At 36.4% G+C, this 72,089-nt stretch overlaps 2 pseudogenes; one reads left to right on the plus strand and one right to left on the minus strand.

Moving 5' to 3' along the window:
• Nucleotides 1–3,552: 3,552 nt before the first annotated feature.
• LOC149182911 (ABC transporter G family member 29-like) lies at nucleotides 3,553–34,161 on the minus strand (annotated as a pseudogene).
• A 12,742-nt stretch (nucleotides 34,162–46,903) lies between these two features.
• On the plus strand, nucleotides 46,904–48,675 carry LOC149182912 (uncharacterized; annotated as a pseudogene).
• The last annotated feature ends 23,414 nt before the right edge of the window (nucleotides 48,676–72,089 follow it).

Raw genomic sequence — 72,089 nt, forward strand, 5'->3', positions numbered from 1 at the left:
AGAGCTAAAGAGGGAACTTGAAGAACTCAAGAGCCAATGCGGAAGTACGACAGATGTTGAACTCAATGAACTTGATGAGGAGATCCAACGAAGTGGTCTTGGTCTTCAAGAGCTCTTTGATGAAAGAGCCCGGTTGAGGAAGGAAAGTGCCAAGGTGGAAGCCGAAATCAAGCAAATTGAGGAAGAGATAAGGAAGAAGCTTCTTGGTAAGAAGGTTGTTGTGATTGAGCAAGAAGAGCTTGACTACATTGACAGGTTGGGAACTCACTACCGAGAGCATCCAGAGGACATTCAGAAGTTTAGTTCTATGAACTTGGTCAATGGACACTTGGTTGGTGCACTTGAGCAAGATGTGATGAAGGACAAGCTTGAAGGGAGTCAAGCTGGACCAGGATCGAGTTGCTTAGAGGAGCCAAGCAAGGAGGTGAAGTACCTTAAGAGGAATGTCAAGAAGGAGCATGAGCCTGTTGACACTTCTGAGGCTGAATTCTTGAAGAAGGTTGCTGAGGTGAGACACAAGACAAAGCCAACAAAGGAAGATGATTCCTTGAAGCTAAGTTTTGTGCAGGTGACCATGAAGGGCAAGAGATTTGCAGCTTTGGTGGATACGGGGGCTACTCATAGCTTCGTGAGCAGAAAGGCAGCAAAGTCTTTTGGGAAGAAAGCAAAGATGGAGAGGGAATGGAGTGCTTTCAAAGCAGTCAACTCTACGATTAGAGCTGTTGATGGTGTGTTGAAGGACACTCAGGTAAAAGTAGGATCGTGGTTTGGAAAGTTGGACTTGAGAGTTGTGGACATGGATGATCATTCTATGGTATTGGGGCTGGACTTTATGGAGCTTGCACAAGCCATACCAATGGTGGGCCGAGACATTCTCTTGATCACAGCCGGAGGAAAGACCATGATGGTACCGATGAATAGAAGGAGTTGCTTGGGTTATAGACCAAGGATGAATTCTATGATTTTGTATCCCAAAGATCCGAATGTGAAGCATGAGGATGTGGAGCAAAGAGGACTTGGGAGTGTGACTCAAACAACGAAGGAAAGGAAGCTTGTTGACTTCGTTGCAAAAGCTGGAAAGAAGAATGAAGGAAGTGAGAAGAAGACCTCATGAACATGGAGACACTTGTTGGGAGCATCTTCTACTGATGATCTTCACAATGGAGCTGCAAGCGAAGGAAGCCCGAGTGCTACTTTAGAGGTAGTGGTTGATGAGGATTATGGAGGTAGAGATCCTGCTGGGATAGTGGACTTTTGTAGATATGCTATGGGCATATATGACTTTCAGTTGACAAAGAACAAGCTAGGTGATCTTGGATGTACACGTGAGGAGATTGAAGCTGTGCATAGATACTTGAGGACACAACATCAATCTGACACATGGGTGGATGAGAGTCAGGGAGGAAACTTCCTGAATTTCCTTTCTCTATAGATAACCTTGGAGGAAGGTTGGTGTGGGGGCCTTGGTAGGGAGGAACCACATCAACTTTACAAGGGGCCTTGGAGGAGGCTTCTTTATGACAAGTGCAGACTTGGATGTATGACCAAAGGTTGAGGTGGAGCCTACATGGATTGAGCTTCATGGGCAACTAGAGTCATGGACATCAGATAGACTACATGGAGCATGTTGCAGATAAGATGAGGACTACTTCATGGAACTGAACATGGTTTACCTATATGGATGGATTCTTGATCGAGTTCAAGATGTGGCAGGATGTTTTGAGAACCGACTGATCGTGACATGAGGATGTGCATTCTCATGGTTTGAGCGTGACAGTTGGACTAATCACCCGACTAGTTCAAACATGGGGACTAGTAGTGTACAGAGATATGTTGGCATTTTGTTGGAGTATCATGGCAGCAGTTCACATAGGGACGACACATGATGAGGTCGACACGAGATGTTGCAGAAATCACATAGCTTGAGATGGAGGGACCAGCCTTCCACGATGGAGCAGCATGTGGAGATAGTGACATGGTGGTTGATTAACATGGATCGAGATGATATCTGATGGAGAACATACCGCAGAGGTACATACCTTGGTATGGATATCTTGGTGGCAGTTAGTCACTAAGGTGAGACATGATGGAGATGGAGTTCTATATATGTTGCAGGGATGTTTGCCTTATATAGAGGAGTCGATATCATGGATGATGATGATCTTGGTGGATGGCTACCGAGATGGCATGTTGTCGAGGACGACAACGATTTCAGGTGGAGGAGGATGTAAGGCCTTCGCAAACTTGGGCGGTTGGGTGTCGGGTGCGACGGGCGCGCGGACACGGCGGGCACGCATTGGTGCGACAGGCGTGCGGAAATGCGACGAGCGGGCGCCTTACTTGCGACACTATGCGACGAAAATGCGACGAAGGATAAAACATGCGACAACACTTGGAACGATGAAACAAGTTTATATGCGATGAAACATGGACTTGCAAGCCGACTTGCAAGGGGTGTCTTGAAGGGCGTATACCATGAGTTTGGGGGTCGGCCTTAAGGCGTACACACCCCATACGTTAATGCTACCTTGTGTATATATTGGAGGACGCAAGGATCATTTGGAGCAAGCAATCGATCAAGCAACTTCGCATCTCTACTACGAAAAGGGCAAGGGGTAAAGTAGTGCGCAGAAAAGAGGAGTGCGCATATATCATGCGCTCCACTTGTGAAGGGTGCGCCAGTTTACCGGAGGTTAGTCGTAGGTCATTCAAGGTGCGGTATAAGTGCAGAATCGTGCAGACTTAAGGGGGAGTTCTAGGTGTCTCGGGTGAGCACCCTCCTATCGTGTAAGGTTGGCATTGATGTTGTAAAGGCAATTCAAGCCTGTGTTGTAATTATTCTAAGTATAGACTTGGAGTTTTGCCAAGTATACTTGATGATGTATTATTGAAGAAACTATTATAATATATTGATTGGGCAGACTGTTCGGGAGTTGCCCCTCCCTTTGTACTTGTTTGCAATTGTTGTTCTCGGTTAATTGCATATGGATAATGAATGAGTATGGGCTTCATTAAGTATAAAGGATAATGCTTTTACTTGGTTGTGAAACACAAACTAAGTATGTTAATGTGAAAGTAGGCGTAGTCCACGAATGTTAGTATTGGTGAAAAGAAAGCGTTCGGTGGTGCCGCACCTCGCTATAAGCGGTTGGAAGACTACCGCAGGTGTAGGGGCATGACACTAATCCTTCAAAACATAATACAAGCCACAATTGATGATATTTGACATGTGCCTTCCTCTACAAATTATTCAGACTCTTTCACATTCATGAAATGAAAATCGATCTTGAAGAGTCTAATTCTACACTATGTACCATAATGAATGGCATTATTACACATTGTATGATATCATAAAAGCGACGCAGTAAATGAAGACGCTTCAACTTTCCACAGCCAAGCCACTACTGCTTCACAATGTCGATAGGAGATACCATAGGGAGCTTGCCCTCAAGATAGTTAGGTTTCTCATGAATCCAATGAGAGGCAAACAACTCAAAACTCAAATGGCCCAATCCCAGGGTTCTGGATTTTGTAATGCCTCTGCCTTGCCTTTCACCTTCGTTGGAAGTTTAATACCTTGATGCCCAACACAAATATAAATGCAAAGAAAACTGAGAATCTGACCAGGGCTCCAGCTGCTGCACCCAAGAAATCATGCCTGTATCCAAAGTAATCCTCCACGAACTTATTCAGTGGTTTCGTTCCCTCACCCAATACTTCCAAAGGGTCTGTAACGTCTCCATACTGCGATACAATGAGACCATAGATGCTCCAGGCAAACGGGCATATCCAGTAGTACTAGATCCACCATTTTGGGATTCTCTGCATACATCCAGAAACCCATCATGACAAGATGATTACTAAGATGAACCAGTGATAGTAAGTTGTTCTATTAGCTTCACTTGCTCAAAATGAAAATAGATATATGTGATGTTATTTCCTAGTTATATGGGATAATAAGGTTTAGTTGAAAGAAACAGGTTGCATACTGGTTTAGGAATGACGAATCCTGAAAACAGATTGAAAACAGAGTAGAAAGCTGCAGCTACTATTGAAGCCACTTGTTGGTTTGGAGTTATGGATACTGTCATCATCCCATAATAGGTGAAATAGAGAAATGTGAAGTAGTTCAGGAAGAACAACCAAACAAACTTCTTAGTTGTCCAATCGAAATGGACCATACTGTAGACAATAAGAGTGTACATAATTGTCTGGCCAAGTATGTATGGAAGCTAGATCACCACATGTTAAAGTTTGTCAATCTGATCTAACTATGTGACTAAAAAAATGTGACAAATTCATAGGAATAGGAGAATTGAATAGTTTCTAGAATGCAGCTTGAAGGTGTTAACACAGTGGACAACTCCAAACTTGGAATTGGGTCATACCCAAATCCAAATGGTACCCTATAATTTAGAAGCACCATTCCTTCCTAATACGAGCTAGTGGAAAGATGCTGGCACATTGATCCCAAATCTTTCTCCTGAATTGGAAATTCCAGTGGCCCATATTGTGCTTTATGGGCAATCTTCAGATAATAAAGAGTTTGAATGTGGACAGTATGATAGAGAATAAATTGAAACAATGAAATATGACTAACCTGAGCCAGAGCATAAGGCAATACAGAGTACATTCTTGCAGCCTTTTCTCTGTAGAACACAGTTCTCTCTACTGCAATGACAGGTTGCACATTTGAACAGTTGTTAACTCCCCATACAAGGTCCCCGCCACAATAAAAAGATCATTGTTGTTGTCCCTGATATGCAGTCAAAGCTAGTTATTAGTTTTGAAGAAGAGCAAGAGTATAACATACAAAATAAGAGCAGTAACCATTTTTGTGCTTTTTCAATCCAAATAACTTGATACTTTGGCCATTAATCTATCTTGCGGAGTTAAATCTCAGGTACATACTATTTTGTGCCGACCTTCCAAAAGATTGTTCCAAGGAGCAGAGCACAAACAAGTGTAAAGGATTATCTAACATCATTATAGTTAGGGCTCGCCAATAAGTCCACCATTTCTTCCACAAACAACAATTGAACTGTCCAAAGAATTCTTGTGAATACTGGGTTGCAAAGTAAAGATCTGTTGCTTCTGGGGGCGGAGACTTCAGCTTTGTTACCAATGCTTTGTTCTGCCTTTATTTCCAAAAAGAGGAGAAAATGTTAGAACGTGATTAAGAAGTTGATAACCTTGTGTCCTGTAGGCTTCTTGTAATGCAGGGTATCATATGCATAGAGAATCTGGGGGGTATACTAATAACTATAATGCTTACTTATAGAGGGAAGATTTCTTGTAATTCTATGAAAAGTCTATCCCCATGTTCGGTAGCGACAGAGCTAATTTCCAACATCCATGTGGCTGGGTTGTATTTATCTTTTATATTTGGTATGCCTGGATTAGCCTGTAGTTTTTTGGGATGAAAATAAGAATATCAACTCACATTTGAGCTGTATAGAAGTAGTGCTCTATTCAAAAGTATTTCTTTATTCAGGACTACAACAATCTCCCAAGTTGTTACCTCAAATTATTCAACAACCTTGTGAGAATTCCGGCCTAGTGGCCGAAAGAAAATGACTTTCCCTCCTATTTTCATCAACAACATCGAAACCCATCATTGTAAGTCAGAAATCAATACTAAAATTTTAAACAAACGTTATAAGTTATTTAAGCACATAAACCTTGGTTTACCTCATCAAAAGTTTCAAAGATGTCAATGTTAGGCTGATGAATGGTACACACAACAATCCTTCCAGTGTCTACTATATTAAGCACAGTTCGCATCACAATTGCAGCTACTCTAGCATCTAAACCAGAGGTGGGCTCATCCATGAAAATTATAGAAGGATTTGCAACAAGCTCCACAACTATTGTTAACCTTTTCCTTTGTTCAGTTGACAATCCAGATATACCTAGAAAGCCTACCAGTGCATCCCTTAAATTTTCTAATTCCACAAGTTCGGTGACCTCATCAACAAAGGCCTACAAATAGGAATTTATTGCAAATCAGTAACATGACAATTTTTCATAATGGCAAAACAAAACACTATTAGACAAGAGAAAATCATAGTTGTAGACTTACAATTCTGGTTTCTTTGTCAACATCCTTTGGAAGATGGAGAAATGTTGAATATAACAAGGATTCTCTAACAGTAATCTATGGAGAATGTATATCATTCTGTTGAAAATAACTAGAAATCTGAGCAAATGTTTCATGCTTATTGGGAAATCCAGAGATTCAGATATCACCCTCAATGTATCCTCCAGTCTTTCTTCCAGCTAAGACATCCATGAGAGTTGTCTTCCTAGCACCACTAACACCCATAAAAGCTATAAGAACACCAAGTCTGAATGCCCCTATAACATCCCGGAGCAATTGAAGCCAATCCCCAATCACTCCTTGATCTTTCATTTCCTGCAGAGAAAATTGGAATTTTTCAGCCAAACTTTTCAGGTAAGAGAAGCCACAAAAATTGGTAATAGCTGAATCACATAATAGAACAGTCTTAGGGCTAAAATTCATATAGGGGAATATCAACAAAGTAATTGACATCTTCAAAAGACATGGCTAGTGTTTTGAATGGAAGAATCATTCCTCGCTTCGGAAGAACTCCTGTTGCAACCTCCAAACCCAACTGATCATTGCCTTCTAGATTAGTTGATTGGTTGCTCATTCCTTTGATCTGAATATCATCTGCATAACGAAGAAATGGAGACTTTGTTATATAACTCAAAATCATGGAGTTCAAGCTCCATCTATTACCCTTAATCTGGTCATGAAAATCTAAACCGGACTAGGTTAAAAGTTGTCTTACAGGCATTATTGTTGTCTACAGAAGATCCTCTCCTTGATCTTGATGACTTTCTATTATGTCCTTGCTTGTTACCATTCTCTTGGGATTGTACTTTTCCAAGTTCTTCTTTGGATATGACAGCTTGAGGTTTCCCAAGAGCTATGCACAAACAAATTCCAGGTCATTTCATATATGAAAGAATTTGGTTAAAAAAGGATGAACACAGAGAGAACAACATATATTGTTCTAGAGAAGCAACTCACATTTTTCTAAAGTAAAAAGCACATTGAAGAGGAATGAAAATCCTAATAGAGCAGCAACTCCTAGCCAGTACCAATATGCTTGTGGAAAGATGTTACAACTCTTCATGGCAGAAACACCCAAATTTGTGGTATTCTCTACACTCTGAGAGGCCAACATGGTTCCTTGACACTAGTTACTTTCATGAAAGGATTTGAAATTCTCTTCATAGTTAAAAATATTCTTCAAGGAAACTCAAGCTAGATTATTTCCATCTTTTCCACAATCTTTCATGGAATTCTTAAAGCATTAAAAGGTTAAAGCCTTACTATCATCCATCTAGGAGAAAGCATCTCATTCACTGAAATTACATTTTCTGAATACATCAAAGGGGAACACCAGTAGCCCCATATCCACCATTTCGGGATGTTCTCTGGCACAAAAATCAATTGTCAATCTTACTGTAAACTTATACTTTATTGTTTCAAACTAGAAGCCTAGCATATGGTTCTAGTGACAAGTAAAGCCTGTCTTGTTTAACAAGATTTTCTAGATTTCAGTCTTAAATATTTCTTGGAGAGATTAAATGCCCATGAATTTGAAATAAATAAAAATTCTAACCTCTAGGGAGAATAAATCCTCCAAGCATGAATAAAAGTAGAAGAGCTATAAAGCCTCTAGTATTAGCTAAGATCATTGTCCTGAAAATTATTGCCATAAGACGGAATAAGGACGATGCCTTCTGATGAACTAGGAAGATAACAAGAAATTGTCGAAAGAACCTACTAGGGTAGAAATATGGATGTCTTTTAAAAGGAGAAAATGTAATGAAAATATTAAGCTTCCATAACTAAAGGAGATAGTTTTGATAAATGATTGATTTGCAGATACTACCTGCTAGCTTCAGGGGAAAACCCAATGGTATAGTAAGTTATCAGCACCCAAACTCCAGCCTCCACCACTGACATTGGAATTCTGAGTAAAAAGGTAGGAATAGTGAAGGCCCATGCAGGATAGAACAGTAAATCCCGTTGCTTGAAGAACACAGGAAGCCTGACAATTGTCATGGCCAATTCTGCAAATCCATTGAACATGTTGGCAAGGAGGCTGAAAATAAGTGCTCCAAGGTATATATTTGCATCGTTTCGAGACTTATAATGCATTTTAGTCTTCAAGAATACAGTTGATGTAATAAAGGCTCCAACTATAATCTGCAAAGTGAAATAATTCTAGACAACAATTTTTCTTGTCTACTCTTATTGTGTAATGGGGTTTATGTTGCCAATTTCAGTCTCCCTTCCCTACAACAGTGGTATGAGAACTCAACTTTGCTCAATTATGGTGAAGTTTTAGTGTGATAGCATCTAAGATTTTTTTTGAGGTTGGTTCTCTCTTTAACTGATTTTTTGATTTTGTGTGTTGTTGTTGGCATTACAGATGTGCCTAATACTGCACTGATATTGAGAAAGCACACCCTTCCAACAAAGCTATTTTCTTTCCTATTATTAAATGAATTAGAAATCTTCAATCCTCGGGATCAATTTCCATTTGCATATGTAAGAGACATGATGACACCCAAATTGAGGATTGACATGTTCGAATCAACTATTTTTAAGACAATAACAAATGAATATCGACACACTTACAAAGTCAATCAAAGCATTCTCAAAGAGCCTCCTTTGGACCTGCAAATTTCTTTGGGTTATGAATCCAGAGCCTACAAATCATATTTGGATAGAATGTAAGCTACATATTCTGTTTGATTGTATTAATTCATTTCAAATTTGATTGGCTGCTAAGATTACAGCTTGTAGAAGCTATCAATTTTTTAAACTGTGAAGTGTCATGAAATAGCATAATATGGGAGGATCCATACCTACAAATTTAACCAATCCATGATGTTGATGGATGCCATGGGTGTTAATTTTGTGCTAGATTGGATTAGATGAGTGATTTACTTCTCAATAATTGAAATCATTTTTACTGCCTCTGCCAACATGAGATGATAGAGACTGTGCACCTATATCGAATATGTGTATTGCATTTAATGGAGTTGATAGAGACTGAATTCCTTTTCCATGTGAATTCCAGTGGTGATTCTGGTTATACTGGAAATGAAGGAAAATACAATGGAATTTGCTATTCTGAACAACTAGTATCCAAATTGGGTGTACGCCATGAAAACATTTTTAACTCAAACAAAAACAAAGAATTTTTCCAGGTGGCTCTTAGTTGTCAACGCAATCCTGAACTGAAATTTTGTACAAGTTGTATAGGCTTGCATGTGCACCATCATGATAGAGCTTTTATTAAAGGAGGTGAGACGTGGGACATATGTTGATTGTTACATTTCTCCATCTTATTTAGATTTGCCTAGTTCTATGTTGCCATTGCTCTTCAATTTATGCCTTATGACGTTTCCTTTGCAACATTTGATGCAAATGCTAGTAAATCTACATTTATATATTTATATATTGTTTGGAAGGCTTCTGACAATGTTCACTTCTTTCCATTAGATCCCCTCCAGGCCTTTGGGATACCTACTACTTTCTTATATTATATAGTTGGGTCTTGCTACTTGTTGTTGTGTTGGGGTAAACAATCTTGATGTGTTTTTTTTTATCTCACAATTGGAGTCTATGGAATAAGAAAGAAATTTGATTTTCATTTTCTCATCCTAATAGGTAAATGTTTGTAGATGAAGATTCCATCTTAGCAACTCTATCACAAGGAAATTATGTATATTTTGTTGTTGCTCAGTACAAAATCAAGATTTTTTATTTTTTTTTAACTGAACATTGGATGCATTTAGGAGAAAAGAGTTGTCTCCATGTCTTCTGCACGCAATAAAGTTGTATGGTGCAACGATCCTGCCATATGACTATTGACAGCTAGCTTGCGGTACAAGGCTATCTTTGATGATGAAGCAGTAGTAGTAGCTTTCTGGTGGGGAAGATTTGGAAAGTTGAATCTTCAATGAAATCCATGATTTTTATGTGGTTAGCCCTAACAAATAATGTTTTGACGTGAGAGGTTCTATAAAATAGGGCAAGGTAGGGTCCTAGAATTTGTACTCTATGCAAATGTGAAGGGGAAACAATAGACCACATGCTGGTATTCATTTGTATTTTTGATCAGGAGGTATGGGGTGTTATTCTTCCCTTATTTGAGGATAGGGTACTTGGCAAGAGGCTTCCTTGTTGGACTATTTGATGATAGAGAACTCAAATAACAGAGATAATTGTCCGTGATTTCCTCTAGAATCATTTGGATAGGAAAGAAGGAATAGAAATTTTGTAGACAAGGAGATCCCTCCTTTTCAAGTACATCATCAAATAAAATACCTATATGAAGGCATAAAAATGACTCCAAAGGTTAAAGTTCCAAGGTGGGTTGCAATCTGGAGATTGATAAAACTTATCCATGGCCTTTCTTTGTTGGTGCTTGCCAAGGTGATATTCTTGCTATATATATTATCTGAGAATATGTGTGATATTATTGTTCTATATATCATTTGTGATTCAAACCCAAGTCAGTTGATCCTGCATGTGTGATATTATTGTTATGTATTTTAGCTGTGATTCAAACCCAAGTCAGCAACGTGCAGGAGGCAAATTCGAACTGGTGCTGCTTTTGGTGTCTTTCATTTCTACCTTTTCCAGAGAATTATCCATAATACATCAAGTTCTGGATTCACATGCATCCAGCTATTTGATTATTTTTCACATTTTGAAGTGTGCACAGAGGATAGCTCTTGTTTAAGGTGAAAACATATTCATTGCAAGTCATAATGCGCAGTGGAGCAGTATGGATGGGCTTGTATTTGAACCCAATTGCAAATTTGATGCCCAAAACTACACAACTAGTTTTGGGGGTTCCCTAGCAACAAAAAAGCAGAAAATTGGGGCTTTGAAACTTTAAGGTCATGCCCATCATATAAAAATTTTTGTATCACAACAAGCTTGACAATGAGAAATCCTTTGGCGTTCATGATGGTGCAACCCTACAACTTCCCAGGTGTGCATGTTGTTCACAATTCACGCTATGATTTATTTATTTATGTATTTGTTTTTTGTTGAAGTTGCTACATGTATAGATAGCCTGTGTGACATCCTTAATAATCTTTCCATTTGAACACCAAGTGAAGAAAGCAGAGATCATCGTTGAATATAGTTTAACTTGGAGGTGTTCAGAAGATTCATTTGTGAATTGAGTTGCTACAAATAAGCTTCTTATCTTCATTTAATGAACTATGAAAATACCTTGGTTTTATTTATAGTTTTGTTGAGTTAATGGTTAGTGAATGGCTTGATAAAGACTTTGTTCTTGATCTGAATTCCCCTCAGATGCTAGCAAATAGAAATTGTAGACCTCAATAATAAAATTAGAGTTGCAGTGAGAAAATATGGAACTCACCAGCATCAATACATTATTGGCTAAATACCTCATGCAAGGAAGAATAAGAAAGAGATTATTATAGTGTTAATTGAACAAAAGGAGTAAATATTTGATTGGTGTAAGGAGATACTTGAAATTGGCCATGACCTAGAGTTGATACAACTTAAGGCTAATGTTGCTCCACTTTGATTCCATTCAAAGATGGATTCTGGGGAAATCAGGGTGTGCAGGAGTTAAGAAAATATATCAGGAGCTAGCATTATGAACAATTGAAATCCTAAATAGAGACAAAGCTATGGATTTACACCCTACAATTCCGACCAAGTTCTATTACACTCTATCCAAGGCATAGAAAGATCATTCATACAGTTTACAAAATATATATGCAATTGTGGCGAGTTTCCTTTCTAAGTTGGAAGGAATTGTGGCGTGTGGATAAATGCCAAGAGAATGAGTGAAAATGTGCCAAAGTGATTCCTAGCAATAGCGTGGATAGTTATATTTTGTTGTGTAATTACAATTGGTTTATCAATGTCTCGGCTATATTTGTTTTAGGGAAATAAAAATATGAAGAACCATGTCAAGAATTGTGAGCAAGGAATATTTGTGGTTGCACATCCTAATGCATGGATGACTAAATAATTGTTTATGATTTGGCTATACCATTTTATCACTCTTTACCTAGAGGCGTCTATCTTACAAACATATACTTGTTAATTTTTTATGGCCATCACAACAACATAGTTTTACAAACCATAGAGGCAAACACAATAGCCATACAGAGTGTTGGCACTGCTTAGACATTACTCATAAGTTGCAACCCCTAGAAGTGTCTTTGGGCATTTTAATAATTATTTAAGGTTTGAGAGAATAAATTGGATGGAAAATAACCCGTGGAGAGAGGTAAAAAGGTTTGAAACATTTGAAATTGCTAGCATATCTATTGAAAGGACCTTGACACCCTCTAATATTAATGTGGAATGTAGGTGCAATGGAATTTGGCTAGTCAATTATGATGCTCTTACCAATGATGAGGCCTGTAGCCAAGTTTTTGAAATACCCAGTGATAAAGATGAAAATGTTGCTATAAACATGTTGAGTCTACCTCAAGGATGTTATCATCTATTAGGTGATGATGATGAACTTGGAAATGCTACTTAAGAATATGATGGATAAATTCAAGAAAAAATAGTAGTTGTTGATGACAAAAACCACATACATATTTTACAAATGCTAATCAAAATGAATTTGTTGAAATGAATATGATTGAAGGTGGTCAAGTGATGGGAAGCATTAATGATAAATTTTCATTGCCAAGACAAGTGACCCTACATGAGTGGTTAGTGGAAGCCATGATGAATATGAATTGAAATGATCTTTACAAAGACTAATGAATAAATCCTTAACATGCCTTCATTCGTGCTGGGCCATAAGGTGTTCAGGTGGTGGGGACCAGAGTTACATAAATCTTTCATTGTTGGTCTATTAAACTCCATCATTCAAGATAGGAACCATTTGTTGGTTGGTTAAGATACAACTATTCAGGTAAGAGAAAGGAAGGTCAGTAAGTAAGGGGGCCCTGTTTCATTTTCCTACTTGCATAAAGCCTGCTTGAATGGGCGTGACTTTAACACAATGAATCAAAACAAAAGATTGCATCATAAGACCACAGGTAAGGTTCATGGGTATGGGATTCCAACGATTCAACACTTCATGACATGGTAGAATGACTTTCATAACTTATATATTTCATGAAGAAAAGAGTGTAATGACCAAATATCATATGGAAGGATGAACTACCTAAAGGTCGATGGCTTAAAAACTACTTGGAGAGCGAATGAAAGTGTTTATAAATTTCCCCTGCAAATATAACAACTTCTCCTTACAATGAGGCTGCAAATTTGTAGAAGCAAGAAATTCCTTTGTCACAATTAGGCTGGCATTTGAGAAATTGGTTTGATATGGAATCAATAAGGTAGTGATGGAAACACTCAAGGAAACAAAAATTGGGAGAAAAGTAAAACAAAATTTGTACAAACATTAATCTCTCATAGCTTGACAAAAGTGGTAGATAAAAGATTAATCTCTCCTACCTTCACAAAACTGGTGGTCAAGATCAACACATACAAGAACTTTGTTGTGGAATATTACCAAAACTAATAGAAGGATATGAAAGAGTGTAAAGTAAGAACCTTGACAAACACGACCACTGAAACTTGCAACATTGTTTGTAGGAAGAGAAAATTATGTTTCTTTTTTCCAAACATGTATGTTAGTATATTATAGTTTAATGAATATGTTTTCCTATTATCATACATGGTTTCATACTTTAACAAAACATTCACTAAGACTTCACAATGTTTTAATATTCAGTGAAAGATTTGCCAAGATCTTACAAGATTTTATAATTCAGTGAAATATTTGCCATGAATTTACAAGATAATATGATCTGGTGAGAGATTCACCAAGAAATATATATATATACATATTATATTATTGATGAAATCGCCTCCCATTTTTCCTATGTATCATGGGGATTCACCCATTTATTATACATATAAATTTAGGGTGGTTCTTAAAATTTTCCCTGATTATATCATATGAGAATATAAATATATTACAATCACAACTTCAATCCTTGAAACTAAACCTCCATTGCAATATTGATTTTTTTCTCTCTAACTTTCTCTGACCAACACTTAGCCAAAATAAGCATCAACCTTCCTCCTATTTCCTTGTGAAATCCTTGAGGAAATTAGCTCCTAAAAGATAGGAGAATTTCTTATTTCCTTGTGCAAATCCTGAAGGAATTGGTCACCTACTCCAATGCAAAACCTGTACACTCAACTAGTATACAATTGACAATTACAATGTCTCTTTTCCTTCACTTCAACTAGGTAATTTAAATTACAAACATGACTAGGGATATTTTTTGTAAATTGATTAGTTAATTGAGAGATTATTGAGTTAACAACAATTACTATTAGTCAAATTAACTCCACTCACTCTATTCATGACTAGAGCTCAAATAACTAAGTTTAACTGACAATAACTCCACTAGATTTCTAGATCTTATCAATCAACTCTACTTCTAGCCCACAAACTCGAATTCATTGATTTAACTAAGTGACTTGGCCATGTCACTCCTGCTAACTGCAACTCAATTCATCTTGGTGATGTGGAAATTCGAATTTCTCCATTTGACTAAGGCATAGGTGTTGAGGGACAAAGTCCCCTAGGGTTTTGGGTCAACACCCTAGCAGAGCGGGGGTTATCTACAGTAAAAAAACAAGCATTCCACACAACCATGATACTTAAACAAGCAAACTAAGTGAAGAGAGGTGCACTTGGGGGTCGTTTTTTTGGGTAGATCCATCCAGGGTCCAAACCCTCTTGGAGTTCCTCTTGATCCTTGAACCTGCAAAACAACCAATTCAAAGAAGCATAGCCATATATAGACAAAGTATCATATAGAAATCAACTTCATAACTTATTGAAAGATGGTTAATTATACATTGAAACAATTATTCATATGTAAACCATAACAATAACATCATATGCATAAAGAAGATTGATTTCGGGAACAAGACAAATGTTTCTTTATTGCAGATAACTAAAAAAAAGCAAGGAATGATATCACCTAAATCTTCCTCTTGCTGGCTCCAAGCGGAACCATCCTCTGGGTCCATCCAATCCCAAGTCTTCAAAAGGCTCCTTCCATGACTCACACAAAGATATCTCAACTAGTGAAATGACATCATAACTCAAGGAAACAAGGGTTTCCTATAGTGGGGGAAGTGCTGGAAGCACAAGGATCTTCAGACCTGATCAGGGATAATCTCAGCAGAGTAATTCTCTCTCCTCTCTCCTCCCTAAGGCCTTCCCATTGAAGCCTTTTTATACTTCTCCCAAAGTAGTTTTTTAGTTGGGAATTCGTTGGGAACAGTTGGGCCACGGGCACTAATAGGTAATCAACAGGTAAAACCTATGATCTTTGCCTAAAATTAAGGAGATTTAATTTTTAAGTGTTTTAAGACATATAGATGGGTTGGGTATACACTGACCCACATACACACGCGTTTAGCTCAGGGAAATGTTGCGTACAGGGAGTAAAACACTGTTTTTTAAGTATTTGGACCAAGTCTGGAAGGAGGGGTTGCCCTAGGCCATAAATGCAACATCACAAATATCAAGGGTGAGATTTGGAGCTATAACAGATGCCCCCTAATATATGAGGTCAGAAGGGGTACATGATGGCCGAAATGTATTAAGTACATGGAAAGGAAACTTGTCAAAAACTGAGAAGGACTTCACCAGATTTCAGCCTGCCAAGCCACAAAAGGAGATTAGAAAGAAACACTGTCTGAGGTGGGCATACCCATGCTCAAAGAAAGTAAAGCATGTCCGCATATCAAGTACAAGTGGATCCACTAAGTATACAAGTATAGAAGAGTAGAAATACATAATGGATCATCTAATCATGATCAAACAAGTACATGTCTGCATATCACATATAAGAATGCCAATGATGTTGAAGGATGAAGTTGATCACTAATAACAAAGATTGATCCCAATAGTACCAAATGAACTTGATGGAATAATATGGTACTACACTGCAAACTTGGGTGCCAACATATAGAATGTTGCCATGAATGACTGCAACATATAAGGGGGAATGGTATCAACTAGTAGCAATAGGAGCAACTGTCAAGTGAACCAATGAATGCTAATGCAACCCGAGGTCTTCACCGACTACTATGGTACATTTCGACACAATGGGAATGAATGAGCTGAAGTCGACCATGTGAGAAATTGTTTGATTACGGTCATTGATGTATACCATTAACAAACGTGAGACTACTCACCGATGATGATAATCAGAGTCAAGGTACCCTAGTACAATCTAATAAGTGTGAATAAATGATCTGAAGTCGAACTTGGAAGAATCTATCGATCAGGAGATAATGATGGTTTCCCACTGTCGATAGCAAAGGATCTGCCACTAATGACTGCAAACCCCAAGGTACTGCTAAATGGACTCTAGACCTTTTTTCCAGAGCAATGAGTCGTAGTCGATTGGGAAAGATCCGCTAGAAGAAAGGCATTAAGGCATCCTTCATCAATCTAGCGTGAGTGTAACCTGCAAGCCAATAATGTGGAAGGAATTGGACGAAAAAGATGTAGTAACCCGACCAAAGCACATTTTCGGTGTGCACAAGTTGTGGCTAGCGAATGACAGAAACCCTCTGAACCAACCAATAATGAAAGTTGACACAGAGGTGAGGTATCCACCAATAGGGTCAAATGGAAACCAAGGTACTACACGAATCCCAATGTGTGATAATGTAATTTGATGTCGAACACAAGGGAAACCACTCAGTCAAAGACCCATGATACTGATCAATGTTGAGCACAAGGTGACCTATCAATAATGAAAAAAGGGCCAAGATGTGGCTCTAGGCCTGTCCTCAGAGAAAGATGTCATCGTCGATAAGGACAAGATCCGCCAACAAGAAGTCAATGGAGACCTTCTCAAACCGACACGAGTAAAGGACCAATATAACTGATGTGATGATAGACAAGACACTGACAATCAGGGATGGCCAACTGAAAAATGAGTCAAGGGACACTGCAGAGAGGCCGACTCAAGCTAACTTCCCTTGAACAAAATCACGACTCAATGATGACCATGTGGCAGCATATGATGACTCTGTATAAGTTCATCATGTAGGAGGTACGAACAAACTCTCCATATGATTGGAAGAGATAACCAATCGGAGGAGGACTGACTCAATAACAAGGTTAAGGCGTATCTAAGTCAAACTAAATCCTGCCTAAATGGAGGAGAGACTTTCTTTTGCATGCTTTGTTCAAGGGCGACACGACTGACTCTAGCTGCCAACAATTAATGGAAATATTTTCCCATTCCCGCTCTTTTTTGGAATATATAATTTTTTTGTCTTTTTCTTTAAGCTAGAAAAAGAATAAAAGAATGCTATAGTATAGTGGAAAGAACGAGTGTCAGTGAAGCAAATGATCTAGTTCCTAGGATTGGAACAATCTTATGCTCAATGCAGGGAGGCGAAAACTGGTCAAAGACACTCAAAGGTATGTTCCTTCCACAAGTCATAGGGTGTCGAGTTGTAGAAGTTAAAGGGGTGCAAGTTTGATTTTGCAAACGACTTGGTCAAAAGTTAGCTTAAACACGAGTCCAAGTGAAACCAGCTAAAGGTCAAGAGGTGCAAATAGTCAATATGCAATGCAGTAGTACAACTCAACATGAAGGAGCCTCTAGGGTATAAGGCTAGAATGAAGCAAAGAAGAAAAGAGGAATGAGTCTTCAATGCATAAGTCATGGCTGGGCTAAAGTGGACTCCCGAGCCTAGGAACAAAAAATCAGCATGGGTGCCAGGTGACAACAAGGTACTATCTAGGGCACCCATGATAAGGTAGGCTCTACCACACAAGTCATGATACTTCTAAGCAATGAGAAGGTTCTACACCATAACTTGGTGGGGTCAATCCTAAGGCCAAAATGGGAAAGGAAACTGATAACTGCACAATGCAGGTGAAAACCTAACCTATATGCCAGTTTCGAGAACCAATACCTGTCCGAACGGACCAACCATAAAAATTTCCAAAGGAGTAATCTTCCAAGTTATGTAGACATAAATAGGAACACTAAACAAGGAGTTAATACATCCCACATATAAGCTTCCTATAAAATCTTGTGTTATAGAATACAAAACTTGAAAATGCGTACCTTATATATACAATATGGTACAAGGAACCACACAACCTTGCGGCTTACGCATAATAGTTGTTCTGGACAAACCCCTTCCAGGGTTCAGGCTAAGGACTCCTTTGGTAGTCAAAACTCATGTCTTCAAAGCGTTCCTCCTGTGAAGGAAAATAAAGTTCTGAGAAATCATGAGAACTACAAGGATCAAAAGAGGGAATTAAGGGGTCCCATGTCCCTATAGGAAGAATCTCTCGGTCAACTGTCGAGACCAAGTCCTAAGAAAGAGAATAATAGGTCAAAGGATCCTTCTCAGAAGTGATTGAACATTGAGGATTAAATGCCACATAATTCACCCGTGACGGGGTAGAGTCTACTTGAACACTTGGAACAAACCAAGGGGTATTCTGTAGTAAATTCGAATTAGGGTGGTAATTATCAAATGCAAGCTTATCAATAGTAACAATATTCCCTTTATGAGGAAAGCACATCACTCGAAAGAGTGAAGACACCACAACATTCATATCATAGACATAATCACGCCCAAGTAGCATATTAAAGTCTAAAGGGCTATCAACCACCATCATATCGATTAAGATAGTCTTCCCACCTAAAGTAATAGGCAATTGAGGAAGAACACCCATAGATTCACCGGATCTTCTATCATAGGCTAACAACTGACTCTGAGCTGTCAACAACTCTGGGGAACCCAAAGATTTCCAGGTCAAAGAGGATATAATACTTGTAGAGGATCATTCATCCACCATACACCGATAGACGTTTGTGGAATTAACTCTGACCTTTATTTGGAAAGGTGCAGTGGAAGGAAGATGAGGCTCGACAAGACTATCCCAATCAAAGGAGACACTCTGAGAACTTGGAGGGGGAACATTCGAAGCAACCAGAATGCCCCCTATACCAGAAGACTCTGTACTAGAAATCAAACAGACTCTTTTGTTAGGCACTTCACCCCCCAAAAGAGGAGTGTAATCAGCTAGAGATTGCACTGGCTCTACCACATTATCAACCAATGGTTGATGGGATTGACGAGAAACCATATCAGATCTAGGAGTAGAAGAACTTTCAAACTCGGACCATATCCTTTGAACCTTTGGAATACCAAGGCATAAATGAGTAAGATGGTCTCCCTTGCATATCTTACAAGGGAACTTAGGTTTAAAACTTCTACGTCCAAGTTTCTTATCAACCTCCAATCCACCAATATGACTAAGTGGTTTGCGGAGAGTCCTGAACATGACTTGCAGAGGTCAATGACTCTTTGCTAGTATGACTTGTAGTGACTAGACTTATACCCCCAGCATGACTTGCAGTGGCTGAAGGCTGATCTTCAACATGACTAGCAGAGGTTGACGATGAATTGCTAGTATGAGTCGTAGTGACTAGACTTGTGCCCCCAACATGACTTGCAGAGGTTGAAGGCTGATCTTCAACATGACTAGTAGATGTTGATGATGAATTGCTAGTATGACTTGTAGTGACTAGACTTATGCCCCCAGCATGACTTGCAATGGATGAAGGTTGATCTTCAACATGACTAGCAGAGGTTGATGATGAATTGCTAGTATGACTCGCAGTGACTAGACTTATGCCCCCAGCATGACTTGCAGCGGCTGAAGGTTGATCTTCAACATGACTAACAGAGGTTGATGATGAATTTCTAGAATTATTCTTCTTCTTTGACTTCCTCTTTCTCCTCTTTTTAGATTTCTTATTACAAGAAGGAGGAGAAAGAGTAATCCTAGATTTCTCTTTGAAAGAAGATGAACAATTAGCATCCATGTGATGCCCCTGAAATAAGGCATTCATCTGAGAAGCTTCAAGAACATCAGGAATATTCGGAGTGGACCACAGCCAAACGGGTAGTCCAACATTCAATCGAGGAATATTCAAGTTGGCCATCAAGGGAGTACCAACGTTTCCAAAGAAAGGAAAAGCACAAGGATCCCCTCTTGTGAGGGTACCTTGGTTTCTACAGGAATATTGATCATATCTAACTGATTCACAGACCCTTCCCTTACGGGAATGTAGAAATGACTTTTCAAGGAAGATAGACACACAATCAAGACCTTTGCCCTTAAGGAGGAAACTCCACAACTTTTGAAAGAACGACCAAAAGCCTTTCAAGATTGGCGGAGTGGTAAGTCAGTCACTTAGAATACAAAGTCCAAAAAATGACTAGACAAAAATACCTAAAGCCAACTATATACAAGGAGCAAAGAGCACTCAACTATAAAGTCCCTAAAAGAAGTCAGTCGGTCAAACAACTTTCAAGTATTTCCGCTCCGGGTGGTGAGGACCGGACACCAAAATACAAGAAAGTGAAGTAGGGGCCTTCCAAAGATAGTCTGGGATAATGACGGCCCAGGCCTACCAATGAAGGTATCAGAGGAAGTTACGTTGACCTCCAAACAATAGCCTGTGCTGGTGCAAGCCCCCCCAGCTTCGCAAGGGTGCCCTCCAGAAGTACTGCTGAGTGTGATACAACTTCAACCTCAGGTGCCACGGGATTCCCCTCCACAGCCACCTGTGTAGATCCCTAGGATAAGCAACTAAGGTTACCAACTCGTGTTAGAAGCCATGCGGAACAGTGTTGAGGTAAGATCCGACAAGTAGGAGAGGGGGTATCCCTCTTCCTTATCTTTAGAAAACCCTCGTGGTTAACTCCCAAATCCAGAGCTTTCCTGGTCTCCCTAACGCTATTGGATTTGCACTCATTATTCAGACTTCTATGTTTAACAGTTTAAAGTGGCCTTCGAGAGTTTTCTCTCCACTCGCCTAATCCAAGGCCCTAAATATCCTAAAACTTGTTGGTGTGTATAAATTGACAATATAAAAAAGTTCTAGTATATTTTAGTTAACGCTTGTTTTTCAATGGGCTGTTCTTAAGTCAAGGGATAAATGGAAGTGAAACTTGTGGTGTTCTTCGACGCAAAAGAAATTAATAAAAACCAAACTATATGCAAATGCACTTGTTTCATTCTTCAATGAAAGAAATTTCTACCAGGTTCTAAGGAACTTCTAAGAAAGCAATAAATTTCTCTTTTCTTTTCTTTCAACAAGCTTCACACTCACAAAAACTAACAAAAACTATGGATGCCCTAAAAGATGCACAAACTATCCTAATGCAATGAGTATATGCTGATGCAAAAAACTTAAGATTACTCTAAACCAAAGAATGAAAGTAAATTGTTTATCGCTTCTCATTAGCCACTTTAGATGTTTAGATAGAATATAAGTTCCTAATGCTCATTTTCATCCAAACACTAAAAGCAAATCTCAAGACAAAAAAATGCACTTTCACTCGCAAAAAGAAACCAAATCAAAATAAGGCAAAAGAAAGAAAAAACCAAGTTTTTAAGAAGTTTTCTTTTTCACTAAAGCAAAAAAAGAACTTTTCAAAAGCACTCCAAATACTATTGAAAACTTTGAGGCTGAAAAATAGGCAACAAAAACACTTTGCAAGTTATCAACTCAAAATGGGCGAAAACTCAACAAAATAGGTGTTTCAAGATGCTCTTAACGACCAAAAAGCAACAAAAAGAGCTTGGTGACAATGATCAAAAGACCAAGAAAGGCAACTTTCAAAATCGTCACTCAACAACTTTCAAAAAGCGAGAAAAGCAAATGGCCACAAGATGTAGTTTTGACACAAAGCAAGAAGATCATAAAGATAAAGTTTGTCACAAAGATTGAAACCAATCTTTCTACTCTGAAAGACCAGAATAGCCACGATTCTCAGAAAGAAATCTCGTGTGCTGAAACACAAATGATGACACTTGCAACAAAACAAAAACAAGACCAAAAACTTTCCACAACAGGAGAGAATTCGAAACCGGAAACTTGCTGCAAAACCAAAGACTGACAACAAAAATTGACTGCTCAAGAAATACTCATACTAGAAAATTAATCTTCTGAGACAGAAAGACTTGACAAAATCTTGGAAAATTAGGGTATACGTGACTGTATCAATACACAGTTGCGTGTATACACGATTCAGCCCAAAGAAACCTACATATAGGCGAGTTCATATGGGGAAACTTGTGTACATACGCTACTGTAACATGACAAAACTGCGTATATAATAGTTCACAAGAAAAAAGCAAAAAAGAGGTCTGAAGAAACTACTCAGACTTAAAGCTTGATTTCCTACAAGAACAAAAAATCAGTTACAGCAAGAAAATCAATAGCTAAGCCCTGATTGGCTTAAATTAACCCAAACTAGGAACAACAATACTGTTGTCCCCACTGGAGTCGCCAATTTTGTTGAGGGACAAAGTCCCCTAGAGTTTTGGGTCAACAACCTAGCAAAGCAGGGGTTATCTACAGTAAAAAACAAGCATTCCACACAACCATGATACTTAAACAAGCAAACTACGCGAATAGAGGTGCACCTGGGGGTCCTTCGTTCAGGTAGATCCAGTCAGGGTCCAAACCTTCTTGGAGTTCCTCTCGATCCTTGAACTTGCAAAACAACCAATTCAAAGAAGCATAACTGTATATAGACAAAGTATCATATAGAAATCAGCTTCATAACTTATTGAAAGATGGTTAATTATACATTGAAACAATTATTCATATGTAAACCATAACAATAACATCATATGCATAAAGAAGATTGATTTCAGGAACAAGACAGATGTTTCTTTATTGCAGATAACTAAAACAAAGCAAGGAATGATATCACCTAAATCTTCCTCTTGTTGGCTCCAAGTGGAATCGTCCTCCGGGTTTGTCTAATCCCAAGTCTTCAAAAGGCTCCTTCCATGACTCACACAAAGATATCTCAACTAGTGAAATGAAATCATAACTCAAGGAAACAAGGGTTTCCTGTAATGGGGGAAGTGCTGGAAGCACAAGGATCTTCAGACCTGATCAGGGATAATCTCAGCAGAGTAATTCTCTCTCCTCTCTCCTCCCTAAGGCCTTCCCATTGAAGCCTTTTTATACTTCTCCCAAAGTAGTTTTTTAGTTTGGAATTCGTTCGGAACAGTTGGGCCACGGGCACTAATAGGTAATCAACAGGTAAAACCTGTGATCTCCGCCCGAAATTAAGGATATTTAATTTTGTTAAGTGTTTTAAGACATATACGTAGGTTGGGTATACACTGACTCACGTACACACGCGTTTAGCTCAGGGAAATGTCGCGTACAGGGAGTAAAACATTGTTTTTTAAGTATTTGGACCAAGTCTGGAAGGAGGGGTTGCCCTAGGCCATAAATGCAGCATCACAAATATCAAGGGTGAGATTTGGAGCTATAACAATAGGTCAAATGAAGCCTTTTTTTGCTACAATTTAACACATTCCACCCATCTTCAGGGACTAGAAAGCAGATAGATGGTAAGAGTGAGAACTGATTAACCTTATAAGAAATGAGAGCATAAAGACTGGAATAACAATCACGAATCAACGTAAAATATGAATGGTCAAAAGATAAAGGATGGTCAAAGAAAGACTTAAAGTGGTTAAAATACAACAAAAATTAGTTGAATGTTATTATAGAAAAGTAAATTTTATTTTATTGTGTATAAATAAAATCATTTTTAATTATTATTAAATGGTAAAATGATTAGAAATTTTAATTTATTGAGAAATCAAATCAAATTTTAAAAGGTGAAATCATATATATATATATATAATTTTATTTTATTTAATTATTATATTGTCTTAAAGGAAGGGGGTCAATAAGAAGGTTTTATTCATATATTTAAAAACAAATAAATATTATAGTTAATACAAGTTTATTTTTTTAATGGCTAAATGTGATATGGTTAATTATTAATAGCAAAAAATATTATGGTTTGATATTATCATATTTTGATAGCTACTAGCTTTTTTTGTAAGAAAACATATTTACATTATATGAATAGGAAAAATTGTGCATGGTTTACATCCATGAGTGTGTTCTCCACCTCTGTACAAGGAAACCATAGATACGAACTAGAAATATCTACCCTAGGAAGTGGAAACCAAAGCTCAAGAAGTTTATAAATGAACTGACATTTAACAAAATGAGGAGTTTGAGATCTAACATCTTTGTATCAGGTTTTTGTAAACCAAAACTGATGAGGACCCAAAAATGCATGAGTGAGCCTCGTGGCTCTATGTCGCTTATTTGCAAACCAAACCAAAATAGCACTTGTGTGGTGGTTACCACTAAGACAAACCAAACTGAATATTACCAACCTGAGGGACCTCATGGAGCTGAGAGATTAGAGTTTGTTGCATTTGAACTGCATATTCGCCATGCTGGAGCCACACTGAACCTAAGTGTTGGCGAAGTACATAGGAGTTTCCTCCAGGAAGTAACAGTCATAGGGGCTAGTGTGGGGAGGAGAATGGAGGGGAGGGTCAAGCAATCGAGGAGAAGGAGTGTGAATGGGAAGGTGAGGGGCCACAAGAGAAATGGTGACAAGTAGTGATGAGGAGCAAACTAGAGATGAGTGTGAGGGAGCGGGAGTGGGGGAGGAGGGAGACAAGACATTGGGAGTAAATTCGATTATGATATCCCTAGCTAGGCGCTTGAGAGAGGAGAAGGAGTGGATTTAGTGGGCAGAGAGCTCAACAATCCAGCTAGAGGCTTTAAGATTATCCTAAGTTCTCTCCTTAATTTAGCGAGCAAGGAGGTCCTGTAAGGCCCAGAGCCTCAGAAAACCTCTACGAGTATCTTCCTCCTCTAGAGAGAGGGCCTCTCTCCTGATGGAATGAGGAATGTCATAGTAAAAAAGGGTTACTGTTGGGTCCCTATAATACTAGTGATTACCCCATTACTATTGTAGTTATACCCCTTATTTATATTGTTGTGCCCCTATTACCCCCATATTGTTATTTATGTGCCCCATAGAATCCCTCTATTGTTATTTTTGTGGCTTTATATTATTATTGTTAGGTCGGCTGGATTATATTGTGACTCAGACTCCTATATATAGAAAGGAGGTTTTGTCATTTGTATCATCCAAGAATTGTTCATTTATGTAATGTAAAGGAGGTTGCCCCCTCGAAGAGGCTGAATTCTAAGGCGTTGATCTATCTTTTCTATCTTTTCTTGAGCTGGTTTCATAACATTTGGTATCAGAGCTTTGGATTCTAGGGTTTCGCTGCTCCAAACAGGTCATCGTGGAATTTTCGCTATAAATTTTTTCTGTGACGTTTCAGAAGTCGCAAAAAAAACCCATTTGAGAAGAAATCGCGCTGAACCTTGGGTCTGAATTTCAGAGCTTTTCGCGTGATATTTGCGGAGATATGATCTGAGGAAGTTGGTCTTTTTGCAGACTCCTGAATTACATTCAAAACAGGTGACCTGGGGAAAATCGTCATAACTTTCTCTCTGGGGATCGGATTGAAATTTCGTAAGAAGGTACAGAAAGAGGACGGACTGTAGTTTCTTTTTTGTGAGTTTCAGATCCAAAGGTTGAAACAGTGACTCGTGGCACGTCGTACAAGTTCGCTCTACTGAACTAGTCTAAAAGCAAGTCACTGTGGGAGATTTCACATAACTCTTCCTTGGAGAATCCAATTTGGGTCAGACTTGTGGCATTGGAAAGAGGACACAGAAGGCTACTACAGGTCACAATTTCAGAATTGGATGATCTGAAATTACAGAGATACATCAGATTCAATATCAAGCTTCTATAAAGTGAAAAAAGGTGTGTAGTTTTTTTTAAATTTTTGTGTAAGCTTGGTTTAACGGAATTCAAAGGGCATAGTAAAGCATTATTATCGGTAACTGATGCCCCGAGGAAAGAAAATGCAAACACCTAGTAAGGAACCTGAAAGCTCTAGCATGACTCATGAAGAAGAGGAAGAAATGCTACATGATATATCAAAATTACAAGAACAAGTGCAACAAATGTCACGCTCACAAAAGCTAACAGAAGCTAAGATAAGTGGCGTGGAATCTAAGATAAATGGCATGGAATCTAAGATAAAGGGCATGGAAGCTAAGATGGATGATTCGAAGACAGATTTGAAGAGAGACATGGAATATTTGAAGACAAACATGGCAGATTTGAAGACAGATTTGAAGATAGACATGGTAGATTTGAAGACAGATTTGACAAATTTTCTACAAGAAATACTTACTAATGGTGAAAAGGTAGTAAAGGAAACTCATGATGAGAACAAAAGAAATGTTAATCATGATTCCATAGACTCTAATGTTGGATCGAAGACCCACCATATTCCAAAAATCGATATGAGGAAGTTTGATGGCAAGGATCCCGCCACATGGATATTACAGATGGAGCAATTCTTCGATCTCAATAATGTGCAAAACACACAAAAGGTACGTATGGCAACTGTATATTTGGAACCAAATCAGTTTGTATGGTATCAATGGCTTTGCTCTCGTAAACAATTTATCACTTGGGCAATTTTTACGGAAGAATTGATAGCACATTATGAAGATACAAAAAGCAACACTTTTTTTAGCCAATTGATAAGTCTCAAACAAAAGGGTTCAATAATGGAGCACATTGAGGAGTTCCAAAAATTGAACATAAGGGTAAAAGATATTCCAGAGGAGCATAGGATTGATGTGTTCATAGGGTCTTTAAAGGATAATATCCAACATGATGTTCGCCTTTGGGAACCTGATTCATTAGAGAAGGCATTCAGGTTAGCAAGAAAAATGGAAAGCAAAATTATGGCAACTAGGAAGCATACCACTCACAACTATAAAGACGGAAGTGTTGTTGCCCCTAGTCTTCCACAACCTATAAGGTTGACACCACAACAATTGGAAGAAAAAAGAGCAAAAGGGCTTTGTTACAGTTGTGATAGCAAATACACTAAAGGTCATAAGTGTGCTGAGAAGAAATTATTCTACATAGATTGTGAAGAGGAAGAAGAAAAGGAGCAAGAAAGGTCAAAAGAAGAAGATATACTCCAGGAACAAAGCCTAGATGAAGAACAAATAAATCCGACCATATCTTGTAATGCATTGGCGGGAATTACCACTCCTCAAACCATCAAGATAGAAGGACAAATCAAGAAGAAAAAGGTAATAGTGTTGATTGATTCAGGAAGCACCCACAATTTTATTCATTGTAGGGTAGCAAAAGAATTGAATTGCTTCCTATATCCAGCACCAGAGTGTCAAGTGATGATTGCAAATGGAGGAACAATAAATTGCTCTGGAAAGTGCCATAATATCAAGCTATCCATGGGAGAATATGTATTGACTAGCCCAATGCTTTCCATTCCAATGGGAGGTGCTGATGTTGTACTAGGAGTCCAATGGCTACAATCCTTGGGTACAATAGCTTTTAATTTTCAAGAACTTTTCATCAAATTTTCTACGGAAGGAAAGGAAGTTGAATTAAGGGGTATTGCAGGGAAACCAGGAAAGATAATCAGCTCTAATGGTATGACAAAGCTTCTAAAAAAGGAGCAAAGAGGTGTAATTGCACAATTATGTTCGCTAGATGTTTCCACATTGGAATCATCTATTTCTCCAGATCTCCAAAAAGTCTTGGACAATCATTCCAAGGTATTTGAGACTCCCAAAGGTCTCCCACCTATGCGTGATCATGATCATGCTATTCATCTGATTCCAGGAAGTGTTCCTCCAAACATCAGGCCGTACAGATATCCCTATGTCCAAAAAAGTGAAATTGAACGTATGGTTGCAGAAATGCTAGAGGCTGGTATAATTCAACCGAGTCAAAGTTCTTTCTCTGCTCCAGTAGTATTGGTGCACAAGAAGGATGGATCATGGCGCATGTGTCCGGATTATAGGGAGCTCAACAAGCTCACTATTAAAGATAAGTTCCCCATTCCTGTCATTGATGAATTACTGGATGAATTGCATGGATCAATTTACTTCACCAAGTTGGATCTTCGTTCGGGATATCATCAAATCAGAATGAAGATTGAAGACATTCCGAAAAAGGCATTTAGAACTCATGAGGGTCATTATGAATTTTTGGTCATGCCTTTTGGCCTTACCAATGCACCTTCAACATTTCAAGGTTTGATGAATTCAATTTTCAAACCATTCCTTAGAAAATTTGTGTTAGTATTTTTTGATGATATACTAATCTACAGCAAGTCTTGGAAGGATCATGTTGAACATGTTGACAGGGTGCTACAACTATTGGAGGAGAAACAATTATATGCAAAAAGATCCAAATGTTTCTTTGGAGTCCAGGAGGTGGAATATTTGGGTCATATTGTATCTCATGAAGGAGTTAAGGTAGACCCTAGCAAAATTAAAGCCATTAAGGAATGGAAAATCCCCACATCCATAAAGCATCTGCGAGGATTTCTTGGGTTGACAGGGTATTATCGCAAGTTTGTTAAGAATTATGGGAGAATAGCAGCACCTCTAACAACATTATTGAAGAAAGATGCATTTTCATGGACTCCGGAAGCAACAAAGGCCTTTGAACATCTTAAAGAGGCAATGTGCCAAGCACCGGTCTTAGCTACACCGGACTTCACAAAAACCTTTATTGTGGAATGTGATGCTTCAGGAAATGGAATTGGTGCTGTTCTAATGCAAGATGAAAGACCCATTGCTTTTGAAAGTCGTCCAATCAAGGGAAAGTTTTTAAGCAAAGCTATTTATGAGAAGGAAATGTTGGCAATACTCCATGCACTTAAGAAATGGCGACCCTACCTAATGGGAAGACACTTCAAGGTAAAAACGGATCATGATAGCCTTAAATACTTTTTAGAACAAAGATTATCCTCTGAAGAGCAACAAAAGTGGGTCACAAAGATGTTGGGTTATGACTTTGAAATCATCTACAAAAAAGGGAAGCAAAATGTGGTGGCAGATGCACTCTCAAGAAAGGATGAGGATGTGGAAGCATTGTTGTGCGCCATTTCTATTATCCAACCAGATTGGATAAACGAAGCAAGGGAGGAATGGAAGAATGACGAAGAAGTGTGGGCACTTATTCGAAAGCTACAACAAGATTCCAGTACGTCTGATACATTTAGCTGGCAAAATGATTCGTTATGGTACAAAGATCGCTTATACCTCTGTAAGAATTCCCAGCTAAAACAAAAGATTCTTATGGAATTGCACACTTCTCCCTTAGGAGGGCACTCAGGATTTTTAAAAACTTACCACAGGGTTAAGAAGGAATTTTTTTGGGATGGCCTTAAATCAGATATTCAAAAGTTTGTGGCGGAATGTTTGGTTTGCCAACAAAATAAAGTTGAAACAATTAAGACACCGGGTCTATTACAACCTTTATCCATTCCAAGCCAACGTTGGGAGGAGGTTTCAATGGATTTTATCACAGGTTTACCCAAGTCTGAGGGAAAGAGTGTCATCATGGTGGTAGTTGACAGACTTACCAAGTATGCACACTTTTGTGCATTATCACATCCATTTAAAGCCAGTACAGTTTCTACTGCATTTATGGAAACAATTCAAAAGCTACATGGAAACCCAAAGATTATTGTAAGTGACAGAGATCCCATTTTCACTGGAAATTTTTGGACAGAATTATTTTCTTGTCTTGGTACTCAGTTAGCTCATAGCTCATCTTATCATCCTCAATCTGATGGGCAAACTGAGATAGTAAACAAATGTTTGGAAGGATATCTTCGTTGCTTTGTATCTGATAAACAGACACAATGGGTCAAATGGTTGCCTCTGGCTGAATGGTGGTATAACACTTCCTTCCATACAACAACAAAAATGACCCCATTTATGGCACTTTATGGGTATCAACCACCATCCATCACATCATATTTAAGAGAAAATTCTAAGGTTCAGGCAGTGGAACATCACATCGAACATCAACAACAAGTCCTCCAACTCTTAAAGGATAACCTCGTGTTGGCACAAAATAGAATGAAACAACAGGCAGATCAACATCGCAGTGAAAGAAGTTTTGATGTAGGTGATTGGGTATTCCTACGGCTACAACCATATAAGCAAATGTCCCTAAAGCAAGCTAAGAAGGATAATAAATTATCACCAAAGTATTATGGTCCGTACAAGGTGTTGCAAAAGATTGGTACTATGGCATACAAATTGGAGCTTCCTGCAGCTTCTCGATTGCACCCAGTTTTCCATGTTTCATGTTTAAAGAAGGTTATAGGCGACAAGCTCCCAGTTCAAACAATATTGCCAGAACTTGACGAGGAAGGAAAAATTATATTGGAACCGGAAGCAGTCACAGAAACAAGAACTCGACAGCTACGAAATCGATCAATTTCAGAGTATCTTATCAAGTGGAAGAACTTATCCGCTGAAGATTCCACATGGGAGGATGAGAATTTTATGCAGAAGTATCCAGAACTACTCAAGCGTTGAGGACAACACTTTTTTGAAGGAGAGGGGCATGTTGGGTCCCTATAATACTAGTGATTACCCCATTACTATTGTAGTTATACCCCTTATTTATATTGTTGTGCCCCTATTACCCCCATATTGTTATTTCTGTGCCCCATAGAATCCCTCTATTGTTATTTTTGTGGCTTTATATTATTATTGTTAGGTCGGCTGGATTATATTGTGACTCCTTAGACTCCTATATATAGAAAGGAGGTTTTGTCATTTGTATCATCCAAGAATTGTTCATTTATGTAATGTAAAGGAGGTTGCCCCCTCGAAGAGGCTGAATTCTAAGGTGTTGATCTATCTTTTCTATCTTTTCTTGAGCTGGTTTCATAACAGTTACAACAAAGGCTTCATCGAAGGTGGTGAGGAGACGCCCACAACCCTTGCCTCTGCCAGGGCAACAACCCCTTCCTTTGTTGTGGTTCATCATTAAGAGGTAGAAGGACAATGTCATAGAGTCGGAGTCAGGGGAGACAGAGGGAACCTTGGAGAGAGTAATCAGGAAAAAACGATATTTGGAGGCCATATTTGGGGGGGTTATTTTGTAATAAAATTAATAAATTTGTATATGGTTATTCTAAAATTTATATAGGATGATTATAATGTGGCTAATTATAGCATAAATTATTTTTGGACTACTGTGATGTTATATTGATCTATATTATATTTAAATGGTAAAGGAATTATGGTAATATTTAAATATGCAATCAATATATATATATATATATATATATATATATATATATATATATAGAGAGAGAGAGAGAGAGAGAGAGAGAGATAGATATATATATATATAGATAAAAGAGGGAGGGAAAGAAATTATGAAAGAGGGGGGGGGGGTGGTTAAGAAGTAAGGTGTTGGATTATAGGCTTCCATGAGTGGCTAAGCTTATACCCATCTTTCCTATTGAAATTATTATGGTGCTTTTCAATTTCTAAAGCTTCCCTAATGACACGAGAGTTATGGAAATGGATACAAGATAAGGAGTAAGTCTGGTCAAAGCAAGTAAGGTGCTTTGTATTATTAGAGTTCTCATTTATGACAAATTTAGTCACTCTGTGATAGTTAGTGTTTGGTATGTGCTCCTTAAGGTGGTTTGTGATTGAGTGACTAGTTTGGTCAATGTGAGACTTACCACATGAATAAGGAATTTGGTAGATATTTGATCATTCCATGGGTTTCGACTTATCTTTGGTTGACTGGAATAACTCTCTAAGGGTTCTATGGGGTTTGAAGAAAATCTTGATTTTATTTTTGGAAAGAATCTTGGCAATGACATCGGTGGTTCCTTTTATGTAAGGGAGAGAGACTTGGCTTACATGGAGGGAGGGTTTGGATTTAGGGCGAGAGGAAACTTGGAAAGATTTATGAATTTGAGACCCTGAGTAGCCATTAGCTTTGATTTAGGTGCACTTTTTTCTAGGGGAGAAATTGGAAAAAAAATATTTTAAGGGCATCAGATATAAGGGTCTTAAGGACTCCTAGTTTTTGGGAAGGGTGGTGATGAGAATGGGCATGAAGATAATGGTCGTATCCCTAGTCACAAAAGATCTTGTCCCTAAAGCTTTAAACATTATCTCTAACCTGGTAGATGAAGGAACTATTAACCTTATTAATATATGCCTTTCTTATACCTTTTCTTCTTACAAATGTGTCATCTATGAGAAAACCTAAGGGAAAAATATGGATTATTCCCTATCACTGGTTGTGGCTAATTTCTTTATGGAACATTTTGAAGCCACAACCTTAAATACGTGGCATATTAAACCCAAATGTTGGTTTAGATTTGTTGATGACACCTTTATTATCTAGCATCATGGTCATCAATCCCTCCATGCCTTTCTCGAACATCTCAATAGCATTTCACCCCATATTCAATTCACTATGGAAATTGAATCCAATAATTTTCTTCCTTTTATTGATGTCCTTGTCTCTCAACTTCCTAATGACAACCTTTCCCACCAATTTTATCGAAAGAAGACCCTTACTGGTCTTTATCTTCATGCCCATTCTCATCACCACCCTTCCCAAAAATCAGGAGTCCTTAAGAACTTTAGCTCTCATCCCCTTAAAATATCTGATCCCCAATTTCTCCCCTTAGAATAATTGCACCTATTCCAAGATTTCAAAGCTAATGGCTACTCATCATCTCAAATTCATAAAGCTTTCCAAGCTTCCTCCCGCCTTAAATCCAACCCTCCCTCCATGTAAGCCAAGTCTCTCTCCCTTGCATAAAAGGAATCACCGACGTCATTGCCAAAACTCTTTCCAAAAGGAACACCATGACTATCTTCAAACCCCATAGAACCTTTAAACATTTATTCTGGCTAGCCAAAGATAATTCAAACCCCATGCAAGGATCAGGTGTCTACTAAATTCCTTATTCATGTGGTAAATCTTACATTGGCCAAATTGGTTACTCAAACACAACCCGCCTTAAGGAGCACATAGCGGACACCAACCATCATAGAGTGACTAAATCTACCATAGTAGAGCATTCTGATAATACCAAACACCTTATTTTCTTTGACCAAGCTCGCTCCTTAACTTGTATCCCTTTCCATAACTCTCGTTTCATTAGGGAAGCTTTAGAAATTGAAATACATCCGAATAATTTCAATAGGGAATATGAGTATAAGCTTAGCCACTCCTAGAAGCCTATAATCCAACACCTTACTTCTTAACCATCCAACTCCCCTTCCCTTTTCATTGTTTCTAATCTTAAATTTATACAGGATGATTATAATATGGCTAATTATAGCATAACTTAATTTTGGACGGATGTGATATTATACTGATCTATAATTTATTGAAATGGTAAAGGAATATATATATATATATATATATATATATAAACATCATTCCTTTACCATTTCAATATATTATAGATCAATATAATATCACATCAGTCCAAAATTAAGTTATGCTATAATTAGCCATATTATAGTCTTCCTATATAATTTTACGATTAACTATAATTAATTTTTTCTTTTATTACAAAATAAAACACCCCTTCCTTGATTCCCTATAATTTAGATTTTTATAATTTTAATAAAATATATTCATAAATCTTTGTTGATAATATCTCGATAATAATAGCTTGAATATTTTTTTTATATATATAAACATTAAAATTCTAAAAAAATAACTATATAATAATAATAAATAAATAAAATATTAAAAAAGAAATCTAAGCTAATAAAAAAATTTCTTATATTAAAATTAAAATTAAAATTATATATATATATATATTCCATCTTACATTATATTATAATAGTATATATAAAAATATGATAATATCAAACCATAATAATTTTTTCTTTTAATAACTCTTATTGAACCCCTTCCTTTAAAATAATGGCTATTACATTAAATTAAAGAAGAATCCCATAAAAAAGATCTCCAGAAATGTACAAAATCTGATAAAAATAAGTAGAGAGCATAACATTAAAAATCTAATAGAAAACAACCCATACACCCCTAGAATCTATGGAGCCTCGAAGATACACAAAGAAGGTATCCCTATAAGACCCATTGTCAATACTATAGGAGGTCCCACTTACCATCTGGAAAAATACCTCACTAAGAAACTTAAACCTCTGGTTGGTAACACAAGCTCCTTTGTCAAAGACTCCACTCACTTCATCAATGAGATCAAACATTTAAACCTTGATTCGAATGACATATTAGTCAGTTTTGATGTCAAATCTCTCTACACCAACATTCCCATAGACGAAGCCATGAAAGTGGTCCATAAAATCACAAACTCTGACACAGCCAAATTAATTGAAGTTTGTCTCAAATCAACCTTCTTCAGTTTTAAAGATGAAATTTATGAACAAACTTGCGGTGTAGCCATGGGATCTCCTCTATCTCCTATCATTGCTAATCTCTTTATGGAGGATTTTGAAACTAGAGCCATTGAATCTTCCCCATTAAAACCCAAACTTTGGAAAAGATTTGTCGATGACACTTTCATTATTTGGCCTCATGGAAAAGAAAAATTAAACATTTTCTTGCAACACCTAAACAATCAATCTAATTCTATCAAGTTTACCATGGAAATGGAGGAAAATGGCAATGCTCCCTTTCTTGACATCCTCATCAATAGAAACCAAGATGGTTCCATATCTCACCAAGTCTATTGTAAGAAAACCCACATGGAACATTACCTACATGCCAACTCTCACCACCATCCTTCCCAAAAATTTGGTGTTCTCAACACTCTAGCAACCAGGGTTGTACGTATTTCGGATCAGGATCACTTTGAAAAAGAGAAGCACCATCTTATGGATGTGTTCATAAAGAATGGATACAATAAACACCAAGTGATCAAAGCCTTCAAGAATGCTGAGAATCCCAAAAACAAACAACCTCTTGATGATCATGTGGGCAAGGTTCACCTCCCCTACATATCAGGCACAACAGACAAAATTGTGTACATTTTAAAGAAGAACAATATTAAAACCACTTTCAAACCCATGAATACCATCAGTAGATGCCTAAAATCAGTCAAAGATCCCGTTGATCCCAAATGCCACAAAGGAGTTTACATGGTTCCTTGTTCATGCAGCAAAACCTACATTGGGGAAACCAATCGATCTATCCTTACTAGGATTCAAGAACATGCCACTGACATAAAACACAACCGCTCAAAAACCTCAGCTCTAGCTGAACATTCTAGTAAAACCAATCATCATGTCTGTATTGAAAACTCCAGTGTGGTGGCCAAAATCGATCATTATCACCATAGAAAATTTAGAGAAGCCATAGAAATAGGTAAACACCCTAACAACCTCAATCGAGATGAAGGATGGAAAATAAGTGACAATTAGATTCCTACTTTAACCTCCTAAATAGCCCTCTCCTAGTGTATCCCTTCCCCCTTTTAGCCTGACCTTGCGCCTCCTCTTCTAACCTTACTTCTCTCTCTCTGCACTTCACATTCTAAATTAATCACTAACCCTAATTTTAATCTTAATTTCTAATTTTAAAATTAGATTTTAACTAAAAATGAAATACTTTTATATATTTTAATTTATTAAATTATTCAAAACTATTTTTAATCAAAATCTTTAAAATTTGGAGTAATATTAGTATAATTAATATTAATAATTAATATTAACATATCTAAAGTAAAATTAATTATAAATTAAAATTAATTATAATAAAATATTTTTACTTTAATCTTAATTTCAAAATTTTTAAATTTTTTTGGATTAATATTAATATTAACATTACTAATAATAATTTTTTAAAATTTAATAATAGTCTTAAGAGAATTCTAAATTAAAATGAATAAATTGACCATAATTAAAATAAAATTAATAAAATTAATTTTATTGCAGTCTTAATCTTAAATTAAATTAATTCCAATTAAATTAAAATTATTAATTGTAACAAATATTAAGTATTATTAATAATTATCATTAATTATCAATTGAGACATGGTCGACTACTATCATTCCCGTTCCATCTATCTCTTACCTCTATTTATTCATTCCATAGAGATTTGTCTTACGCTCTTATTAATCTATCATGATGATGAGCCACGGTGGATGGATAGTGTGTATATTTTCTAGCTTGAACTGTCCATCTTTCGATACTGACCATATGAAATGGTACTTGAGCTATATAAGTTTAGTCTTTCAATGAAATGTTGAGTTATTTGCAAGATATATGGAACTATGGCTGTCACTGTATAACCTTCCCATCTCCTGTTTCTTACCCAATTCATCCATAAAACTTTGTAACCAAATCATTTCTTTACTAGCCTCTATAGAAGCAACATACTCCACTTCCATTATTGAAAGTGCAACAACACTCTATGTTTTTGAAACCCGACCGATAGTTGTTCCACCTACAGTAAACACATACCCTATGGTGCACCTCCTGTTATCTCTATCACCTGTCATATTTGCATCAACATATCCCTGTAGAGCAATGTTTGAACCACCAAAGAATAATGCTTGATTTGTGGTAGCTTTCAAATACCTCAAAATCCACTTCACTGCCATCCAATGTTCTTTTCCTAGATTGTTCATGTACCTGCTTACAACTCCCACTGCATGTGAAATATTAGGCATTGTGCAGACCATTGCATACATTAAGCTTCCAATTGCTGATGAATATGGAACATTAGACATATAATCCATCTCTTCTTGAGTCTTCAGACACATCTCCTTACTTAGTTTGAAATGGCTAGCCAAAGGTGTAGTAATTGGTTTTTCATTCTTCATATTAAATATTTCCAACACCTTTTCTATGTACTCACTCTGAGACAATGTTAATTTGTGATTTTTCCTGTCTCTAGTTATTCTCATACTAAGGATTTGTCTTGTAACACCCAAATCATTTATTGCAAGTGAATTTTCCAATTTTCCTTTGGGCACATTTATTTCTTTCATGTTAGACCCTACAACAATTATGTCATCTACATACAATAAAAATATAATATAGCTGCCATCATTTTTCCTTTTGAGATAAACACAATGATTAGAGTGACATCTAGTATAACCTTGTTCATACATAAACTTGTCAAATTTTAGATACCATTGCCTTGGAGCCTGTTTTAGGCCATACAAGCTCTTCTTCAACTTGCACACTAGTTTCTCCTTCCCTTTGACCTCATACCCTTTTGGTTGTTGCATATAGATACCTTCCTCCAAATCCCCATGGAGAAAGGTCATCTTTACATCTAACTTATTAAGATGAAAATCTTCTACTCCTACTAGACTTAAAATAGTTCTGATTGAAGTAATTTTAACAATAGAAGAAAATATTTCATCAAATTTTATACCTTTCTTATGTCCAAACCCCTTCACCACAAGTCTATCTTTATACCTTTTTCCACCTCCATCTTCTTCCTTCAACCTGTAAACCAATTTGTTCTTAAATAATGTTTTACCTACTGGAAACCTCACTAAGTCCCAAGTCTGGTTATGTACCAAGGGATCCATCTCTTCTTTCATGGCTAACTCCCACCTCTTCCTAGTTTCTACCTGCGTTTCTTCTCCATAACATTTTGGTTCACCAGAATTAGTCAATAATACATAATATAATGAAGGAGAATATCGTTCGGGGGGTCTACTTATCTTAGTAGATCTTCTAACACCACTTTCAGGTGTTTGAGGTGTCTATTTCCATTGTGGTTGTTTTTTTTATTGTGGTTATTGATTTGTATGATTTTCAGGCACATTTACTTTTTTTGTGATCTCATTAAGCACTGTGTACTCTCTGTTTTATTTTTCCTATTCTTTTCCTGCATTTGATCCTTATACAAGACCTTTTCATTCAATATGAAATCTCTACTCATAATTATGTTGTGATTTTCATAATTATAAAAGAGATAACCAAAATCATTAACATTGTATCCAATAAAGGTACATTTCTCTTATTTTTCCTCAAGCTTTGTTCTATTTTCTTTATTAATGTGGACAAAGACTTCACAACTGAAAGTCTTTAAAAATGAGTAGTTTACCTTTTTATTTGTCCATGCCTCTTTTGTAATATCATCATCCAAATAATTTGAAGGCCCTCTGTTTATTAGATAAACAAAAATATCTACAACATCTGCCCAAAATTGTAAAGGAAATCCTACATGAAATCTCATGCACCTTACATGCTCCATGATTTTCTTGTTCATCCTTTATGACACACCATTTTCTTGTGGTGTTCCTGGAACTTCTCTCTACAAATTCCATGCTCTGAATAGTAACTATCAAACTCTTTGCTAGAATATTCACCTCCATTGTTTGATCTAAGATACTTCAACCTTTTTCCTGTCTATTCTCTACCAAATCTTTCCATTTCTTGAAAGTTTCAAATACATCAGATTTATTTCGAATATAATAAATCCAAGTTTTTCTAGTTGCATAATCAATAAAAGTAACATAATAAAGAGAGCCACTGAGAGATGATACCAGAGCAGGTCTCCATACATTTGTATGCACAAGCTCTAATTTTTCGCTCTTCTTTTCTTTCCCAACTCTGAGAAATATGAATCTCTTTTGTTTTCCATAAACACAAATCTCACAGAAATACAAATCAACATGCTTCAAACCTGGAAATAAATTTCGTTAATGGAGAATTTTCATCCCTTTCTCACTCAAGTGCCCAATCTTATGATGCCACAGTGTTGTATCTACTCTTGTGGAGGTCAGAGGATTAACATAATTAGAAATACCATTGCATAAATATAATGTACCAACCTTTTCTCCTTTTTCTATTACTAGGGATCCTTTAGTGACCTTCCAAGTTTTATCTGTATAAGTAGTTACACAACCTTCACCTCCCAACTTCCCTATTAAAATTAGATTTTTCTTCAAATCTAAAACATGCCTTACCTCCTTCAATAGCCATTGGTTTCCATTCTATTTTTTTATGAAAACTTTACCCATTCTAATGATTTTTTAGGGTTTATCATCACCCAAATGAACCTGTCCAAAATCTCCTTCAACATAATCATGAAAATGTTTCCTATTAGGTGTGGCATGGAATGATGCCCTATAATCTACCACCCAGACATCATTAATATTTTCTAATGAAAGAATCAAAGCATATTGTAACACAACACCTATCACTTTCCCTTCATGATTGTTTTCTTGTTTTGCATCTCCTTTTCCATTTTGAGACTTACAGTCTTTCCTCAGGTGTCCTTTCTTCTCGCATTTCCATCACACTATCCTTGATCTAGACTTGGATCTGCCTTTCCTTGACTTACTGCGATATCCTAGGCTCTTTCCTCTTTCCATTTTTCTTCCCCTAATATTTGCAGTCAAATCATTACCTGATGTCTCATCAAAGCTTTCTCATCACATTTCCTCACTAAGGATGGCACCAAAAACATCATCAAACATTAAAGTACTAGATCTAGAGACAGAGTTACTAATGGCCATAACTAAACCATTCCATCTTTTTGGAAATGATCACAGAAATAACATAGCCCTAACTTCATCATCAAAATTTACCCCTACATAATTTAACTAACTAGTAACCGTATTAAATTCATTTAAATAATCAACAATAGATCCACCTTCTGGCATCTTCATATTAAATAAATGATTCATAAGAAATACCTTGTTTGAGGTGGAGGGTTTTTCATATAGTTTGACCAATGTCGTCATTAAACCCTCTATTGTCATTTCCTTTGAAATATTAAAGGCTATCGATGTCGCTAGGCACAACTGTAATGTTCCAAGTGCCTTTCTATCGAGAATCTCCCATTCTGTGTTTGTCATACTCGTCAGCTTCTTTGTTTTTCTGCTCAATGGTAGGTACAGATCTTTCTAATACAAATACTCTTCCATCTGCATATTCCATAGCTGGTAGTTTTGGCCATTAAATTTCTCAACCCTAAACCTACTATCTTCCGCCATTTCTCCCACTTGAACGAAGAAACCTTCTCTCCTACGAGTTTATTAGCCAAATAGACCTTCAACTCTCATACCATTTTTTATAAATTATATCTTATTGAGCAATGGAACACATAAAATATTGCAGAAATACAAAGAAAAAAATGCATAAAAGAAGAGAAACACAGATATACGTGGTTCACCTAGTTTGGGCTATGTCCATGGAGAAACAACCAGTCCTTCCTTTTATATTATCTAGCAAAATGAAGAGATACAACCTACATCAAATATGTTTTAATTTCCCCTTCACTCTCACACAACCTCCTCTCGCTTTCTCTTATAGAATACAAATATACACAGTCACAATAAAATTCCCTCATATATAGCAAGGGCTTTCCTTATGGGGAAAAATACCCTAAATTAAACATAACTTCTACTATTAGATCACCCCCTAATGAAGGACCCATATTGACTATGAAATTACAATATTTTACAAGGCAATTTTACATCTATTTTTAGCTTCAGGAGCGTTGCCCCAAAACCCCTGTCAGGGGGGTTCATCAAATCATCATCACCCACCTTGGACCCCCCGGACAATAATTAAACACATGGAATTTCCACTCCGTAAGGAACTTGGGTCCAACACAGTGATACCTCTTAATAAAGAAGAGAATCAAGCTCTACACCCAACAGGAAACCCTTTCAGGAGAAAACCCAGCTGGAAGGTGACGTTGTTATGCTCTCTTTCTCTATCTGGAAAATATGGTTGCAGTTACAAAGAAGTAATGCATGTGGCCTGGGGGTTGTTATAGTGTACATATCCTCTCTTTGCACTCTACCTCCTATCTCTCCTAGTTATCTTTTCTCATCTATGGAACAAAATGCTCTCAAAAGAATGGAATGCGTTTTCCTCCTAGTGGTACAGTTATAACACAACTTGATAGCATACTAGTGGTTAATTTGGACTAAAACAACTCTTAACTAGAGTTACAATATAGACTCTTATAGAATCTTTTACATAAAAAACACGTAGCTATCCCATTTTCCATGAATAATGGGGGCTGACACGACATCCCCTTGAATAGGTGTGAAAATAGGAAGGTCAACTTCTGAGTGGCATAATTTTTTCATACTGACTCTAATTGACACACTTCTTATGCCTTTGGAAAGATATCTATGTAGACCAACATGAAATGGTGTTGCACCCAAGAAGAAAAATTTTACCTCCAAAAAATGTCATTTGATGCCTCTAAATGCTCCTAGAATATTTCAGACCTTGTTTTGCCAAATTGTGTCTCACCGCTAAAATTTGTCCCATGAGTTGATTCCTCTAGTTTTTCCACTCTGAATGCATTGAGATGGATAAAAAAAATATAATGATCCAATTTGGATCAAATACTTTTTTAGTGTCCTCTTAGATCTCTTCCTGCATCTCTGAGGGGATGTGAAGGTGGTAAATTCTAGTTATCAAATGAGCTTAGGTTTTGGATCAAAAACTCCCTTCCCCTCAACTCAACAAGCCTTGCCTACTATGGGAACCTAAGCGAGGCATGTTTGGGGAAGCAATAATTTGAATCTTAATGAAAAGGGAGTGAATAGTTGTAGAAAGGCCCCACAAGATGGAACAAAAGGAAAATCAAAGAAGGTAAGGGTTATGGGTCGTGAAGAAGCAATCATTAGGGGAATTTTGAGGTAAAAAATGGTCCTAAAAAAAGGTGTACTAACAAAATTAAATTTAAGAGAACCAATAGGATTCAAGATGATGATGCCATCCCTAGGGTTAAATATTTTGGAGGGAAAAGAAGAAAAACATTTTTTAATTATATTCTCAACTTATCTCCTTATAGGTTTAGTCAAATGTCAAGTGTAGACACCCGTTGGGTGTGGAAGTAGATTCCATATCCAATGAGTTCCCTCTCAACATACTTCTGAGTAGACCCACATCATAAAATGGTGAAAATGCATGAAAAAAAAATGTTCAAATTCCACATCCAACGAGTGCCCACTCAACATACTTCTAAATAGACCCACATCGAAAAAAAATTAAAAATACATGAACAATATATGTGTGTGTGTGTGTGTGTGTGTGTGTGTGTCTACTCTAAAGTATGTTGAGAGGGAACTCGTTAGATGTGGAATTTTATTCTGCACCAAACGAGTGCCTACACATGACATTTGAGTAATCCTATAAGGAGATAAGCTGAAAATATAATTAAGAATTTTTTTTTTTTTTCTTTAAGAATTCATAGCTCTTACTTTATTATCTTAATTATTATTTTGTTATTTTATTTATGAGGCTTATTTCAGACCTCAAAATTCCCTTAATGGAAGTTCTCACATCTCCAAAAAATGAAGATAATATAGCTTGTAATGAGGATACAAGAGTAACAGAAGTTGTGCGGTCATGTAGAAACCTCTAACGAAACTGAATTAAACCATAGTTTAAACAAACATTATCTAAGAAAACGGATACCTTCATCCAAGTGTTAATGAGATTTGTTGAGACTGTATATTTTCCTGAGCATTTTTTTCCATATTGTAGTCTAGCCTGTCTTCTCGAGCAAGATACCCATCCACTAACCTTTTAAAACCCCTAGACATACGCAATAGATGTGACAATGGGGGAATGCAAGGTCGGGAGAATTTGGACCTTCCCTTAGGGGTGAATTGGAAATAACCTTAATTGAAGCAAAAACACTTGCAATAACAATGAGACTGAACCAGGAAAGGCCCAATTGAACACAAAAAGAATCAATTTGTTGTCAAATATCATTGATATTCCATCACCGTGATTACCTAAACACTATCAAGAACCTTCCCATGTTGGCCACCTTGAACCATTAATTGCAACCTGATGTGAAATGTGTATGAATAATGGTCTATCTCAAGTTGTGACACATGGTGGCGGGTGGTATCCATGCCTCCCACCTCTACTGAGCAAGGTGACGGTGGGGGTACCAAACCACCCAACCCGCCCCGCCGCACCCCCCCCCCAACCTCCCACTCACCATGTTTATCACCCTATGCGGGTATATTTTTTTCATTGTTTAAGAGTACAAATAAATTTAAATTCATTAATTATATTAATTATAAAGATTTAATTATAATAATTAGGGAAGATAAATGTTTTTATGTAAGTTAGCTACTTCCTAGTATTAATATGGTATAAAAACCTGTACAGTCAACATTATATTGCCTATCACTAAGGAAACTAGGTCAATAGAGATATTGGTATACAAATATTATATGTTCCGTCATAAATGATCACATTTTTTTAGTGAAATTTTTTGGAAAAATTGATATTATTGATCACCTATTCTATCATACTCTATAAGTTGATATTGAAATAAAAAAATGGGAGAGAAGTTGTTTCTCATTCCCAATAGAAATGGTATAGGGAGGAAGGAGACTAGGCCTAAAATTCATCAAGAAGCTATAGGGCTACCTATTTAGTGTGTTTCTACTTTGACTCCATGTCTACTAGAATTAGTTTTGATTATATGGCTACACAAATGTAGCTTGTGTCAACATGTAGCATTATGGCTCCAGAGGGTCCAATTGGAGAAATTTAAAAAAAATAAAGTGGAAAACCTTTCAAAAAATATCAAACTTCTACTCCAGATGATGGATTTTTTCCAAGAGAGCAAAGTGAGGGTCACTATACTTTTCCACAATTTGAACTATGAAGATATTTTTCAAATGGTAGAGTTATATGAGTCTATCGATTTTTGTATCTTTGGTTTGTGAGAGCTTAGGGTCATAAACCATTCCTTAAATTTAGTATTCATTTGTTCTCTAGAGGTATACTAGCATTTCAAATCAATGTTTCTATTGATTTTATTTAGATAAACAAATCTCAAAGGTTGTGATTGCATGAATGACATATTTTTGAGCACTTATTTGTGCTAGGGAGGCTTGCTAGATGGTTAAGAACTAGGGATGTTAGAGAACACTTTTGGGCGTGTTTGTGGTTTCTAAAACTCCTAGAGTGAGGGTGGAAAATTCCATGCTGGTAAAACAATATATAATAGAGGAGGCTATAAACTTGAGGGGCCTATTAAATTTATTCATGTAAATAAAGGATGATGAGTGGTTGGGACCAAGTCTTAGGTTCAGGGGAGAAGAGACACAAACTAGAGAAGGGGAACTTACTTAAAAGGGGGATTAAACAAAAGGAATCACTCTCCAATAAGAAGAGCCACTAAGGAAAATGAATGATCTTAAAATGCCAAGAATTCTCACAGGAAAGAGGGATTTAGGTAGGCACAAAATATACAATGCCAAATTAAGCAACATGTAAAAATAGATTACAAGGTAAGACCATAGTGCAGGGGAATATAATTAGGAGATAAACCCAAATATAGACATAGAGGAGCAAAACCAAGCTTAAAAGCGCAAAGATTTTGGATGGAAGAGACTCTACCCATCTAGTGCCCATTTAGAGAAGTTGACACCACAAGAGATAGGGATTGTTGTAGTTAATTGTTGTTCATTTCCCATAAATAGAATTTTTTCCATAGCCAAGCGAATAAACTCCACAATGGAAGTGAATATGAACTATCTTGCACAAAGAAGAATCATAGCCATGAATAAATGTCACACCTTGCACAATAAGGTGTCCCTACATTGCTTTGTACTCACCCAATAAGGGGAATGAGAGTGAGGGGTCGTGCCTGAGTGTGGAGGCATTAATGCATTACCTTGAAGTCACACAGAGCAAGGGGTAGGGAAGAGAAACAATATTCTCTTTATCAAACTCAAACTTTTCTTACAACATTAATATTAATATTAATATTAATTTAATGAATACAATAAATAATTAGTTAATTTAATTAATCAAAAGTTGTTGGTATTCTTATTATAATGTTGATTTTATAAATCTTAGAATAAATTTTGCACCAAGAGGTTCTCTCCAACCCATTGTGCAAGCCATTGTAATGTCTTGTCCTGTAAACATTTTGACTACATTTTGACTCGGTCAAAATAAAATAAAATAACCATATTTTTTTTTGGGTAGTTAAGATAAATTTGAAATAAAAATAAAAAGTACACATTATTATTTTTTATTAATTTTTTTTTTGGGTGGTTAAAATAAAATTGACTTGGTCAAGTTACCCAGTTCATTTTGACTCGATCAAAATAAAATAAAAATAACCCCATGTTTTATTTGGGTAGTTAAGATAAATTTGAAATAAAAATAAAAAGTATGCATTATTATTTTTTATTAATTTTTGTTGGGTGGTTAAAATAAAATTGACTTGGTCAAGTTACCAACAGTTTTTGAGCTCCAAATTTATGAGAACTCGTGGTATTATCCATCGTATTCATGTGTAATATAGTCTATTTAAAAGGGGGAATTAAACCAGCCCAAATCCATGTTAACTCTAGATCTACCCAGCGTCCAGAGATCAAATCTATTGAGATGCAAATATATTAAAATTAAAAAGATTTTATCCCTCTAGACCCTTGGTAGATCTGAAGTTAAGATGGATATAGGCTGGTTATTCAATTCAAAACTAATATAAAGTTATTATTTTCATTTGTTGAAGTTTAAATATAAATTTAGTACTAGACAATATTTAAATAAATTTATTTTTAAAATGGTTTTTTTTATCTATATATTATTGTTTGGAGAAGTAAAAATAAAAATAATTATAACTAGCATTTGCACCAGATGTTGCAAAGGAAAAGCCATAAGGCATAAAGTGCGGAAATCCATTATACATGTAGTGTGTGCATTACATCAATGACCTAGATATCAACATATCTATTCACTTTTTCTAAATATTGTAAACAACCAGAATCACGTCAATGACCTAAATAGCAACATATCTATACACTTCTTCTAAATATTGTAAACAAGCAGAATTATAGAAATATTCTTAAATGTGTACCAATATTTATAGGCACACTCCCTATACCTTAAGATTTTTGGTTGCAACTTTAGCTTTGGAAGTCTTGAGATTTACCAAAGCTTCAATTCTTGCTTCTTCTCGCTGATATCTGAAATTTACAAACAACTTGAATGCTCACAGATTTTGTTGTGAAAATTATAGATAACAAATGTTAGCAATCTATTAATTTAAAAAAATATTTGTCAGAGATAAAGGGCTTATCGTAAATAAATGTGTTTATGAATACATAGCATTGTAGGCTAGAGCTCATTTCAAATTTAAAAACTGGAAATTGAAACCAGAAAAAAAGGAGAAAACATAAAGGAAATTTCACAGAATTGTAATATGATCTTTTAAATGCATTAACACTAAGCTAATGATATGTTCTTTAAAAATGCGACCATGAAAATCGTTCTCTATTAACGCAAGCAAGAAATATTTAATTACCACTGCAAATTGCTTCGACATTTGTTGTGGTCTTTAACACTACATCTAACTGGTAAAGTTTATGTTCAAAAACACTTTTTTACATTCCTGGTCTAAGTAGAAAATTGTTTTTTTGTTAACCAAACTACATAGAGAAATCTGCATGTAGAGGTTGTGTTCACAACACGCAAACACTTGGTGAAGAAAAGGGACAAAAATATCATAGCTTTGGGGGTGGAAAGCTTTGTCATGTTAAGCAAGGCAGAAGTTGACTCAATTCAAGATTTTAATCTCAAGCATGTCACATCCAAGGAGAGTGCCTTTGATCAGGTCCGTACAGAAGGGAAGCCTCTGTGTCAAAAGACTGTAATTGCAGGAATTTCAGTTGATAGAAAAGCCTAGTAACCGAAACAATTGGTTCAACATTTAGTCATTCTATGTTTCTTCAATAACATAAACATGGGAGCATGGTAGATGACTCACAATGCTCACACATTTTTAGGACATTGATTGAAGGGGATTTGGCTTACTTATTTATTTTATATTTCATTGTATATTTAGCAAATTAGAACATAAATTATTGACTAAATAGGAAAATGCCCAGGGACAGACAATTCTTAGAAAATGGTTGTCGGCATTCTAATCCAAAGAATTGGAAAGAATCCCCAAACTCATCAACTTTAAATGTTGCAAGCATGCCAAATTCATTATCTGTCTTCAGTGCTTCAGAAATGTCTCAAATATCAGCTCTAGATCTTCTTCCAGTTACTTATGGTGATTCGGTAGATTCTGATGAGAATAATGATGAAGGTCAAGCAACTAAAACAGATGCTCTTTCTGGACTTCCTATTAGTGTGAGAACACGTGAAAATTGTCAGGAACTTTATGGCATTCCAGATGCCACTAGAAGTGATGTTTGTGTCCAGCACCTGCCAGAAGGTCAAAAACATTTGTCCACGTTAACTGAAAAAATAAATATAGAAGAAACTCACGATGACCCTATTCAACAAGAACTAAAGAAGAATATAGATATGGGCATTTGTTAAATATTTCAATGGGAAAGGACAAATATAACATGGAGGAAATGTGAAATAATAAACCAAACCAATCATCAAAAAGGAATATAACCTGCCACACATCCGTTGCTGAGTATCAGAATAGCTCTAATGAACTCAATGTTTATGAAACTCAAATTTCCTTTATAGTAAAAAGCAATCAGCTACAGAAAGGTATTTTGGTTCCTCCATCTTCTGAAGTTAGTTCTAATACATTCAATAATCCAGACAAAAGCTTGAAAAAAACTTCAATGAGCAGTGCTCTTTATATGTTTCTCCCAATACAAAATTATCATTCCCTATTCAACAAAGGCAGTGAAACGATCCCTAAGCCTGTGAATGCATTGGACCACTGATAAGTATAATTCTTAGCTTTAGAGAAGTATGAGTGAAAATTGTGACATGAGTGAGGAAGGATTTTTCTCTTCTGGAATTGGAAACAATAAATCTTACCCAATATACTATATCTTCTTCAAGTTCTTGAATTTTTTTGGGTTGTCAGTTGTCAGGACTCTATATGGCACAAGGTTACCCCTGGCGTAAAAATTGCAGACAAAAATTCGCAGGCGTCTTCAACAACACCCAACATGAATCTGAAGAATTCGACAACGGCAATGGATTTCTCAACGAATTTTCTTCCTCTAGGTCGGATTCGCCCTTGACTCCTATAGATTCAATCACAAAAACCATTTGGACACAGGAGGCATCATCAGACAATTCATCTCTGACCTTATTTGATCTGCATCTCATTTCTACATTCAGGAAAGCCATGGATGAAATTTCCCCCAGAGATTCGATGTAGCCCGTTTCAGAGGTCTGTTAGGGCAGCACGGGAAGTAAGAGCAGAGAAGACGAAAAGGGTACCCCAGGCAAATCTTTCATGCTCCAATCTAGTAGCATTCAGGCAAGGGTGAATACTTTGTAGCAGATAATAGACGAGAGGATGACCAAATGACCCCCCATATCCAAAAAATCCTCTATCAAAAACGCTAAGTTGAGAATATAAGGTGGTTTTGTATTTCACGAGCTTGAGGGGAATAAGGAAAACATTTGAGGATTGCTTCACTGTGAAATTGATTCTTCGAGGTTTTAGGGTTTCGGTCGATGAACGGGATATTTCCATGCATTCCCCTTTTCAGCAGGAATTGCAGGATCTTTTGGGGAAGCCCATGTCGGTGCCTAGGTTGTTTATTGGGGGAAAATACATTGGCGGGGTTGAGGAAATTCAGCAACTACATGAAATAGGGGAGTTAGCTAAGTATCTGGAATGCTTCCCAGTGTAGGCTCATTCCAAACCCTGCGATGGTTGTGGTGACGTGAGGTTCATTCCTTGCCAAAACTGCGACGGCAGCCGCAAGATTTTTACAGAAGAGGAAGGTCAGGGCCTTTTCATCAGTTGCCAGCAGTGTAATGAAAACGAACTCATAAGGTGCCCTGTGTGCTGCTGAGGTTTTTGTGAAAACCTGAACAGGCTGCAAATATGAGAAAGAATGGTGCAGAGTTACCATGTCGCCAAGGTATGGTGGTATTGAACTAGACAACAAATTATGCGAGATAAATTAGAATGGTGCCTCAGTTTTACAGAGGCCCCTTGCTACAGAGAACCTTCGGTGTTCGGATGGTGCTGGAAACATGGAGTAGGAACCCAGGTCAGTAAACCACAACTGTTTTGCAACTATTTCAAATATCATGAACAGTTCCAACCACTCAACTACCTTCCCTTGATCGAACGATTAACAATCCTCTAATCGTCTAACACATAATCTAACAGGACACAGGGATGACAAGTAGATTTTAGGGAAGTTCATTTCAGAGGGAAATGCCTTATGGCGTAAATATATATAAATATAAAATGTGGAATGAAAAATAATTTCACTTAGCTAACAACTATCTCAGTAAAAAAAAGTACAACAATTATTATTAATAGCAAATGAGTTCTACTTACCAAAATATCAAACATCATTACTTTATAATAATGAATATTATTAATGCAATAAATTTATAAAATTACGATAACAATTAATAGAATATTATTGTAATAAATTTTTTGATTCACATTTATAATGAAATTGAGAAAATGTGCAACAATCACTATATATAATAAAATTAATGATTTCATTTTCCAAAATATCAAACAATATCTCATTTCCATCTTGGGTGGAATTCTTTATGTGGTCAAGGGGTATAAATGTAAAATTATATAATCGGAATCATAATTTCCACATTTCGGTGTATCTATTTCCGGATTGGTTGGCATTTATAATGAAATTCGGAAAAATGTACAACAATCACTATATATACTAAATGATTTTCACTTTCCAAAATATTAACATCTCATATTGCTCCATAATAATGAATAGAATATTTATGCGATAAATTTGTAAAATTATCATTACAATTAATAGAATATTCTTGCAATAAATTTATATAATTGTGATGGTCACTGTTTTGAAATCATGTGGAAAAATATCCAACCATGTTAAAGATTGGTGTGGCGTGCAATCCCAAGGTGATTTTGACAACTTAGACCCGATCCCAGGGTGATTTTGACAACTTAGACCTCCTTAATCATAGTTTCTTAAGGAAAATATTAAATGTGCAATCATCTTAGGACTCACACTACTTATAAATTTTTTTATATCATATTATGATCTAATTTTTAAATAATAAATTGTATTTTTGTGTAGATAGCCGAATATAGGATATATGTGTTAGGTGTAATGTAAGTCTCTCTCTCTCTCTCTCTCTCTCTCTCTCTCTCTCTCTCTCTCTCTCTCTATATATATATATATATATATATATATATATAAAATGCGGAATGAAAAATAATTTCACCTAACTAACAACTATCTCAGTGATCTTAATTTATAAAAAGAAAGTTAACAAACAAAAATTAGTAAATTGGATAAATATAAAGTAAAAAACCATGGTAAAAAACTTATAGATTAAATAAATATAAAGTACAAAACCAAACCATGGGTGACACTTTTCTCAAAAGCTATTTAACATAATCAAATCTAGTGACTAAAAATGAATGGTTTAATATGTTATAGACTCAAGTTATATGACTAGTCTAACTTATAGAAGTCTTTTTCACGGAATTATTGGTACAATCTTAAACAAATTTGTGATTTTTTAAAACACATTTTTGAATGCATAAATGGATTCAACACCCTAGGGGTATAATTTTAAACAAATTTGTGATTTTCAATTGTTTAAAACACATTTTTATTTTTGAATGCATAAATGGATTCAATGCCCTAGCGGTACGATTTTAAACATATTTGTAATTTTAAACACCCTAGAAACCCCATGGGACACTTAAATTATATACATTAAACAACTTAAACTCAAGTTTTTAAAAATATCTACCTGCCATATGATACTTGAATCTGGATGGGGAAGATAAGAACTACTAAGCACAACCACCCAAACTAAACTCATTTGATTATATATAAAGTTTGGTTACATGTCATTTTGGAAGGAAACAAATACAATATACTTAAATAATCTTATGTAATTTAATTGTTTCATTTCTATTTTGGAATAGGTATATTCGATAATTATTATGTTGATAGTAGGGATTTAAGCTATGCAATATAAATTAGAATATATGTCGTAATAATAACTAATCGAAAGTGCCATTTTTTACTTTTTTAATTAAATTAATTAATAAAAAAAGTTAAACATGACTTATGATTTTTTGGAATAGTATTGATTTATGGTATTATAACAAAGTTTATTTACAAATTAAAATTTTTCACCATAAAACATAAGCAAATATCCATAATTAATATATATATATATATATATATATATATATATATATATATATATATTATTTTTTACTTATGCAAATTAATATTTAATTAATGCTTATATATATAACTATAAATAAAGAAAGACGTATCACTACAATAACATTGAAAAAAAACAATGAAATTAATTATATTATAATAAAATCTGATAATGGTACATAGAAGTAACCATTAATGTTCATGCATATATAAAAATATAAGTAAAGAAATTGATTGGTTAAAGTATTATATTAAATAACATTGAAAAAAATGAAATTAATTATATTATAATAAAACCATATAATGGTACATAGAAGTAACTATGAATATTAGTAAAAACAATGTAAATTGTTGTCAAATTTACATTTTCTATTAATTGGAAAGCATTTTCAAGTGAGTTTGATTGGCTTTTACTATTTAGTTACAGTTCCTCTTACCGCTTTTTATCATCTGAGTAATTTGCGTTCTCCTATCATTGGCTACAAGGGATGTGGAGGGAGAAATGTGGGTTGAAGGCGTGAAGGGAGTCGACGCAGAAGATGAGAGATTCCTATTTATTCTGCTAGCCATCAACATTATGGCCTTTGTCTGCACCACCACTACAACACAAACAATATTTCAATCCAAATCTTTCTTTACAAATTACAAAAAAAAAAAAAAAAAATATCTCAGCAAATTTGATATTGCAAGCACTCCAATGAAATATAATATAATCCACAAGATAAGCATAAAATCCTTCTTGTGCAAGAACGCTACGCCACCTTATCTGTCGATACATGGCAAACAATTACTTTCCCACACAGAAATTTGTGAGAAGGGAGAAAGGGGACTCTCGTTGGGCTCTACATAATAAAATCCGCTCAACATAAATTTTGCCACTGATTTAAGGGGAAAATTTTCTATTTGATGTAATTTAAAAACAGAAGAGGGCAAGAAGATTTAATTTATTATGATTATTATAAATCAAATCCTAAACCAAGAAGCTCTCCCTCTATTAGAGTGTGATAAGGGGTGAGTCAATAATTGAACAATGAGTTTAGATCCTCAAATTCAACTATAACGAAATCGAATTTTATACATATACGCATCAAATATCAAACTTACAGGTGACTGCGGATTCCAAAATTTAATAGGTGTGGAGTTATTCTTTGGCTACTAAATTTGGGAAACAAATTTTCTTTAAAATGCCATTGAGTAGAATCGAATAGTACCTGTGATATTGTTTTGCTCTGCCGATGTTGCAAGATTTTCCCACGAATTTTCTGAGAGTTGTTTTCCCTTATCGTTGTCCGATCAACTATTCATAGATCCCATAAAGACCGACATTGTTTAAATAAAATGGAATGGTAGGATCTTACTGTCGGACATGGGACCAGGGGCGTGAGCCTATGCATTGGCATAAGGTGCGAAGAGATTCATTACCAAGAAGGCAACGAAGAACATCAGTAGAGTAACAAGTACAGTGAAGGCGACCATCTTTGAAAATACCAAAGATGTCGATGTCCAATACCAAGAAAATCAAGAAAGAAGATCGTAATGCCAAAAGAACACCCTCATGGTAGTTCGTCCATCCCACACATTTCAATTTTTCGAGCAGGAGTGCTTAGTTTGAGGGTTTCGGCTGCTGATAATCTTGCAACTAATCTAGCTTGAAATCAGTTTCACAACATAGTACTCCATCATATTCTATCAAGAAACGAGCACGGCCAGTTACAACTGCCAACGAGCACTGCCAGTTACAACCACCAGCGTCTAGTCTACGCAATTTTCTAGCTAGTCACAACTGGCACTTGTAAATCAATAGATGATTATAATTCAATTGTCTAAAGAAAGATCGAATGGTGTACAGTGAGGATAGATGGACAGTAGGGGAGTTTGTTTTAGAGGGAAACACCTTACGGCTTAAGTATCAATAAAACATTTTGACTAAGTCATATTACATAAAAATAAAAGTAAAATAAAATATAACATTAATAATTAATAATTAAAGATAATAAATAATAATTAAATAAAATATAAAATTAATAATTAATTATAATTTTAACTAGAAAATTATAAAGCTAAATCAAACTATAAAATTACCATGATTTACAATTACAAGCCCATAGTATTGTATAGCTCATGGTATTTGTCCATGGTGTTTATTATAATGAAGCCTATTGAAAGGTTTGAGGAAATCCATTATGGAATGTAAGAGTACTTGGTTAGATCCATCTTAAGTCTTGAATTGATCCCTAGTTGTACTCGGTAGATCCAAATTTAAGATCGATCTACGTTGATTTTAAACTTGTACTAGTCAAGAAGATATACTAAAAAAATATAACCATGTTGATTAATGTAATATAATTCAATTTTAATGAATCAAATGTTTTTGAATTATGAATTTTTGAACTACAAACCAATCCTGCAATTTATAAAACTGTGTAGTCTAACTTATAGAAGAAATAGTCTATTTCACGACATTTTTCTAGTTAATTTTAATCAAAATCCACAAAGATTTTTAAAAACTTGAGTTTAAATTTTTTAATGTGCATAATTTGAATGCCTTGGGGTTTTTTAGGGTGCTGAATCCATTTATGCATTCAAAAATGTATTTTAAACAACAAAAAAACTTGAAATTGTATTGAGGATTTTGGTGAATTTGAGTGAAAAAGGCTATATATATATATATATATATATATATATATATATATATATATATATATATATATATATATATATATATAGATAGATAGATAGATATACATAAAGATAGTGCAAACGTGTTTTTTACATTTATTGTGTGTACATAAATTCATTTTAAAGTTTATGTTGAAGATAATAAGTAATGTAATGGTTTACATTTTATAAACATTTATAATATTAAATTATTAAGTATTTCATTTTTTATTTTCACAGATACAACATTATATATTTCATATGAGGAATACATACATAATATTAAATTATTAAGTATTTTATTTTATTTTATTTGTCACATGTACAACATTATATATTTTATATGAGGAATATATACATATTGTTAATATTTGTCATGTTAATTGTGGAAATTTAATTTGGAGAGGAAGATTCTACTCCTTCTCAATTACCCCGGATAACCCCAATTAACATAACATATATTTATTTGTATTATATAAAAATTTATTTCATTAAATTTATATAAAATATAAATTTTATTGAAATAAAATAGTAGTTTTTTAAAAATATTTATGATATTTGAATATACCAATTAGAATAATTTTACTTATTTTATTTATAAATTATTAAAATTTAAAATTAATATAATATAATAAAATATTAATTTACAATTAAAATTTAATAAATCAATCCTACTTTGATAAAACTAAGTGAAATCATTCCTCGATGGGGGTGAATGAACAGAGGGTTTAGGGAGAGTGCCTGCCACCCCACTAACTCCCTTAGCTATTAAGGCAGGGTGGCATGGCACACCACTATCATGCAAACTCGCATGTAAATTAAATTCATTTTAATGAAGCAAGTATAATTTAATTGGTTCGATGATGGAGGGAAGGCAAATGAAGGAGGGTTTGAAACATCCATGGTGGTAATGACTCTAGTTATGTGACACTGTAAATGGAATTACCTTTCGTTGTATTTATTTTTGGTTTTTTTCTCTTGAAAGGAGGGTGAAGCCAGGAGATGGTGCTCATTCTGATAGTGAGAGTCTAGTTAACCAAAGGCCAAGAATTGAATCCTGGCGAGCTCAAGGTGATGCTAAGAATTCTCAATTGTTGCGCGTCTCAGATCCCAACAAAAGGGTTCATTAGCTTTAAAAACATTAGTTCGGTCCTAAAATTAAGATGTTGGTGGTATTCTCCTACATAATTTAGTGTCACTTGAGTTTGATCCTAGGTTCATAGGCCTAGAATAAGGTATAGCTAACTATTCACCCATCTTGTGTTGAATTTTCATGATCATCTAATATCATAATTACTATCCAATTATTTCTTAACCAATCCATTACATCATTAAATAATTATACATATTGCTATGCAGAATTTATGACTGCGGACATAAGTATCTTCCCTATACCTAGTGGACTAGTCTAGAACAACAAACAACACAATATCTATATATATATAAAGTTATCCTTAGCATAATTGAAGAATGGAAAGAAGATATATATATATATATATATATATATATATATATATATATAAAGTTATCCTTAGCATAATTGAAGAATGGAAAGAAGCTTACTTGGAATTTGTCGCAAGCTTCACTCTCCTCTCGGCTGGTAAGCTCCAATCGTAGCTTTGATTTCTATAATTAGAACCTACACATACAATCACAACAAGCCAAAGAACTATGACATCTATGTAGCATATCTCAATTAATCTATTCAATGGATCAACAAAACATTAAAAAATATGAATGTAAACATAACATAACATACATAGGAAAATTGTATGCTCTTTGTATTAATATGGAAAGGAGAGAGTTTACAACCAATAATAGCAGTTGACACAGTGTTTTTCACGAGGAAACCCAGAGGGAAAAAACCACCAATTTGTTGTTTCTTTTATGATGTAAATTAAGCACCCACTTAATTACATATGTTTGTTTGTGAGAACCCACTCACAGGAGGTATGAACCCCCTTTGTTTAGCAAGCACAAACTTGTCAAGAGGTACCAACCTCTTTAGTATGCAGGCACCAACCTATTTGTTGTTAACAAGCACCAACTTGCCAAGAGGAACCAAACTCTTTATTATACAGGCATTAACCTACCTTTGGTTAGCAAGCATCAACTTTCCAAGAGGCACCAACCTGCCTTTGGTTAGCGAGCACCAACTTTCCAAGACGAACCGACCTGCCTTTAGTTAGCAAGCACCAACTTTCCAAGAGGCACCAACTTGCCTTTGGTTAGAAATCACCAACTTTCCAAGAGGCACCAACCTGCCTTTGGTTAGCAAGGACCAACTTTCCAAGAGGCACCAACCTCTTTAGTATGCATGCACCAACTTGCCCTTGCCATTTTTCTAATATTTCATACAATTTTCAAACTGAAAATAGAGGCATACAATTATGCAAGTAAAATACCAATAAATGGCTCTCTGCAGATTCAATTTCTACACTCTTGTTTTTGTGCTCACTTGCAGCAGTTCTCCTCCTTCTGCTTATAAAAACACTTCCTCTTCGCCCTGCCTTCACTGTCAAGGGCTCTTCACTGACTGATCTCTAACACTACCCTCACCATTCTCCACACAACACACTTGCTACTCTTGACTTTCTTACACATCGCACAAGCAACTTTTGGCCTTACACACAATAGCGCATCTCTCGGGGTCTCTACCTCTACATAGGAACTCTCACCCATTTTCTATAGAACTGGCTGTCAATCAACCTTACACAATAGTGCACACACTCATAGAGGATTTTCCTTAGATCACTAGCAACTATGTTTCTTCCCCCACATTGTTCATCCAAGCTCTTGGGTTTTGTTCCTCTGCTGCTCCCCAATCGATGTTTCCACACTATCTTGTGTCCATACTATGCTCTATACCTCATCATGGCCCTTCCACATTGTTGTTGTGTTTGTCTTGGTCTTTTCCTCTGCATTAACCATAAGAACGGGCACTTTGACTATTTTCCCATACTAAGAATTAATTCTCAGTTCTCATGCACACTCGAATCAGCCATAGTCCTCTCTGTGAATGACACTCCTATCAATAAGGCTCTCCATGCTTATTCATGGTTTCATAGTACTTCGGCGTGGCTCTCCATTATTTTGTTGCATCACTTTTTACAAATTATTTCATTATATTAAAACATAAGAATGGGCTTTGTTCACTTCACCATCTCACTATGTGACTCTCCATGTTGAGAATTTAGTCTTCTTCCACCTGCACACTCCACCAAGAGTCTCCATGCATATTCATGGCTGACAGAGCTTAACTGTACTTCCGCATGGCTTCTCTATTTTTCATTAATTTCTATAATACATGGACGGGACATCAAAGATGCCTATCTTTCAATATCAAGAAAATCCCTGCAGTTCTTTGACTGTAGCCACTTATTCCAATGACCAACTCCTTTGTTCCACATTAAATCCTACAACTGTCGACCCATATGCCTTTAACTCTCTGTATTACACTATATCATATATTTTCCTTATTGGGGCTTTATTATTGAGAGACATTACGAAAACGAGCAAGTTTCAATGTCTTGGGCCCTTTTTTGTTTATCTCCTTACTGCATCTCCACCGTAGGACCGCTTCCTGTGACCGGAGACTTAGCCTTAAGGTGCTAAGTCCTTTAGCATTCTTTCGAGGGCCTTTTTCCTTTGTGTTGATGCCTCGAAAATCGTTGCACCAACATTGGGGAAAACCACCCAGTCCAGACCTTAAAGGCAGCTCCTTTTCCATTTGGTGTGGTGGCTCCGATTGGATATAATGGGACCAGTTTCCCAATGATTTGTAAATAGGACGGATAAGTGATTGAATTTCTATTATCTAATGATAATGATGAATGATTTATTCTAAAATGCAAAATTAAAGAACAACTTAATCTATCCCGGGAAATTTCCTCTTTAGTGCAACTTTTGTTGATCTTTATTTACAAATAGGCATATAGATGAATCCATTGATAAACAAAGACATTCATTCATATTATAATTGCTTTGTTCAAATAGTTGAACAAAGTAATTATTAAAACATTATTACACTATTCTTCATATATCATTGACATAAATATGATTGAAAGAATAACATTCTTTAGACATTCAATAGTGATAAATATAAGGATTGCTGTTAAAATACATACATATATCCAATGATAGCAAGATTAAAAAAATGTTGATTCATATAAAAGAATGGAGCAAAAGCATAGATAATAGTACCATATGTTATTTGGATCACTCTCGATATTAATCGCATTCAGATTCCGTCTTCTAACTTAGAAATACTTTTACAAAAAGCAATATTACATATCTCATCAAAGTATTCTTCATTAACATTCAGAATAGAGGCCCAGTATTCATAAAAAATATATATCAGAAGCACAATAGTGTGACTTCCGATCTAAGTTTGATACAAAAATTGAGGACCCTTTCTAAAGACATGAAAGGGTTTATAAATACTATCTAAGCTAACTGATTATGAAATAAAAAAGCTATTAGGTGGTATAACCAAATCATGAGAATCTCCTTGAAATAGGCCTGTTTGCAGTCGGTAGAATGATTCATTGTTTCAGACAATCATCCTTTGGTTTGAGCTGGCAGATAGCAAGCATTGGTTGCAATTCTAGAGGATGACTCAGATGAGAATGCAGTTTGGTTGAATACGTAGCATCATGAATTTCAAGAATTATATAACCAATCGCATCGGTTAAACATTTGAGTGCTGCCCTTTGACTGTATGGTTTAACTAGGAAGAACCAAAAGGTGTCCCAAGTTAAACTTTGGATGCCTGCGATTAATCTCTCCTTCTTTTCCATGTTTGTTCCAATGCCTTGGCTGATGGCAATTTACTCGGAGTGCACTGTGAAAGCAAATTAGACAGATAAAGAGTATCATTAATTAACTCAATTAAATTACCAGTTGCTGATCTACATCTTGAAGTTTCCCTTTCTTCTTTCATCAATTGTGATTGCCATTCTAGGAAAAGAATTTCCTTGTGCGATTCTAGAATTCTAGGCAGATTTGCAGCTTGCCCTTCACTGGTTTCTTGCCTGGCAAGAAAGTTTGTTAATGTCTCATCAGCCTATTCCAAATTTTGCCTTGCATCAACTGATTTGTCAATCATTGATGAAGCAATTTCACAAAGGGGCTCGCCATGGGAAATATTATGACATAGTAAATTTAACTGTTTAATCAATGCGCTATTGATCTAGAGAGCTTTGGACCTGAACTCTGTTGGTTAAGGAAAACTTTTGAACCTTTCTATCTGTTGTGATAGTTGAGAAATTTCCTCATCTTTTGTTTTACTCATTTGTTCATTCATTGTCTTTAGCTTGGTCAATATTAAGGATAATTCCTTCTGTTTTTGCACTGCACTCTGGTCTATTCTCTGCTTTTCCTTGAGCAATTTCTCGTTCAGTTGGTTGTTTACTTGCTGCTGTGCTGCTAACTACTGTTCTAATTGCTCTTTTCATTGTTGTCTTTCGGATACCTATGCCTCCAATGAAATAATTGTCTGATCTTTCTCTTTGAGTAAACTGCTCACTTCTGATGCTTTATCCATAGTGGTTGCTGAATAGGATCTAACATATTGAGAGAGTTTTGTGAGGTCTTTAGAAGGATTGAATTCTTCTTTCCATACCACATTAGCCATCTCTGTTTGTGCAGGTAAAAGGGAAGATTGATCAAGTCTTCTCTTTTTCCTTTGTCATTTTACTACAGCCCTATTCTTGGAGCTGTAGAAGACATCTAAAGGTGGTATCTCTTCTATATGCAAAACAATTTCATCTGATGGATCCTTGGGAATTATCTCTACATCTTTACTCATAGGTAGGCCGCTGGTTCCTTCAGTTGGAACTGTATTTGTTGATGCCTTGTGACTAATATGCACTTCAGGCGTGCTGAAACCCTGTGAACTCTCAGGATTGCTTATAATGGAATCAAACTGTTTCCATTCTTTATGGAGCTTGGGATCAATCTGAGTATCTATATCCATGTGTTCACTGCCTTTTCCCTGTTCTTTCTTCTATTCTTTCTCCTGAGCTGGCTCTTTTCCTTTCTCAGGAATTTTTTCCATAGCAGGAGATTTGTCAATAGTTTGTTGTTCAGGCTCACTTGACTGGATTGTCGGGGTGGTGACTAATAAGTCTAGAGGCAAAGTTTGCAACCTCTGCTCTATAAGCCTATTAAATACTTCTAGCCCTTCATCTTGATACCTGATCCTGGCCAATGTTTTTACCTAAAATAATGATTCTGCTGAGGAAAATAGGTCATCAAAGTCATCCTTCTCATGATCAAACTTTGCAAGTTTGGCCTGCTCAAGAACATTATAGACAAATTTTCTTGGATCGTATTGTCTATTGGGAATTGTTGCAAGATTGAGCATTTTTATTTTTTCTATCTCCTTTTCTGCATGTTTGTAATCATGGAGAATGTAAACATTGCATCTTAAAGGAAATGTAGGCCATACCTGTTTCTTGGAATTTTTAAGAGTTTTAGATGTCCCTTCCATTGTTATCTGGTAGGCCAATTCCCGAGCTAACAGATTATTAGGCACATATAGGGGAAGGACATGGGGTTTTGTAAGGCTACCAAAAAGCCTTATATAAGTGAATTTGTCTTCTCCGAACCAATTTCCTACTGCAGTCAAATTGATCCTTGCTTCCTAGGAAATCCTGGGGGCAGGCTTATCAAAAATAGCATAGTAGACAGGCAACATAAAACCATTAAAAATTTTGTACAAATGATCTTTGTAGTGAGTGTTGGAAATAATACTGAGAGGGGGGGCTGAATCAGTATTATCAAATCAATAAAACTTTTTCATTTCCATATTAAGATTCATATACGCTACTTCAGTTAAGTGAACCTGCGTGTATACGCAACTGTGTCTAATGCAACTAGCGTATATCCAGAATACTTATGATTCAGTTAATCCATTAAATGTTGATCTTTAGTTAGTGCATCAGAAATTCATTAACCACATGAACAATAAGCAAGTGCAGTAAAATATAATAGATCATCACACACAAGAAGCACACATGAACACCATGATATAAGGTGGAAACCCAATGTGGGTGAAAACCACCTACTGCAAGTCGTCTCTATCTTCTTTTAATAAGAAACTTCATTTTACAATATTTCTGTAGTGGTGCAGTCTTATACCAGTACACAGGCTTCTACCTACAGAAGGCTACAACCTTCTCTCGTTCTCCAGACTCTCCTGGAAGGGAGCTACAATCCCCTTAGCTCTTGTACTAGCTAATCCATTTACTAGTACGTAGGTGCCGGCCTACTGAAATGCTCCAACCTTTACTCATTCTCTAGCTGCTACTGGAAGGGAGCTACCACCCCCTTTGCTCTTGTACTAGCTGATGTACTAGTATGTAGGTGCCGACCTATAGAAGGCTACAACCTTCTCTTTCTTCCTCCAGGTATCACGTTTCATAAATTTTTGTACTGGATACTCCTGAAGCACAACACCATAATCTTAAGGCCACGTTTCATCCAATTTTCATACTGGACCCATCAATATCATTGAAGCACAAAATTAACCATCACTACAATACACCCATCAACTACACTTGCATCATTAATCTCTAAAACACTGAAACCCTGTCAACAACACAGTCACTAGAACACAAAACTCTGTAATAACAATCAGACCCAACTGTAACTTCAAATATCATGGTTCATAATGTATACGCTACTACGATGAACCAAACTGGCGTACATACGCGCTTTTACTAAAGCTAACCCGCATACACATCTGCATATATTAACTCATAACTTTGCAGCTATTCCAGACATCAGTCATACCCAGATCATAACATTTACAGAACATTACATGCGTCAGTATACAGATCTAGACTAAACAAGATCAAACCGTATAGAGATGATTCATTCCAAGCCATTAGATCCCGATCTATCCTTAGATCTTGTTCTCCATCAACTGTTGAGATTCCTCCTTAGCTTAGATCAAACAATGCATCATGAACCCATAACCTGCATACTAGATCTCATACTTCATCAGATATTCAAGACTTTCTCCATGCTTCTGCCTAATGATTTTCTTCTCCTTTTATAGTCTTAGGCCTTACTCAATACCATGGTCCAAAACCATTGAGAACCAATACTAGGGACCCAATACCTGGGTTCAACACTTCGGACGCAATACCAAGGACCAAAACCATAGGTCTAAATACCACAGACCCAAAAATAAGCTTTCCCACATGTATGCGCTTTTTCGTGCATGAAAGTGCGTGCATACGCATACGCGACTTTTGATCGGCAATCCCGCGTGTATACGCGTCTTTGTATATAGAGAACCTGCGTGTATACCCTACTTGGTATATAGTGAACCTGCGTATATACGCGACTTGGTACATAGTGAACCTGCGTATAACCTGCCTATGTACGCGACTTGGTATATAGTGAACCTGCGTATATACTCTTCTTTCTTCATTTGTGTAGTCTGATCATCAATTCTTTGCTACTGACCTGTTGCACTATAATCTGTCATCTTGTGTGAGTTGCCATCAAGGACAACACTTGTCACATAATGCCAACAATCTCCCCCTTTGGACTTGATGGCAAAGCTAACTTGTCATACTGAGAACTATCATCCTGTCACATCTGATATCTCTTCTGTAGAACCATCAAGTTATATATTTTTCTTCTATGGGTGGGTTGCCATCAAGTACAACACATGCATCATAATGCCAACAATCTCCCCCTTTGGACTTGATGGCAACAACACCAAATCACTCTCCCCCTTTGACATCAAGGGCAAAGGGCGGACCAAGATATTCTCTTTCCTTGATAAACATTCCGCTGTCCATACTCCCCCTGAGTACCTGCTGAAATCTCTGAATGAGCTCCCCCTTTGTATATGCCAAGGTGTACCAATCTGTCCATGCTCCTTCTGAGTACATGCTGAATGCTTTGTTCTGCTGAAGTGTGTTGTTCATGCTCCCCCTAACTGTAAGCAAGGTCTGAAAAAAGATGTTCTACAAGAAAGAACATGACTCTATACCAAAGACTCATACATACATCCATCTCCCAACCAAGTGGGGATATACCAGAATTGACTCATCTACCCAACCAAGTGGGGATACACCAGAAGTTTACATATGAAAAATAAGTACATTACATTATTCATCCTAGGCATAGTGGGGAAACCAACATAGGCTGTTACATGACCTTGATAAGAAAAGATATACATGACATAGAGACGAAATATTTAAAACAATTCTATGAAAGTCATCAGCAGCATTTGTCAATCATCATTCAAATCAGCAACCATGTTCTCCTTCTGCACTTGTTCCACCTGAAATCAAATCAAACCAACATATGCGCGACTGTATCCACAAAAATAGGCATATATACATGGATGTTCTTCATAAAAATCGCGTACAACCACTTCCAGATTAGCAACCTGTAAATGTCTTGTAACAAGGTATGTCAGCATATAGATATCAACTCATCCTTTTGAAAATCATCATAAAATCATTCACATTATATCATATGTGAAAAACACCATAGTCATCTCATCATCATCAAGATCTGCATGATCTTATATACCATCCATGTAATATTACACGGGAATATCCCTTATCTGACAATCATCAATCAACATATGTGAGTATCAACCTATCATCATATAGGTAAGAACTCATCATCATCATATCTCCAACAATGCAACTCCATGTATCCAGCACTATGTATCTAGAGCTCAAGACTTCTTGATATCATCAACAACCACAATCCTCATCCATGTGAGTGCCAGGAACTATAGTAATCTTGCATCATAACTGTATTGTATGATCTTTATGCATATGAAAACAGCAGCATATGAGTGGCTCATCACCAAGTAATATGTACTTCTCCTTATCCTTATGAAGATCACCATATAAGCACCATATATGCATCATCAAAGAATCAAACACAAATCTGAATTAAACACCAACTATGTAACCCCAAGAATCATATGAGATGGACAACTCATAACCATATCATAGCAAGATATATCATTTAGCCATACAAGCATCATCACCAAGGACTACTAACCATAATGCCAACAATGCATTATTAAAAGTATATGCTCCCCCTAAACCTGTTCCATCTATTCACTGTAAGATCTGATCATGCATATATCAGCAGAAGTATCAAGGAATCATCATCATGAAACACTTTAAAACATCTTACAAGTATCAAGACATTTCCACACATCATTAGCAGATTATAATTATTATCAAACAGAGCAAGTAATGGACTGAATCATAGCAGACCCTTTTCCTGAGCCTGTCCCACTGCTTTTCCATATACGCGACTGTGCAGTAACCAACTCGCATATATACGTGACTTCCCTTTATTAAACTTGCATATGAGATTTAGGACACTGAAGTTTTACACTTTCAGCTCCCTCTGATTTTGTTATGTATGTATATTGTGTTGTGCCACATCTTTTTGACTGTACTTCCTTCTTCTTCCATATCTTCAAGTGTGATGATGTTTTCTCCTTTTGGTATGGTGCCCGTACTTTGTTCCTGCAATCCTTAGCTATATGTCCAAGCTTGTTACATGCATAACATCTCACATGTTCCATATTTCTTCTATAGCAATCAACAACTCAGCGACCAAACATATTGCAAGCAAAGCAATATCCCTTAAAGTACCTGGAACGTGATGTTCTTTCTATGTGATGATCTTGAACTATTCTACTTCTGCATCTGGCTGCAACATGTCCAAGATTATGACATACATAACATTCAACATTATTCATTTGAGGAGTAAAAGATTTTCTTTGAAGAATTTCTTTCCTTGGTTGTTGATGGGATTGACCTCTCATCTCCTTGTCGAGCATTTCAGATTTTGCATTAGAGTTCCTTGTCTTACTTTGTGAACTAGATTCACCTTCAACAGATTCATGAAAACCAAGACCAGTTTTGATAGCAGGAGACCTTTGACTACTAAGAATATCATCCAAAACCTTAGTACTATCTTGAAATCGTAAGAGCTTATCCTTTTCTTCTAATTTATCTTTTAGAATATTTACCTCAACCTAAAGATGCTCTTCCTTTTCACGATGTTGCTTCTTCATGTTTTCCTCAGCTTTCCTTCCTTCTTCCAACTGATGTCTTAATTCAAGAACTTCGTTTTCTTGTTTTTCAAGAGCTTGGAGTAGTTCTTTATTCTGCTTATTTGACTCTTCAAGATCTTATTTTAGTGAGAGGATCGTAGCTTCAAGACTTTCATAGTAACTAGATCTATCTCTGAGTTTCTTAATTGTTGTGCTCCTTTCATTGACTTCATTTCTTAATGATGTCACTTCATCATGCAACTTTTGACATTTTTCCTTGAATAGCTTCCTTACCTTGTTTCATTCCTCTAGTTGAGCTTTTAGTTTGGTAGCTTCTTCTTTGAAGGCGCATTCCCGTTTGTTCAAAAGATCTTGTTGGTCTCTAATTTTATCTGTAAGCCTTTTAAATACTGCCTCTATTCGAAATCTTTCTTGCTCACCCATGAGAGCAACTTTAGTTGTTTCGCTATCGCTTTCATTGTCTTCAAATGGATAAATAGATGAATCACCAAAGGATAACAAATTCATACATGATAGATCTTGTTCATCTTCATTCTGAAGTGATTATGAATCTAAAGTGCTTCTTCCACATATTCCCCAATCGATGCTCCCATTGTCATAGTTCTTCTGAGATGTCTTCTTCTTCTTAGGTGCTTTCTTCTTAAGCTTCTTTCCTATTGCTCCACGGATCTCCTTCAAGCGATCAAGCTTCTGCCAAAGGACCTCCTCTGATACCAATTGTTGGAAATAATACTGAGGGGGGGGGTGAATCAGTATTATCAAATCAATAAAACTTTTTCATTTCCATATTAAGATTCATATACGCTACTTCAGTTAAGTGAACCCGCGTGTATACGCAACTGTGTCTAATGCAACTAGCGTATATCCAGAATACTTATGATTCAGTTAATCCATTAAATGTTGATCTTTAGTTATTGCATCAGAACTTCATTAACCACATGAACAGTGAGCAAGTGTAGTAAAACAGAACAGATCATCACACACATGAACACCATGAGATAAGGTGGAAACCAAATGTGGGTGAAAACCACCTGCTACAAGTCATCTCTATCTTATTTTATAAGAAACTTCATTTTACAATATTTTTGTACTGGTGCAGTCTTATACCAGTACACAGGCTTCTACCTGCAGAAGGCTACAACCTTCCCTCGTTCTCCAGACTCTCCTGGAAGGGAGCTACAATCCCCTTAGCTCTTGTACTAGCCAATCCATTTACTAGTACGTAGGTGTTGGCCTACTGAAATGCTCCAACCTCTACTCGTTCTCTAGCTACTACTGGAAGGGAGCTACCACCCGCTTTGCTCTTGTACTAGTTGATATACTAGTCTGTAGGTGCCAACCTACAGAAGGCTACAATCGTATATTTCTTCCTCCAGGTATCACGTTTCATAAATTTTCATACTGGATACTCCTGAAGCACAACACCATAATCTGAAGGCCACGTTTCATCCAATTTTCATACTGGACCCATCAATATCATTGAAGCACAAAATTAACCATCACTGCAATACACCCATCAACTACAATTGCATCATTAATCTCTGAAACACTGAAACCCTATCAACAACACAGTCACCAGAACACAGAACTCTGCAATAACAATCAGACCCAACTGCAACTTCAAATATCATGCTTCATAATGTATACGCTACTACGATGAACCAAATCGGCGTACATACGCGCTTTTACTAAAGCTAACCCGCGTACACATCTGCAGATATTAACTCAGAACTTTGTAGTTGTTCCAGACATCAGTCATACCCAGATCATAACATTTACAGAACATTACATGCGTCAATATACAGATCTAGACTAAACAAGATCAAACCATATAGAGATGATTCATTCCAAGCCATTAGATCCTGATCTATCCTTAGATCTTGTTCTCCATCAACCGTTGATATTCCTCCTTAGCTTAGATCAAACAATGCATCATGAACCCATAACTTGCATACTGGATCTCATACTTCATCAGATATTCAAGACTTTCTCCATGCTTCTGCCTAATGATTTTCTTCTCCTTTTATAGTCTTAGGCCTTACTCAATACCATGGTCCAAAACCATTGAGAACCAATACTAGGGACCCAATACCTGGGTTCAACACTTCGGATGCAATACCAAGGACCAAAACCATAGGTCTAAATACCACGGACCCAAAAATAAGCTTTCCCACATGTACGCGCTTTTTCGTGCATGAAAGTGCGTGCATACGCATATGCGACTTTTGATCGGAAATCCCGCGTGTATATGCGTCTTTGTATATAGAGAACCTGCGTGTATAACCTGCGTGTATACCCTACTTGGTATATAGTGAACCTACGTATATACGCGACTTGGTACATAGTGAACCTACGTATAACCTGCCTATGTACGTGACTTGGTATATAGTGAACCTACGTATAACCTGCCTATGTACGCGACTTGGTATATAGTGAACCTGCGTATATACTCTTCTTTCTTCATTTGTGTAGTCTGATCATCAATTCTTTGCTACTGACCTGCTGCACTATAATCTGTCATCTTGTGTGAGTTGCCATCAAGGACAACACTTGTCACATAATGCCAACAGTGAGCCTTCCATAATATTTGATGATAGATATGGATTGGCTTAGGGTCTTCGGGAGTCCATCTCCATCCGAGTATCGGATATTCGGAATTAAAGCAAAGAGTATCCATAATATAAGCACTGTAATAAAAAGAGGGAATGGTTTTGGTGGTTTTTTCGTGGATTTGACCTGAATTCGAGAATTGTTGTGGCTAATTTATCAAACAAAATGTTTGCCCAATCCATCACATAACTATTGATGGCTGCCTCCATCAGAGGGACCATTTTAATAGTAAAGTTGGCATAGTCATGTATTCCCCACATTCTACACATCATTGCTCCGGCATAACAGTAAGGAGAAGCTAATGAGTCCACTGAGTACTTACCTGATGATTCATGCTTGTGCTTCTCAGGAAAATGTCTCCACTGCCTAATCAGGGCTGATTTTGTCTCGTTCTCATTTGTAAATTTCTCAAGGAAGGCTTTGTTGTACCACTTTTTAGGCTCAGGCAAGTGATACATTTTCCTTAGATCATCAGGTTGAAATGAGCCAAATATCCTCCCGTTAATTGTGCAAAATGTTCTGTTTGAGACTGGAATTTTCTCTACCACCCATCTCACTACATCAGTATATGGGAGGATTTTTTCTTGTGCTGCAATTCTATGCAAATATGAACAAGCTAAATCCTTGAGGGATGCTTCTGATTTGTTACTTGAGTCAGCTCTGGCTTCTTCTGATATCTCCTCAGGCTCCTCTACTTCTATTAGATTGTAGATGCTTTCCCAGCTTGTATTTCCAAGACCGAGGCACGTAGTGTCTGAGATTAACCCTTTTTTGCTTGGTCTAGGATCCTTGGCTGGCTGCACTACTGCTGTAGGAGCCGCTGCTGCGGATTTCTTTGATCTCTTTCCCATTTGTTTCAAATTCCTAATTTCCGCAGAATTCTGCACAAGCGATTGGAAAAACAGTGATATAGAGAAATGCTGCTACAGACCAATATGATAATGAAAGAGTTACGTCGATGAGCAGGTGATAATGGACTAGAGTAAGATTGCCGCGGGTAAAATCTAAAGAAAATATCTACCCTTAACTGCTTCATTGATTAGTTGTTTAACCTGTCAATCATGATAAAAGAAGTTTTAAATGCCCATCATGTCATTTATATGCCAAATGATTCATTCAAACGTGGCTTAGATTTCTTTAATGGATAATCAGTGATAATTCGCAAATCGGCGATCAGTAATGTGAAAGGAAAGGCTTTAAAGCTTGTTTTAAACTTCTTCGATCACTGAAAGGTGATATAATGCATGCAAACCTTTAAGATATATCCTTGAGATACGCGCCTCATTAATGCATCGCAATCGGGGAATGGATTTGGGCTTTATTGATGTGTCAATGCGATTTCACCGATAACCGATTGCAATATGCTTTATCGCATCAGAGGATTTGAGTCTGCCTTCCATCATGTGTTGACTTGTTATTGCCGATTGTCGATGGCGATACGCTTTATCGCATCGGAGGATTCAAAAGGGATCAATTACATTGGTGCTTTGGCATTTACCTTTTCTGATATCCGATTGCGATATGCTTTTCGGATCGGAGGGAATGGATGTGTCTTCGCATATGTTTCCTTTGTTATTGCGATATGTGGTCTTCCGATCACTTTATCGCAATAACGAAGGATTTTATAATATTTTAAAGCCAAACTTTATTTCTATTCAAAAGGCTTTTGAAATAATTCATTTAAGTTAAACCTTTTAATAAGGGTTTTCTTATGATGGGTTAATACCAATTTATTTACACATCTAAGTTTATTTTGAAAGGGACCCATTTCATATTATGATTTTCTCTAAAAATTTTATGAAATGGGGGGTTGTTGTACAGCACAACACTTTGTTAATGCTTTGCGCCCTTATTTTTCTTAGTTCCACAACCAAGTGCTAACACATATCAAAGCCCCTCTCATCAGAAATTTTTAATAACCAACTATTATAAAGTTCCGATAACCTCAATCCTTCGAACATTGACTTCCGATATGACATCATGACTACCACGTGGTAAATCCTAAGTGGTGACACGTGTCACCTAGATATAGCCCATTAGACCATCCAATATGGTTGAATATGCCTACCACATGTCTTGTTGTATTGCCACGTCATGTTGACGTTAGCTACTACTTTTTTCCTTATCGGAGCCAATCAGATCCTACCATATGTCTTGCCAGAGGAGAGAGAAAAGGGCTTAGTTTTACACTGAAATCTTTTGTTAATTTTCTTCTGACCTTCCCGAAAGCTTTTAACGCTATCAACATTTTATCATATCACAACATTTTAAACGTTCAACACTGAAGAAGTTTCGATGTTGTGATCTCCTACAAGCTCTGACACTGTCTGCTCTGATGTAGTGGACCTATGACAATGCGACCACTGATAATGCAACCGCTGACAATGCAACCACCGAGAATGTGATCATCATCTCTGATTACCAATGTACCAATGTGCCAATATGTTGGACCTCCAATTGCCGATGTGTTGATTCGTCGATCTCCGGGATTTTGATCTTTGGGGTTTTGATCTCCTCTTATCGTCGATATGTGATACATCCTACTCCAATATGTAGGACCTCCGATATGTGATCGTCGATATTGATATACTCTGATGTTGCAATGAACTGGTATGCCCAACCTCCGATAAGTGATCACCGATATGGATAATCTTCGGGGTTTCAATCATCGATATAGCTAAACCACCAATATCCGATATGTTGATATTCTCTACTACCTAAGGCTTCAAATCCCTGAACTTCAGCAGGCCATAATTTTTAAACTAGGAATCCATTTCTGGACTTTTTCATATCATTGGATAGCTTATAGACTTTTAGGAATCCATTTTTGGATATAGGCTTTGAGTCCTTCTGTTGCTTGCAAGGTGACTAGAAACTGTTAGAGATTATTTTTTCACACCTCTTGTTCACTTCATGTTCCATATCTTGAAGTGCCAAAATGTTGACAACTATGAAAAATACTCATTATGAAACTCAATACAAAAACATCCCTGAAAGACAGAAGGAAAACTTCCCCAAGTCAATTCTGGAGAAGGATGACTGAAACCCCAAATTTCAGGATCAGGTTCCAATTCCTTGACCTAGCTTTGCCAGTGCAGGTTTTGATATGAAAACCCGTTTTTAACCTCTTCTGGCATGATTTCCCAAAATGGAGGAGAAACTTCGTATGTTGGAAGCTTTGAGAACAGTGAGCTGGATGTTGTTGGTTGTAGATATGGTCGAGCTCTCCCATTTGGATCGCTTGATCTTACCTTTAAGGGCCTTCCCCTTGAGATGTGGACCTTCCTCCCTCTTTTCTGGATCCCTAACTCCCTTTCTCTTCCTATAAATCAACTCCCATACATCCCCAAATGGTTGGTCATTGATTGTCTTCATAAATATACCGAGTTTATGCCCAAATGCTTCCCATTCTAACTTGGAGAAGCAGTGCTTGAAGAATCTTGGCTTCGACTTGGACATCCACCGAAAGGAGGTCCCCAACATCAAGGCAATGGTTGTATGCCTCCCTTTTTTATCTCTTAATATATACATATTATGTTCACTTTCCATAAATTTCTAAATATTTATGCATTTAGCTTGATAGTCCTTGATCTATCGAGAAGTTTATGTTTGATATATGCTATGTATTCTCTTGTATCATATTTTGATATTTCTTGCAAGTACTTGGATGTAAGAAGGAAGCAAGGAGCAAACTTGGAAGTGAAGGGATCAAGGTCATCTTCAAAGGATTGGGCTCTTAGCATCATAGCGAGGTAGGCCTCTTTCTCTCTCTGCATTTGTAAACATAACCTAGGAAAGTCTCCATTAGTTTGTTCAATTTGTTGCTAGACCCACTCATTGGCCTAGAGAGATCAACTCTATCCACATAGGGTATTTATCTTCACAACAAAATGGCAACTCCGTTAGGGATGTTATAGCCTCTTCAATCTCTTTTTCGATCTGGTCTCCTGATCCATTTGATAGACCATTGAATTCTCAGTTATTTTGAGCCTGTATAGGTCTACATATTGAACCATTACTACCTTAGAGTGTTAAGTCTAGATTGGTTTTTCAAATATTTTTGTTTTTTTCCCATATTCCTCACCCATTGCGTTTTTTATCTGGATAGTTGGGCTGTGAGCACGCATTTCCTTAAAACAGTCATGCTGAACCCCCTTTTAGCATGGGCTTGGTTATGATAGTTGCACTGATCTCATAGATTTGAGAAAAAAAAAATTAGGGTTTCTCTCTTAGAATACAATGTGTCTTGGCCCCTGAGGTATTTTTCTTGTCCTTTGTGATTGAATTTACCAGTGTTTGGCCTAGTTATCTTCGTTAATTATAAAATTTTGTCTCTTTGGCTTTCAAGTGCTTGGAGTGAAATTGGATTAAATTCTATGGTTTTTAGGTCACTTCATTGTTGCTTGTTACTTGTTCGTGTAACTGAGATATTGGTTTGTTGATTGTTTGAATCTTGTTTTCTGTGGAAACCATTCAAAACATCAATTTGCATTTGTCTTGGCTTGTCGTTTACAAAGTTTCTTTTCAATTGCATTAGGTCATCTTGCATTTGGAAATCATCTTTGCTGTCCATCAAGCATAGATTATATTGTTTTATTTACAAGCTAAAGATAGTGAATCTCTTATTTGTTCAAAAGAGAAAAAGTGAAAGATATTTTCATTTAGGTGCTTTTGAATTTGATTTGGTGTTCCTTTGGTTGATGCATTAATTTCATTA

Source organism: Pinus tabuliformis, chromosome 3_2, assembly GCF_031772625.1.
Source record: "Pinus tabuliformis cultivar Carrire ecotype Pingquan chromosome 3_2, CPIR1, whole genome shotgun sequence".
NCBI classification, from domain to species: domain Eukaryota; kingdom Viridiplantae; phylum Streptophyta; class Pinopsida; order Pinales; family Pinaceae; genus Pinus; species Pinus tabuliformis.